The sequence below is a fragment of the Punica granatum genome, chromosome 7 (assembly GCF_007655135.1).
Source record: "Punica granatum isolate Tunisia-2019 chromosome 7, ASM765513v2, whole genome shotgun sequence".
NCBI lineage: Eukaryota > Viridiplantae > Streptophyta > Magnoliopsida > Myrtales > Lythraceae > Punica > Punica granatum.
Window position 1 is genome coordinate 10,271,112 of NC_045133.1, and position 72,089 is coordinate 10,343,200.

Below are 72,089 nucleotides of genomic sequence, written 5' to 3' on the forward strand. Positions count from 1 at the left end.
GGACAAAATAATTGGGAGAAATTTATTATTAAAAAATAGTTTAATAATTATTAGGAAAAATATAAGTGAGAATTTATTATTAAAATTAAAAAATAAAAAGAGTAATAATTATGTTGTTGAATTGATGGAAGAGTGGAGTGGAGTGAGAGAATTTATTATTAAAAATTAATTATAATAATGGTTAGAAAAAAGTATGAGTGAGAATTTATTATTAAATGTTAGAAAAAAATAAAAAAAATAATAATTATATTGTTAAATTGAGGAAAAAATGGAGTGGAGTGGAATGAAATAGGATTGTATTTCGAAAAAAAGGCTGTATAGAAGCGAGAGTATGAATTCTTAATCAATTGCATGGCACATCCCAGGATTCGTACGCGGGGCAAATAAATATTGATCCCTGATATTATTATCGACCTATACTATAGTAAGACTTATCCAATAATTTTATGGGAAAAAAATAAATTCATGTACATAGCTCGGCTAATTTGTGCGACGCGCAAATCATTTGCAATTCATCTTCGTAAATTCATCACGGTGATGAAAATACGATACTCATTCCTGTAGGAAATCGAACAAATATGGTTCTTCCTTTTTTATTTTCTTTTCTTTTATCAGAACAAACAAATATGGTTGTGAATATATAGAGGAAAACAAACTGTAAAATTATTTTTATGAACTCTGAACAGTACTTATCTATAATATTATAAAGAAAAAAATCCCTTTAATGTAACATTCACTTCTCAAAAATACCCATCCAAAAAAAATAAATAAATAAGAGCCATTAAATTATAGAAAATCAAAGTGTTATATGTCTTAAAAAGAACTAATTGGCTTCTAACCACAATCATTATTAAAAGAAAAAAAAAGGCTTTTGGCTTACAACAGTACTTTAGGGTCAAGACTGACGGGTAAATTGGTAGGTACCAAAAAAAGATCATATAGACTGCGATGCATATTATATGGAGAGTTGCTACCATCAGACACCTAATTAAAATGCGAATTATAATGATGCTCCAAAAAAGATAAGTTTCTTATTAAATAATAAGAAATTTATTATTTAACAAGAGTCTTGTTGTATTCAAAATAATAAATTTTCTATAAAATAACAAGTTTCTTATTATTTAGCGTATATTTTATTATAGGAAAAATAACACCACACATCACAAATTTTTTTCGAAAATCACACTACAGCATAAAATAAAATCATTTCACGAGACAATACAATTTTTTTTTATTACTGTGTAGCACGCCGTTGACATTCCGTCAAGAATTGAATGGAATTTTGATGTGACAACCTTTTTAGGGATGCTTTCGCACAAAACGGAACTTAAGGGACTAAATTACATTAAAAAATAAAAAATAAAATAAAATAATTTAAAAAAGAGAAAAGTGGTGGGCGATCAGGAGGTGGACGAGGCTCTCTATCGGCCCCCCGATCGAGGGCACTGGCCTACGCAGACCAGCCGACGACCCCATTTGAGGTGTGGGGTGGCCAAGGTTGGGGCGCCCGACCCTCGATTGGGCTTTGTAAAATCATCCTTTTAAGGAGCATCCGAATTGAAGTTAATCCCTTAAGTTCAAAGACAATCCCTTTTTTTGGGTTATAAGGAGGTTCACGAGTCTACGAGGAGATAGGGTCGGAAGAGGAAATGAAGAGGTCGGTTAAAATGTCTTGATTCTAAATTGAAGACGGATAACATTGCACTAAACCCCTTGATTTTGCATTAGTAAGTCAACTTTGCAAGATTTATAAATTAGCAAAAATTATAAGGCAAAATAAAAGAAAATTGATTCGCAAGAAATCTACTACAAATTAGAGGATAAAGTTATTTATCTAAATTTCCTTTTCAAAAAAATCTAAAAAAAAATTGAAAATTCTACGATAGTTGATTGAAAAAATAATTATATCTCAGCTATTAGATTTCAATTAATGAATATTGACCGTACACACGTCAATATTTTAGTAACATGAAGATTCCCCACTTATATTTTGACATTTTATATTTTTGACCATAAATATTTTCAACATACTCGATCGTGCAATGATAAGTCAATCCAGGTTCAAATTCTTTTTTTTCAAACCAAACCAACCGATTTAGTAAAATAAAAATTCAATTTTTATGATTTTAAAAAGAAAAAGACAAAATGTCTTTGATTCCAAATTGAGGACAGATAACAATATTGGACACTAAATCCCTTGATTTTGCATTAGTAAGTCAACTTTGCAAGATTTATAAATTAGCAAAAATTATAAGGCTAAAGGGAAATTGATTTTCAAGAAATCATAAATACTGCATATATGGAAGATTAGTTGCGGTTAAGAGACTAGAATAGGTGAAAATAAAGATTGGTATCAGAAAAATGCAAGGGTATCAAAGATTATACATGGCTAAATGAACAAATAGCAGTGTGATGAATTACGTCGATGGAATTGTACGCATGGAAACTGGCCGCGGGGTTCCTTGAGGCATAAGCAAGCCGAGCCATTTTGGATCGGCTTGAACAATATACTTGAGTTCGATTTTGACTCTATATACTAAGCTCAATATCCTTGTAAGCCCCAACTTGGCCTTCCTTCCATACTATGGGATTTATACAAGTTGACCCGAGCTTGGCCCGGATCGAACCGTCATACGATTATTACAATCAGCTTAATAACAGTAAGCTTCATTCGGAGCTCCGAGAGAGAGAGACTTCTTCTCTTTTATGTACTTCATTGTGGAATATATCCGCTAAACCCGATTACTTTGTGCATGCCAGGAAACCTTACCTCGATTTGGTCTAAGAGCCTCTCGCCCCCGATTTGCGCGGAATCCACACTAACCTGTCCTGTTGGCTAATCTGCAGATTAGCAGCATACTATTGAATGACTCTTGAGGATCAGAAAATTTGGGCCAATCCCATCCACCATTCCTCAAAAACATAACTGACTTTAGCATTTGGTGGAATAGAAGGAAAACACTTGAACTTCTCTTCACAATAATAGTTCACAAGGTGACCTATAGGAAGCTAAAGTCGAACCAAAATGAAATCTTATCACCAGATCCAACTCTATTAAACAATTAGTGGCTTCGATATTATTATTTAGATATATTATTATTTCGTTGGGATCGCATGAATTTTGGGGACAAAACATGCAATTTTAACCTTGAAAAATACTTCACTATATCGAAATTCTTACTCGAAAGATTCTTGTTATATAAATTGGTCTCGCCATTTGAAATGTTCCGACAAAATTTAATCCACCCTTCACATTTTTCATCTCGTCCCTGTAAAAAGCCGATGTAATCAGGGCCCCCCTTTGGCCACCTCCTCCTTCGGCGGCATGGCCGAGAGGGGATCCCTGTACCTAGTAAAAAATAAGAGTTATTTTTGTTATTTCTTTTTAAATCTGAAAAGAAAATAATTGACTTACAAAAATGATGTCCTTTTAGGAGATTTATTTAAATTTAACGGGCCAACTCAGATAATAAACGGGCCACATCACCAGCTTCCGTTAGGGACGAGACGAAAAATGGGACAGAGGGTCTAACTTGTCGAATTGTTCCAGACGAGGAGACCAATTTGTATGGCAAAAATTTTTCAAGGACGAATTTCAGCCGCGAAATTTTCAGGGACCAAATTGTAAGTTTTTGTCAAATTTTGGGTCGTTTTGAATTTTTTAAGAAGATTGAGAGTTGAAAGGCAGAGAGAGAGAGAGAGAGAGAGAGAGAGAGAGAGAGAGAGAGAGAGACTGCTCTTGCCTGGAAGGGAAGGGTGGGGGGAAGGTGGCGCGACGGCAGCTCGAGGAGCCAAAATCAAAAGCAAAAAGCTTGTCCTTTGCCACTCTCCAAGAGATCACATCACCAACCTCACCTCCTCGGCAGCTCAACCCATGACTGTCTTCTTCCATGTTTTTATAAGCAGAGCCTCTTCCTCTCCCTCCCTCCCAATTACAAATCTCCTAAACCCCATTTCTTGTCAGGTCCAGCAATGGCCCATTCCGCTGTCTCTCAGGTCCGGTTTCTTTCCAAGCTCTTTTTTGTTGGGTCTTCCCGGATATGTAAAAAAAGGGGGATTGAGCTTTTCCTTTCATCAGATTTTGATGAATTTGATCGGAGGTTTGATGGGTTTTTGAATTTTTTTTTCTTTTGGCAGGTTGTTGTTTCCGTTCCTGTGAGCGGCGACTCGTCGGCCCTCACGAAATCCGTGTTCAAGGTCAGGACTTGTTCTCGTTCTTCTCGGGAGAAATCTCTTGTTTTGATTGCGGTGTGTCTTGATTTTTTGTCTCTTGAATGTTTGCTGCTGTTGATCTGACTGAGGTCGAGGAATTCTCGCAATTATGCTTTGGCAAATCCCTGCTTTGCTTTCACTCTAGTTGATAATAGCAGCAGCATTTCACGTTATGTCGTATATAAATAAAGATTACCCTGGAAGCAGGAATAGTGTGAAATCAACAAGAAGTTCATCATTGAAATGTTTCAATTATTCGCCGATCCGTAGTCATGGTTTGGAGTTGTTTGGACCAAATAGTTTTTGTTTTGCTATGAGTATAAGGTGCCATGTAGAGCTCTCCATTAAATTTAGTGGTCCCTGTATTTTTTCCCCTCGAATTGTGTATTCATTTACATTATTTGGTGAGCACAACCTGTACTGTATCATATCGGGCTCAAATAACAATTAATGTAAAGCAGGGTCAGGAACAACAAGTCCCTTTGTGATAAACAGATCCATTTTGCAAGTTCGTTAGTACGGGTCCTTTCTACAAAGGATCGGACCAGTGATGTATACTATACTTGAATTCTCAGCGTAGATGCTACATAGTTGGTTCTCATCCTTTGCAGGCTACGAGTGTAATAGGAGCATCCTTTGCTCTTTCATTTGGCAATTTTCAAGTTTTGATGTGCATCCCGTTGTTCATATCTCTGCAGGCACAAAGTATCAGTTTCCGAGTCACATCATGGGCCCCTTTCTCGACTCTGAGCTCGAAAAGAACAAGCAAAAATTTGAGAGATCAGTGCGTAGTATGCATGTCAGTGCAACAGGCAAGCATGCCCAAGGTCGCTGTTACTCCATTGGAACTTGAGGATCCAAAAGAGCCCCCACTCAATCTTTACAAGCCGAAGGAGCCGTATACAGCAACAATTGTTTCTGTGGAGAGGCTCGTGGGCCCCAAAGCTCCTGGAGAAGTGTGTCACATTGTGATCGATCATGGTGGCAATGTTCCCTATTGGGAAGGGCAGAGTTATGGTGTTATTCCCCCCGTAAGTCAGATTCCTTAACCTTTAAAAGCTTTCTAATGTGCAAATATGTGTTCTTGTAATTGTATGCATCAGTCAACTTGTAAGTCACTGAACCTGCAGCAACTCGTTTGTTCCTTGTCCAGCCACTGGAAGAGATTGATCAACCCTACTAAAAGATTGTGAAAATAAAAAAATGGGCGGGCCAGAGAAAATAAATGAATAGATGGTCGGTATCTAGCCAAAACATTTGTTGAGAAGGATATAGGTTGTTTTAGGCTCAAATAATGAAGGTTCAACACAAGAAGAGGGATACCCACCAAAAAAAAGGGAGTAAGAGATGAATAAGTTAAAATCATTTTGTTAGGCATAATCATGTTTATTGTCATTACAACTGAAACTCCAGAAAATGTCTCAACTATTGGATCATTTGTTCATAGGATCACTACTCTAGTTTTATGTTGGAAACTCAACATTCGTAATTCCTCTTTATTCCCTGCTCTTTGCAGGGTGAAAACCCAAAGAAACCTGGGACACCTCAGAATGTTCGGCTCTACTCGATTGCCTCCACTCGGTATGGAGACTCTTTTGATGGCCGAACGGCCAGCCTTTGTGTCCGTCGTGCTCTTTATTATGACCCTGAGACAGGAAAGGAAGATCCCTCCAAGAAAGGTGTTTGCAGCAACTTTCTTTGTGACGCAAAGCCCGGTGATAAGGTGCAGATTACAGGTAAGAATTCATTCAATTTGGAGAAACCATATCATTTCTGTTCAGGTTTTTCCTTCAGCTGTTCCCTTTCTCCAGTGTCTGGAAGTTTTAGGTTCATTCTACTGAAAAACTGGGAAAAGTGTTCCATTTATATATATATGAACACGCACACTTATATAACTTTTATTTTTTTTTTCTTGATAAGGAAAGAGAATATGTTGAATTGCATATTACCTGTATCGGGTTATAAATTGTATGGTGAAATGCAATGCAACCCATTTTTTTCCCCCTAAATTTTCCTTCACCTTCAAGATAAGAAGATAGAAAACTGGAGAGCTGCAGATGTTTTTCGAGAGCAACCTAGGAAGTGTTTAATTTCTGTTTTAGTCTGATGATCACTCGATGGATGGTTCTAGACTATCAAGTACTTTTAATTGATTAGTACAAATATGGACCTAATAAGATTACTCTCAAATTTCTAAGTCGAGAATGGTATTTCATTTTCTGAAGTTTTAATTTTACAAGCATGAACCTACTAAGATTACTCTTCCCCACAATACCAAAACGTCTATCATCAAAAAAGCGGTTCCAGCATGGTAGCTTTTGACAGATAAGCAGACTCCAAATGCCTAATAGGATTTCAGTATTCTAGCACAAGTCAAGGACATTAAGTAAGGATTTAACAAATAGAGTATTGATTATATAACTTTTTGCAGGTCCATCGGGCAAAATTATGCTATTGCCCGAGGACGACCCGAATGCAACCCACATAATGATTGCTACCGGGACTGGAGTTGCTCCTTTCAGGGGCTATCTGCGGCGAATGTTCATGGAGTCAGTTCCGACCTACAAGTTTCGTGGGCTCGCCTGGCTCTTCCTTGGGGTTGCCAACTCTGATAGCCTACTATATGACAAGGAGTTCAAAAAATATCTTAAGGACTACCCCGACCATTTCAGGTTAGTGCTTTTAAAACCAATTTGGCCTGGTCCGTCCAATGGATTCTACAAGTAACATGAGGCGTGTCTATACCAAAGTCCCCTTAAAACTGGAAGACGCCAAAGCCCAGAAAGAGTTGGGAGGGAACAGAAGTTTTAATAATTAAGTGGATCAACCGTTTCTCTTAAATTATCCAAACTTTTAAATTTACAATTCAATAAAAACTCCAATTACTTCCGGACTTGTTAACTCGATCTAAACCATTGTACTTATGTTTTTCATTTGTTTGATTGGAAAGTTAAAAATTTGGAATGTTAACTAATAATTTGAAAAGGTAACTATTCTATCCATCCAGTCTTCTCATGAGCTGCTCTTTTTGTTATTATCACCATTATTATGGTTTTTCAGTTCAGTGATGAGTCCTGTTTTGAAACGTTGCTTCAGGTACGACACGGCGCTGAGCAGAGAGCACAAGAACAAGAGTGGCCGGAAGATGTACGTGCAGGACAAGATCGAGGAGTACAGCGACAAGATCTTCAGGCTCCTCGATAATGGGGCGCATATATATTTTTGTGGGCTCAGGGGGATGATGCCCGGAATCCAGGATACGCTGAGGAAGGTCGCAGAGCAGAGAGGGGAGAGCTGGGATGAAAAGCTCTCGCAGCTCAAGAAGAACAAGCAGTGGCATGTTGAGGTCTACTAGTTGGATCTGTGCTATCGGATGTTTAAGCTTATTGAGCTGCTGCGGGATTGCTTGGCATTGATTTTGGGGAGAGCGAATCCATTATTTGTACCATTGAAAGATTCTAAGGTGAAGTTATTAGCATTATCACCCTGCAAGCAGAGCAAGTCTTGCATTTGATTTAAACTGGTGTTACTATCATTTTGTAGGATTATTATGTCCAAAGAAAATAAGAGGATCTACTTGTCTTTCCCTGCCTCATGAAAGTGAAATTACCATTCCAATTCATGGAAATCTGTTAGGAAATGGAACAATCCTGTGCTGAGTAGGCACTTTTAAGTTCTGGGAAATGCAAGGTTATGATGGTAATTTCATATTCCGGATACATTATTGTTTTTTTTGTGGAGTCTAGACTACAATAACTTAAAATCTATTTTATATAGCAGACAAGTGGAGTCGATAGAGCCGTATTCTAAAACGCTCAGCTTCTTTATCAAATCTTGGAAATTCTCAGTTTGTGGTAAAAGGACTCTTTGGTTGCTTGATTTTAATATTCTTTTATAGAGAAAATCTAAAAGGATGAGTAAACCAAAAAGGCAATTAGATCTCTTACTTATTAACGAAAAGGCAATCTACTATCGTACTTATTACTACCAGCGCCCCTGCCTCTTTGCCTTCGTTCAGGTATGTCTACCCCGCCCTCTCTCCCTGATTATCTCTTGGTTGAAGACGATGAAAGAGGAAGCGACTTTTCTTCTCTGGTAGAGGCTCAATCTCATCACAGTAATTTCTTCTTCTTGAACTAGCCTGCGTTGATGACTAGCAGTAGAATCATTGCAAGTCATTTTTGATACGATCTTGTATAGTGCGGTTTTCCTCATGTTTGACCGATGCTCTTTTTTGTGAGTCGTCGTTGCTGCTTTCATGGAATTCATGTCTTGTTCTTCCGATCAGTTGGCTAGAAAGATCGTGTATTTCTTCAGTTTGATGATTGTATTTCCATAGTACTGATTCTGTTTGATTATAACTGTGGCTGTGATTGCGGTATCTTGTGAGGTGAGTCGAACTTCCGAACTGATGAATTTCATGGTTGAAGTAGACACTGGTCTCCCTCTTTCCTTCAACCCCTTAGCCGAGGCCAAGGAATCAGCTGTTCCCGGGGCTAAGGAGCATGTTCATATCCGGGTCCAACAACGGAATGGGAAGAAGAGCTTGATGATGGTGCAGGGGCTGAACAAAGTGTATAGCTACATGGGTTTGCATATATTGGGTGTTACATACATGGGTTTGCATAAATTCTTGGCGGGTTTCCTCTAAATTCTACATGTAGTTTAAAATCAAGGATATATATGGACATAGGTGGGGATGGAAGAACTAGATGTGCTGATTATATTTCTTTTCTTTTTAATACTAAATAATTACATCCTACCGAAAAAATACTGAATAATTACGCCACGGATCTGACACAAACGATTACTATAGGCTGCTCACATCAAAACAATTGGACTATGTTTTTCGAATTTTGTTTTCTGTGACAGTTGACGTGTGAAATGAGTCCAAGTAAAATTTCTTTCCTGAACTTCTGAATGAGTCAACAATGTTCGGGAAGTAGGAAAGATCTGGGATTAAGCCACTCGAGTAAGCTGATCTATATTTTCTGAAAATTCTGTTTTGCTTAGCAATTATAACGTGCTTAATTGGTGTGATAGGAAAAAAAAAATCTGGGTAAAAAGAAAGTCGGGGGAAAAAGGTTGGATGAAAATGAGGTCAGGAGGGATTAAAACAAAAAGTTATACTCTCGGACCATTACATCAGAAAGTGCTGGTCTACCACCAAGGTGGTAGCTCAATTGGTAATGAACTTCGTCTTCAAAAGAGGAGGTCAATGAGTCGAAACTTGACTTAAACATAAAAGCGCTCGCATTAATAGACCATTGTTCTCTACTCTATGGGAGCTATTCTAGTCCACTGTGCGCTTTGGTAGGGTCATGGTGATCTAGGTGAGCTATGTCTTACCGAGCTCTTTACCCATTCGAGTGAATATTCCATGGCGGTTGTGGAGCCCCTCTAATCTCCATGGGGGATTGCTACGCTGGTCTCCCCCTTCCGGCCTTTTATTCAAAAAAAAAAAGTGCTGGTCTTTTTTTTTTTTATTAACCCGGGGTGTCCGGGCTTCGCCCGACTAATCCCCGGGACTCCGTGAATCCCCGGCGACGCACGGAGCGAGTAATCACGCCAAAGGCGCTCCGGTGGCCCCAAGGGGATTCGAACCCGGGTCTCAGAGCAAACTTGGGTGCTCATTAACAATTAGGCCAAATCCCTTGGGGTTAAAAGTGCTGGTCTTTGTATTATGAGTTTTGTTTCTATAGTGATTTATGTACCTCATTGGTTCGAATAAATCGTTGTTTAAGACCACTCACTCATATCTGAGAAGATTGGTCTTCATGTTAAAGAAAAAAAAAATTTCCTGTAAGAATTCACGTAAGTAATTAAATTTTAGAGTTATACTAAATATGCTTTTTCATAAAAGTTTGTGTTTAATATGATCACCATACGTATTACTGCTACTCTGACTACTTTTTTTTGGGCTTGCATAATTTATGATCTCGTGCGCCACAACATATTCCACTCATTTGTATAATATATATGCTACACGTACTAATTCTGATATTCTTTCTAAAAGTTAATTACAAAATATTATTAGTATCATATAGGGCTAGTTTGGTATAGTTAGCACAGTTGTTATTGTAACATGGATAACAACTATTTATCCATAGTAATAAGTTTTTACTGGCAACAATTCAATTGTACATAATAAATTCAAGCAACCGCATGACCTGCATCAAATTTTACACGACAAAGGAGCTTTTTGATTCAATTGTTAAATTATGGGTCAACAAAGAAGGGCCATAGATTACAGGCACAGAGATTAAATTTCTTGTAAATAACTCCTGTTTATGGATAATTAACACCGACATAATCTTGTGCAGCAGACAATTATGAATTTCAGAAACGTTTTTAACTTTATATGTATTACTACCAAGATCCCGGTACATGCGGCGCATGCAATTCTTATTATGTATGGTATCGGCACATACTAGACACATTTGTTTTTGGGTAATGCAATACATATATATATATATATATATATTTTGTAAGAAAGGATAATATTTATTATATTAAAAGTTAACTATTGTCAGCCGAGTCATCTCGGTTAATACATAAAATACGAGTTTTATGAACACCCATCTGATCAAACCGTACAAGATCAAGAGCCCCAACAAGAGGGGTATAGAGATAACAGATGGTATCCTGGTGTTGAAAGTCCTCTCATGCTGACCGAGCAAGGAAATCAGTGATCCCTTAGCTTCCCTGAGTGCATGTCCAATCCTAAAACCGATGAAGGAAAGGGCTAGAGTCCTGCAATCCAAAATAATCGGCATTAGTATTAAGTTGTCCGAGTTATCGAGGAGTAAGTCAACACTCACCCTAGCATCCAATTCTACAATGAGAGATTGGATGCCAAGTGCCCAAGCCATGAGGAGTCCATCACGTCGGGCCAAGCTTTCAGCCATAAGGCCGTTTGTGACCCCAAGATAGTGATCCAGCCTCCCAAGGGGTTTCGTATAGTCCCACCTGCTCCTGGCTTCCCCAAGATGAGGTTCCCAGAACCATCGGTATTGAGCTTAACCCATCCACGAGTTGGAGGAGTTCAATGAACAAGAATACTATGCTTGTTCCCATTCATTTTTGGAGCAGTTGAGGGGATGAATTCAGCGGCTAGCTCTGGCAGGTTCGAGCGTGACAGGCTTCACCAGGCCCACCGTTAGGGGTGTAAGAGAAAATCCAAAAAATCAATAACCCTTAAAACACGAACTTACCCCCTTAAATTTTGGGTTCTTCTTCACTCAATGGTTTTCGGATGGTTTTCCAAGCCAAAAAAGTCCACCGAAAAAATAAGGTCTGACACGGTATTTCTGCCCTATCTGCAAATTTGATATATAATTTTTCAATATACATTCTTTTACCTTCGAATTTTCAATTCTTAATTTCGAATTATATCATCTATTGTCCATTCACTGAATACATGAATAAATGTATTCATAGGTTTTTTGATAAGTGAATGTATTCATAGTTTGGACAAATGAATGTTTGGTTGTAAAGATGATATAATTGTTTTGGAATTTTATCAATACAAGTTGTATTGAAAATGATTACAAAAATAATAAGAGGTTTCTTTTTGGTTTTTGTGTCAAAAAAGGACCACCCGAGAAATCGAAGCGGTCCATTACGAAAATCAAATATTTTCCACATCACAGAGAATGTACTAAATGCAAAAGCGAGATTAGGAATACCTCCAGCCATTGAAAAGCTGGATGGATCAAGATGAACTCAGCAAGAGGAATTGAACGACAACCGCTGCTGGACTTGAGGGCTGGCAACACCTTATCGGAGCAGCTAAATTGGTGACGGATCGGGACAACCAAATCTGCAAGTCGAAGCCAAAATGCCAAAGTTCTTCCAAGCTCTCAAAAGTCTCACTTTGATAGTGTGTGAACGTCTGACACTCAAGCTTGGGAACCCTGGCCTTTTATGGTTACAAAAACTACCCATTTACCATCAAAGTGGCAGCTGTTGTGAGAAGAGGAGACGTGTGTAGTTATGAGAGATTAATAGGATAAGACCAAAAAATATCATGTAACTGAATTATGGACCATATCAGATAAAAACGCGTATGTGGGGTGTTTGTATATTGTTGTGTATTTTATACTGATAGAATGTATATATGTTTTGAATTGTTGGGAGTTTTGCTACATCTTATGGTCATTTTTCTATATATACTTCATGGGATTCTATATTTTGTTGCTGATAAATCGAATACTTGTTCTCAATATTTGGTCTGCTCTTTACTTTTACTTTTACTTTCCTTTTCTTTCTCTTTTTTTCCCCCTATAAGTATCTGTCTACTCTTCATAAGAGGAGTTTACCATGTTATTTTTCATCATCGATGGATGCATGTCTACTGTTCATGATCGTTGTTTGTGCTTGTTCTGTCATCTTCTGGTGCACATACATGCATATATATACATGTGTGTGTGTGAACATATATATGGTATTTGCGAGTAATAACGGATAAGTATGACAGCTTTTTTATTTAATAGAAAAGAAGAAAACCTTGACCTGTTGCCACTTTTGGAGAATGGTGAATGTTACGGATGTTGGTTCATATCTATATATAGATGATGTACCTTGTTTGTTTTGTTTTGTTTTGTTTTTTTTTCGTTCTTTTGCTTATAAACTAATTCACATAGTGCGCTATAAAGCTATTGTATGCGGAAACTTATATCCTTGTTTTCATTAAAGAAATTTTTTATAAATCAGAATGAAAATAAATAATAGGGAATTCCTCTTGTTTTGTGCAGCAAACTCCATTACACACTGCCCCAAGAGTGGCCACCATGGAATTGCTAGGGATTTGCCCAGGAGAGAGAAGATGGGACATGCTTCAACCAAGAGGCGAATTAAAGTGATCATTAGGAAGATGTTGTTCGCAATAGGGAGTCGGAAACGAACCCGCTTCATGAGGCAATTTGGCACGATCATTTTGAAACTGTAGGAGTCTTACTAATGGAAGATCCAATAGTGAAATACTTCAACGATTTCGATTACCAGAGTCCACTGCATTCAGCAATAAAGAGGAAGCACAAAAATATTACCATTCTAATATCGGAACAATGTCGCTCGCTTGAAACACGACTCAAGGGTTTGAAGAGGCAGTTCGTGCCACAGGCTGCTATTCTGGTCAACAACAAAGGTGATACCCAAATTTCTCATTTGTAGCTATGAGATGTCCAATATGTGCAACTTTTTCATATGTTTCTCGTTAATAGGTGCAACCTATTTCTCGAAATGAAATAGTTTTGGTTTTCCAAATCCTTGATATTTCATATTGAAACGGAGAAGTCTATTTCGTGGTCTAACCAAACAAAAAAATTAAACTACAATTTCAATGCTAATCCCACCTAATTTCAGTTCCTACTTATTCTAATCCCCTTCAATTTATATCCCACGTCTTTTAAAAAATCCCTCAATTTTATTCAGTGAGACGTGTAAATGGTTTATACATGTGTGACTACCTATGCATTATCGAATAATTTGTATTGTTTTCTTCCTTTTCAGAAAATTCTTATGATTATTTGATTGATCATTCAACAATAATCGAGAGGATTTCGATTCGGGGACCGCATCTACCTGGAGCACAGGATAAAGACATAGAAAAAAAAAAAGGGATGCCTCTTCACTGTGCTGCTTATGAAGGTCTCGTAGAAAGAGCAAAACAATTACTAAGGTTAAGTACAAAGTTAGGCTATGTATAAGGCAAGAAAGGGCGGGGGCTTTACCCCTTCATATCACTACTTCCGACGGCCATACAAATTTAGTAAAATAGATAATTGCACAAAGCACACACATTAGTGCAATTGACCTTAAGGTTTGCATTACTCGGCGTTACGCGGTAATAAGGTTGAATTTGAATCTCCCCTTCACATGTTCTTTAACTTTGTGGACTCGAGAACAAAGGGGATTTATATGGGAAGACCTCGAAGCAGCTACTCGAGAGGAGAAGAGTCTTATAAAGTGTCTCTCAGAGGCAGATGAGCACGCCATAATGATCGACATTCAAGAGAACAATGTTGTGGATCATTATGGTAAGCCCATAGACCTTTAGGAGGAACTTGAGGAAACTCCTTTACTCTTGAGAAGTTGCTTCATGGACTTCCCAATATCAATCTTCATCAGTCTCGAGTCCACCAAGTTTGGGAATCATGTGGAGGAGCGATACAGATTCAAACCTTAATACCGCGTAATGCTAAGCAGTGTAGTGCTTCATGTAAGTTGCACTGTGGATGACTGTGCATTGTACAATCATATCTTTTACTAAATTCGCGTAGCCTTTGAAGGCAGCTATATGAATTGGTAGCCGCTCTTTCTTGTCTTCTACATGTCTCGAGTCTTTACTAAACTCGAGTAATTGTTTTGCTCCGTGAGAGGGCCGGATATGAGTTAGGTCCAACTGGGGAGAAACTTTAGGGAAGGCAAGGAAACAATGATATTGTAAAGCCAAGGGTGACAAAAGGAGATAACTTCATAAAGAAAGTAGCAAATCCAATGAGATACAAGTTGTCCAATGTGCGTAGCAAGCACACACATGCATATAAGCCCTTTACACATGTTTCACTGATAAAACCGTCAGATTTTCTAACAGTCTAAGGATGAATGTGGACCTTAGGAACGAATATATATATATATATATATATAATTTGGGAAAATATTATTAATTTTATCATAAATTGAAGATAATAAATAGAGAATCAAATTAGGAACCTCATGGTTTCAGGCGAGGGCATGTGTTGCGGTACTACAGTCTCTAATTTCTTGTGCTTGATAAATCTTTTTTACTTTTACTAATTTGATTCCTTTGAGTGCACTTCTCGTGATGGATCAAGATTCATCATCCCATTTTATAGTATCGAGGACTTGAAAACCAAGGCTGCATTACAAGAAACATGTTGCGCTTATTAATTTGAAACATATGAAAAGTTGTACATGTTAGATATCTCATATATACCGATAAGAAATTTGGGTATTACCTTTGTTGTGGACAAGAATGGCAGCCTATAGCACGAGATGCCTCTATGCACATTTGAGTTGTATTTATGCACTGTTCCAATATTAGAATGTCGATACATTTATGCTTCCTGTTTTCTACAGCAGAAATAGACTCTCGCCATCGAAATCTCTCAAGGATTTCACTACTGGATCTTCCATTAATAAGACTCTTCCATTCCCAAATGATCGTGCCTAACGGTCTCATGAAACGGGGTACATTTCCGACTCTATTGCGATAAACGTCTTCCTTATCACTTTCTTTTGCCATTTTGTTGAATCGCGTCGCATATCTTTTCTCATCTTTATCACTGCGTAAATTTACATGTATGTCCTTTTACTAATTAGTGCTCGAGCTTCTACTCAATCTCGATCAAAGTGGTCGAACTCGAGCCCAGCTTAACTGAGCTTTTTCATAAGCTCACTCAAACTAAAGTAAATGAGCTTTCATGAGCCGATCTTGAGCTACTCGAGTATCGACCGAGTTTGAGCTCGAGTCTACATATTGAAGCTCCACAGAGCTCATTGGTATTTCTAGACTGAGCCTTGCCTATGCTCGAGCTCGACTCGGCTCGATTACACCCCTATTCAAATCGTCAAAAGTGTGAGCATTGCATTTTATGGGACGTTATTTCACAGCAGGAGAAAAACAACGCCTTTTAGGCATTTTCCATTATTTTCTCCCTTCTTTTTTTTTTCTAATTACATAAATAATGGGGAAAAATGGAAAGCAGACTGAAACGAAGGAAATCAGATGGAAACGGCATTCTTCTTCGACAGTCAGATGGAAAGCTGACTGAAACTAACGCGACTCCTCGCCGTCGCCGCCCTCAACCCCCTCGCCGGCGTCCTCGCCATCGTCCACCTTTCCGGCAGCATCACTCACTGTCATCTCCTCGACGCTGCGTCCTCTTAGCCGTCCACCCCGCGGCCCATTGGCCGATATCGCGGCACTCACCTTGGCCGGCGTCTCTGACTCTTTGAAGTCTGACATCCATCCATCTACGGAACTCTCCCAAGCTTCGAGGTCTTATCGACGGTTGAAACTGGATTGATTGGGTCAGTCTCACTCTCATCTCAATTCGAAGGCTGAAACTGGATGATTGTTATAAATGCAATGTCTTTGCTGACGGCGATGATGGTTTAGGATTTTTATTTTTTTGGGGATAAGGGCACCGATGATTTTTATTAGATTAATCATATGAATATGGTTTTATTAAGTATTATCTTCATCTTCATAAAAAACCTTACAATATTGGCAATATCTGCACCGTTTCTATCTAAAAATTCGGTTTTGACAATATTGGTTTCCATGTAATCAGTCAGAGTTCAATTGATAATGTTGCTTGCTTTTGCTGTTGGACTCCTTTCTTTTCCCGCCCTACGCAATTGGCCCGAGTTCAGTAATATTGCTGCCGCGCTGAAATTCATTGAAGATTGATTGTGCTTTGTAAACATTAGTAGCTGCACTAGCTTTTTATAAGATAAGAAGTAGCTGCATTTGTTAAATACACTGATAAATAAAATCATAAGTACTGTTCTTCTTCTTATACTATTTAAATGGTAAAAACGTTCTAAATATACAGAAAATGTAACAAAAACCGCACTAAGGTAACGTTACATAAGCTTTAGTGTTGGGTCTGGTGCTTCAAGAATTGGCTCCCCAATGGTGGATGTTAACTTATGCTTTATAAGTTTAGTATATCTATCTATATCCATAAAAATTAAAGCCTGGAATTTCAGTTCTCTATAAAGCTCTTGTTTTTAGCGCAACTTACGTAATTTCTCATGCTGTGATTTTCATTGTTTTCACATCCTCGGGGTTTTCCCTTCAATCTATGGAGTAGCTACCTCCTTGTAATTTCTGCAGAAAGTTGAGGACTTCCAGTATGCATGAAATCTAAAACATATTTATGAAAATTGTGCAGCCCAGAAAATGAATGGATGGAGCAGAACTTATCGGTGAGTCTTTTTCACGCCGAGTCTCTCTGTCTTTGTGTTCATGGCTCTTTTTCCAGCCTCAACCTCTTCTTCCACTTCTGCCCATGTATTTCATTTTCAGTATGAGGATAGAAACACATTTAGATCTATTTAGTAACATGACCATATTTACACTATAATGTAATTATACATAGAATGGAAAGACGCCAGAAAAAGCGAACACTCCTTACAGTAGAAAGATTCATCATATAAGTTTCAATGATGGACCTCTTGCTATAAATCACTTCTTCTCAAGGGCTGTATACTTCTCCGAGAGAGCATCATCTGTTAAAAGTAGAATTGGGAGGAAAACACTGTAATAGTATATGAAAAGGAAATAGTTATTCCTTTCGCAAAAGAAGATCCTCCATTACTCTGTTTTCCTTAAAAAAGGGAAATTTCATATTGTCATGGATTTTGCAGGGAGTGTTGTCGAAGAACATTAATTAAGGGAGGAACAACTTACTGGTAAATTTTCTCAGCCTCAGCCCCTCTCTCTCTCTCTTCTTCTTCTTCTTCTTCTTCTTCTTCTTCTTCTTCTTCTTCTTCTTCTTCTTTTTTCAAATTTGGGCCTATGTGGTTCTGAATTTGCTAGGAAGGTAATATGCGTGGCAATCTTAGTACATGAGGCTTCGAATGGGTTAAGTGGGCACGAGCTAGTAGACAGTTTTGTTTTAACCTTTTCCTTCAGTTTTACTAGAAAATAATAGTGCAGGAGCTGCAGTATTTTGTCTTCCTAAAGTAGAAGATATGTCTGAAACATACAAATTTAGGAAGTGATGCTGCTTTTATGTTTTTATTTCTATATTTATATATATACACGTGTCTATATGTCATAGAAAGAGTGGATTATATTATATTGTACTGAGGAAGATGTGATGAGAGTAGAAGAGTGGATTACATTTCTGAACCAGCATTCTTTTTTCTTGTCAGAAGTAATTGGTAAGCGTGTTTGATGATGATTTCCTCAAGGGCAAGATCAATCTGTTGAATCAAAGGAACTCACTTTCAATTTCTTACCTGCCATCTCTTCCCCACTCGTTACAGAAATCAATGCTCTTTCTGTTTCAGTGCAACCAGAACCCAACAGTACCACCAGCAACTTCACCATAGACGTCAAAATCTTCGAGAGCCGATACCATTCATCACCAGCTTGAAGCAAGTACGAGACCCAGAGGAAGCGCTGGCCCTCTTTCATGAGTACCGCAAGATGGGCTTTAAGCACTACTACCCTTCATACTCCGCCCTCATATACAAGCTAGCTCGGTCTCGAGAGTTCAAAGAAATCGAGGAGATCCTCTCATATATCAGAGCTAAGGATTTGTATTGTAAAGAAAGCGTCTTTATCGGCTTAATTCAGCATTACGGGAAAGCTCAGTTGGTGGAGAAAGCTACTGAGCTTTTCCACAAAATGGGTTCGTTCAACTGTGTCCGTACGTTGCAATCCCTCAACGCAATTCTCAATGTTCTTGTTGATAACGATAGGTTGCTTGACGCAGTTGCATTGTTGGGTTCTTCCAAGAAAATGGGTTTTCGCTTGAACTCAGTGTCCTATAACATTATCATAAAGGGTTGGCTCAGGAAAGGTGAGTGGGAGGCCGCGTGCGAGGTGCTCGATCAAATGCTTGAGAGGAAGATATATCCTAGTGTTGTAACTTACAATAGCCTTCTTGGGTTCTTGTGTCGGAATCGCCGTGTTGATGAAGCAACGAGCTTGTTCGAGGACATGAAGGTGAAAGGGACTCGCCTCAATGCAGTAACTTATGCGCTTTTAATGGAAGGCTTGTGCTTGATTGGTAAATATAAGGAGGCGAAGAATCTCATGTTTGATATGGAGTATAGAGGTTGTAAGCCCAATCTTGCAAATTTCGGCGTTCTGATGAGCGACCTTGGAAAGAGAGGGGAGATCGAGGAGGCCAAGAACTTGCTCAAGGAGATGAAAAGGAGGCGATTTAAGCCTGATGTTGTGACCTATAACATACTGATAAATTATATGTGTAAGGAAGGTAGAGTTAGTGAGGCATATAAAGTATTTGTTGAGATGCAGGTCGCGGGTCGCGAGCCGAATGCAGCAACTTATCGCATGATGGTTGATGGATTTTGCAAGGTTGATGATTTCGAGGAAGGACTGAAGGTTCTAAGCTCAATGGTTAGAAGTCGGCACAGTCCTCGTTCTGAAACATTTGGCTGTTTGGTTCTTGGGCTGATAAGGATGGGCAATGTTGATGGCGCGTGCTTTGTTATCGAAGAAATGGTGAAAAGAAAGGTAAAAGTTGATTTGGAAGCATGGGAAGCTCTTGTTAGGTTTGCTTGTGGAGCAGATAGATGTGCAGCGGATCTTTTAATTGAAGTCTCTACTTCATTTGAGGGATGAGATATTTTGGCCGTATGGGTCACCTTATTGCAGCTTTGGTCGTCCCTGTGAATTACTGACAGAGTTCAGAGCTTGGTCATCATTAATCTTGGGATCAAACCTAAAGAGTGCAAGGTAAAAGCAAAACTGTGTTCGACCTAAATAAAATACATTGTTTTGTTTTCTAACATGAAGTTATCATATTAGTGTTGGTGATAGACTTGAGATATTATCCTTTTGTAGGTCAGAGCCAATTGTAGGAATTCTTGGCATGGATGAGAGCATTACATAAGAAAGCCTGATGGAGATCAAAGACCTTATTATCCAGCTGTGGGCACTAGTGAAGTGTCTCATTGTTGCATATAAAGAGGGATTTGGTTTTTTCTTGCTGAATGCCATTGGTATAACCACTAGCCATGAGATCAATTTCCGATCCACTGTTTTATAGGTGTGTCTAATAGTAAGAGGAGGAAAAATGGGGAAGACCTTGGATTCTCGAACTCTCCACAGGTATGTTCTAAATACCTTTCTGGTCCATCCTTTCTAACCTTATGTTTTGCATTTTGTGCTTATATCAAAGTTGTGGAATTTTATGAATGTCTCTCTGTTTTCAATGAACACATCATTCATTCTATTAGAAAGTAGATGGACAGTTTTGATCTACTTATCATGATAGGCATTGAGAATTAGTATTGTCATGCCATCTAGATTATTTGTATAACTATCAAGCAACCAACAGAATTTTCTTGTATTCTTTGCTAATGAAAAAGAGGTTTTTGTTTACATCGAAGAAAACATTTTGCATTTTCAAAATAAAGAAAACAATTGGCATGTTAGTTTTAAGAACTACAATGGAACTTTTGGTGAATCTATGGATTGATTGTCTGAGCTGTCCCTTTGAGGCTGTTGGCTTGAATGTGCATCCGTAGGATGTATTTTGCACTGCTATAGCTTATTGGGGACCTGAATCAATTGTTTCCTAAAAATCTAAGATACTGTGAGATAACTTGCTGACTACGAGGCATCTTAGGATTCTACATTGAAAGTTCAATTTGAAAATGTTCACTTAGTGAACCATAACTATATAGTTTGACTCTCTTTCCCTTTATTTGTCGTAGAAAGGTGATGACTATTTTCTATTGCCTCAGGTAAAATAGTTCCTCAATTAGGGCTCGGGCGAAAGTACTTGACTAAATATGCGCTTCTTGATTAAGAGTGTTAATGTTTTTTTATAACAAGTTACGTGCTTGAAACGTTTTGGATATGTGGTTTCGATTATGCCCTTTTTTAATCAAATTTCTTCTAGAGGGGTTTACGAATTCATGATAAATTTAATTTTGTCCAGGGTAGTTCTTGAAGTTTCAAACTTACGGGGAATTGACAAGATCAAGCAGAAGCTGCATGTAACGCCCTTTGAGGGAGGAAAAGGCAGTAGCTGTGCAATGCATACAGAAATGAAGAAATAGAAGAAACCGAAGCATTTATACAGCATAAAAGCATGATGACTTTATAATGTATTGGCTGTTTCTCTGTAGGATGACGATCTAGAGGTGATACCGGAGGGAACCGCTGCATGGTGAACATCAGCGTGTCGTCGCAAGGCTCATTTTGAGTTGTAGGTCATTGGGTGCGATTCGGGTGAGCAACTTTATCTGATCAAAGGGCCGAGGTACAAGGGAACTGCTGCTAGCAGAGCTTATTAACAGTGAAGCTTTGCATAAATGTAATGGTTATTATGTTGTATACAACTTTGTTGGTGTCAATGTTGCCAATCACTTGTGGATGAACCAAATTCGACCGGCCGGCGGCCATTCGATTGGCTTTGTTGAATCCTCGTTCCCCTGAATTGGCAAAATTCGGAAAAGCATTATTAGGACGTATTATTGTAGTAGGTGGTTATCCCTAGTCCATTTCTCTCGCCTCTCGGTTCTACTCCTTCCCTTCGGCTCTTTTCTCGTCCCTCTCTATTTCTGTCGACTTAATTTTGTTATATTCATATGGATATATTGCATAGGAAAAACGGAACTTTCATGCTGAATCATAGGCCTCTAGAACCAACAAAAAGAAAATTCAATCAGTTTTCAAGGTTTAAAAAGACCGATGTGAAGAAGTTTGTGTCCCAACTGTCATTTTTCAAAAGACTGGCGTCATCCAACCCTTATGGCTTCAATAACCTCAACTTTTTGCAGAGTGCTGAGATAGCACTCAAATATCCTCAATAATTCTCGCATAAATTCACTATTAATTATTTAAAACCTGTAACCACATTGTGGGCACTCAAATGCTGACAACACCTTGTTTGAATCAAAAAGTTGTTTAGTTGTCCTTAATATCATCATTTACACTCTCTTAAACTTGTATTTAAAAAAACAGAATTCATTATGTAAGAGACCAAACAGAGACCTGCAAAACCACAATGAAACATCTAGAGAATGGTCCAAGTGCGAATAGCAGATGTTGACAAACAGATAATAATAGATTTTATGCAAAGACAGATCGCTGGAGGAATATCTGCCGAGGAGATCGAGATAATGTAAAGCTAAAAGAAGAGATCTATAAACCACGAGCGTAAACAGAGATATTGGCAAACAATTTACCTGATATTTTATATCGGGTAAACAACTAGGAGATTATGTCCTTGTCGTATGTCGTCAAATATAAGCGTCATGATAAGGAGACTCAGATTGAAAAAGTGCAATAGCCCCACGCCCAACTTACTTGGAGGAACCTGGCCCTTGAATCCACACTCCACGGCAAGATATGCCTACAAGGATGGCAAGATGTGATGGCGAGCTGTATCCTGCGAACTTTACTGAACTTACTTGCCCAGTTGATTGCGCCTTTAGCATTGCTGAACAGAAACGGAGGGATTGCTAGTAGAAGAAGAAGAAGACATTTTTTAAAAAGATTTGAGATTGGGACAGTTCTTGGAGGTTGGAACTGTACGGGGAATTGATCTCCACCTGTTAGAATTCTAATATGGGAATTGGCCTCTTTGTTGAGCTGATAGGAATCAAAGAAATACTCGATAGCTGAGATAAAATCTTGCTTGATAGTGTTCAAGCACAACATAAAGAAATGAGATAGACCCATCTGGTCCAGGAGCTGAGTTATTCCTATCGAATATTTCCTTCCAAATTGAAGTGTAACTCTTGCTTCTGAGCAAACCCTGCCCGCAGAATATATCTCCAAAAGTGTTCCGGTTTAACTTCTTCAAGTCTGGGTATGGCATCAATAACCTCAACTTGCAGGGTGCTGAGATCGCATAACCATCCTCCTTTTCTCTCCAAAACAATTCTTGCATAAACTCAGTATTAATTATTTAAAACCTATAACCACATTGTGGGCACTCAAATGCTGACAGCACCTTGTTTGAACGAAAAAGTTGTTTGGTTCTCCTTAATAACATCAGTTGCACTCTCTTAAGCCTGTACTTAGAAAAAGCGGAATTCATTACGTATCAGACAACGCGGATATCTACAAAACCACAACGAAACATTTATAGAATGGTACAAGTGTGAATAGCAGATAACGACAAACATATAACGATAGATTTTATGCAAAGACAGATCACTGGAGGAACATCTGCAGAGGAGATCGAGATAATGTAAAGCCAAAGAAGAGATCTATAAACCAAGAGAGTAAACAGAGATTTTAGCAAAAAGATTCACCTGATATTTTATCTTGGGAAAAAAAACTAGGAGATTATGTCCTCGTCGTATGTAGTCAAATATAAGCATCATGATAAGGAGACTCAGATTGAAAAAGTGCGATAGCCCCACACTCGACTTACTTGGAGGAGCCAGGCCCCTGAATCCACACTCCACGGCAATATATGCCTAAAAGGATGGCAAGATGTGATGGCGAGCTGTACCCTGTGAACTTTACTGAACGAACTTACTTGCCCAGCTGATCGCCCCTTTAGCCTTGCTGAATAGAAACAGAGGCATTGCAGGTAGAAGAAGAAGAAGAAGAAGAAGAAGAGGCATTTTATATTCGAGTACCGAAATGCTTGGAACTGCATGAATTGAGGTCCAATCCACATGGCAGCACAATTTCGTAAAAGATCGAGACTGGGACAGTTGTTAGAGGTTGGAACTGTAATGGGAATTGATCTCCACTAGTTTCACTGAGAGCAGAACTGGAAAATGCATATGTCAGCTTTCCAATCTATTTTAGTATATTTGTTATCCTGAATGATAACAAACTAGCTCTCTTTTGTTATCTTCTATGGGGCAATGCATATGAATATTGGTTCACTCAACATATGATTATTCTATATCAGTTACCGCAGCATATGATATAATCCAAAAGAGCTGATAACACTGTCAAATATATGTCACCTCTAAAAGAACTACACTTTTCATCAACAAACAAGAAAATGTGCACAAGCCTGTCTCATGCTTTAACAATAGATATCGATAATATAATTAAGTGAAAATACAAATTAGTTTCCGCAAAAAACAATGAAGTAGAGAAAGGAGTTTATGGAAGCTCTTTTATGCATTCTAGAATGTTCGGATTTAACCTATCATCTAAGAGCAATTCCATTGTCGAGGAATCTACAGCAAAGCCACTATCACGCATTTTCTGGATAAGCTCTAGAGCAGCTAACTCTTCATTGTTCTTAAGAGAAGCCCTAATTAGAATGTTATAAGTGGCAGAATCCGGAGAACATCCGCTCTCTCGCATTTCTCGGAGCAACTTATAGGCCTCGTAAACATGGCCTTCTTTACATAATCCGTTTATGAGAGTGTTAAACGTCACCGCGTTAGGCTGACACCCTTTCCCGAGCAAGGTTCTAAAGAATCTCTTGGCATCTTCAAGTTTCCCATTATTGCACATGCCGTTTATGAGGATATTATAGATTACAATGTTGGGTTTGACCCCTTGCTCTTCCAATTGTCCAAACAACGCCACTGCCTTATTGAGATGATCGTGTTTACAATATCCATCCAAGAGGACAGCATACGTCTGAAGGTCTGGAGGATGACCAGCATCTTGCATCTCCTTGAAAAGCTCCTCAGCAGCACGCAAGTTATCGATATGACAGAAGCCACCAATAAGAGAGCTATATGTCACGACATTTGGAACCAAACCCTTGTGAAGCATTTCACGATACACAATCACTGCCTTGTCCATTCTTTTCCCCTTGCAATATCCATCTACCAGTGTGCTATAAGTAACAACATTGGGGGGACATCCCCTTTCCCCCATCAAGCGAAATATATTCTCAGCATCATCCATTCTATTCTGGAGAGAGTATCCAGCAATCAGAGAATTGTACGTGACAACTGTAGGCTCAATATCTCTTCGAATCATAGCATCAAGAGTGGACTCCACTTCAGAAAACATCCCATCCTTACAAAATGCATCTAGTATTGTGTCGAAGATTTGAACATCTGGGGCAATGCCCCTTTGAGTCATTTCGTTTAAGAGCAATTCAATCTCTTCCCATTGTCTTTCAAAGCACCTAGCATGAATCAAGGTGTTATATGTGACAACATCGGGTTGAACACCCTGATCAATCATCCTGTGGAAGAGCTTCAAGGCCTCCATCAACCGTCCTCCTTGCATAGACCCTCGAGTACAGTGCTGTATGTAACAACATTCACCCTGCAGCTTCTTCTGCCCTCCCACTTCTCGAGCAACCCAAGGGCTAGAGACGTCTTGCCTGTCCTAACTAAGCCCTTAATTATCGCTCCATATGTGATTGCATTGGGCTGGAACCCTCTCTCTTCCATAACATCAACTAACTCCACGGCTCTGGAAAGTTTTCCCACAATGCATAGTCCATTGACCAGAGTAGTCAAGGTCACCACCTCTGGTTTAAAGCCGGGTTTGAGCATTCTCCCCATAACAGCAAATCCAAGATCCACCCTTTTCAGACGACATAGGCAGTTCATCCAAATACTGAAACTATGAAGGCGAAGGAAAACAGGAAAACAAAGGTTTGTTGTGGGGGTGGTTTTGGTAAAAGAAAAGGAGGGAAAAATATCATTTGACTCCCTAAACTTTTTAAAATGAAAATCCCATCCCCAAAACTTTGGTTGCACGGTCAAAATCGCTTCTAAAACTTTTACTGGGGGCAAAAGAAACTTTGCCCCTGCCACTATAATTGCCGGCGGCCCCGTGGTATTAGTTGGCTGCCTGCCTGGTGCTGCGTCGGAATCACCTCTCTCTCTCTCTCTCTCTGGTTGACCATGGCCAAACAAAGGACCTCTTCTTTTCTTTTTTAAAATTTTCTCTTATTATTAATTTTTAATGTTTTCTATTGATTTCGAAGAAAAAGTAACAAAGGGGTACATTTGCTCTCCAGAATAGTTTAGGGGACAAATATTCTCAAAACATAATTTTATGGGACAAATGCTTATCACCTCATAGTTTACCGGGGGGGGGGGGGGGGGGGGGGGGGGAGTTTTTCTTTTTATTAGGATAATTTATACGTGGACAAGAAATGAACTCTTGAAAGCAAAATCTAATCTCCGTTCATCCACCGTGTCCGTACGAGACTAACATTTTGTATAAGTACAAAACAATGTTCTTCGAATCAGCCGACTAATGTTTTGTACATTCGACTGATGTTTTGTACATTTAGTCGTCTGATTCGGAGAATAATGTTTTGTACATGTACGGATCGTCACTTCTTGAGTGGACATAACGATTGATTATTCAACCGTTTGACCCAAGAATTGCTCATATAAAATAATAAAAGCTGGAGCAATGCGTCAAAATGTGCCACGTGGGCTGCAGCATGTCTCTAATTAAAAAGACTTTTCGCCTCACCAACAATGAGAACGTGACAATTGATGCAGTATTATTTTGCACCACCTCAGCTCTAGAAACTGAAAAAACTTGAACTTATGAAAAAGTCATAAATCATATATTTCTAATTATTTATTATGAATTGATTTTAATTATTGTGGACTTAATGGAGTGTCGTGTTCTATAGAAAGAACTCATTTTGTCGCTCTACGATCTTTAACATGGAGGGAAATTTGAGCGAGATAGGGAAGTTCTTAATTAATTAAACACCATTTTTTTTCAAACAATTGATGAACTATCTCATAAGATATAATGATGTAATTTATGAAATATCTGTTATTTTTTTATTTTTTGTTGGATATATGAAATAAAATATATTCATTTGAGGATTTTTCGAATTAGGGAGAATTGATATATTCTTACAGCGGGTTGAGTACTAAGATAATTCAACTAATCTAGTACATTCATAAAAGAGACCACTAACAGTTTAGTCCTCCAATTTACAATTGTCACCACTTTACTACCTGAATTTTCAACATCAGGAATTTGATCCCCCAATTTCAATTCCATCTAATAGTTTGGTCCTAACATCAACTGGCTGAATGGAAATCTGAAGTGGAAGTTGAGGTGGCACAAACGGCGTCAATTTTATGCCACGTCATAACCAAAACAACGTCGTTTTCTAATCTGTAGATCCAACAAAAAAAAAACAACAATAACAACGTTGTTTCCGTCCTTCATAGCCACAACCAAATGACGCCGTTTTTGAGCTTCCCTTGCCACACCATGAAACGACGTCGGCTTCCCACTATCAGTCTTCTTACGAGCCAATTCCCAATTTTCATCCATCTGAAACCCTAATCCCTAAATTCCCAAAATCCTCCAATCGAACCGTAAACCCTAATCCCCAAATTCCGGAAATCCTCCAACTGATTGCAATCCCAATTTGGAGCTCACCATGAGTTGCAACTCTCAATCACAATAGAGCTATTATAATCACCGTCGATTGTGCAAGGATTCACCCGTCTACTCCAAGAGCATGAGAAAGAGCAACTGGAGCATGTCCAATGACGAAGATGTGTTCTGTGATTGTGGGCGAAGAAAGAGCAGTTGGAGTACTAACATTGATGAAGATATCTACTGTCAGTGTGAGCTCTAAGGATTACTTCCAACACCAAATGTAATCCTGGAAGGGCATTTTATAGGTGCCCATAGTGGAGGAACAAATGTCCGAGCTGCGATGATTTTCAATGGGACAATGAACTTGGCTTGTGAAGCTCCTCTCCTGATCAGAGGTTGATCAGTCAGCTTAGGAGGAGGAATGCCACCAATGAGATAGAGTTGAAAAGGTTACGGGTTGTGTGTTTGATATTGGCTTTGTTGGTTAATGTTTTGGCATTGAAATTGTGGAATAAAGTTGGTTGTGGTTTATTTGGTGTGGTTAGGAGTGCATGGATATGTTGTGAGGGTGGTCTGTTTTGGTTATGCTGTGATGGAAGTGGCCTTTGTAGTTGATGAATGAGTTGGTAGTTGATGAAAGAGCTGGTGTCGGTGGTCTGTCATTGGTAGATAGTGCTTAGGAGTTGTTCTTTTTTTTTTTTCCCTCTTTTGCTGATTGTATAAACTGCTCAATAATGTAGTTACGTGCAATATCTAATGAAGTGTGATTTGATATAATTTGTTTCATATTCTTTCTCTTATACCAATTTATATCTTAGTTTGCAAATTCTGCACTAATTTGACGAGCAACTGAGATTTTGTGGAAAGAGCAACTAGTACATATGAACAACTGAATAAAGTGCAACTGAGCAACTGAGTACTAATCTGAGCAACTGAGCACTAAGCAGTAAGAACAACTGAGCCACTGAGCACTAATATGAGCAACTGAGCACTGAGAACTAATCACTGAACAGTAAGAGCAACTAAGCAACTGAGCAAACTTTTGAAAATTCTTGAGAATAATTGTTGCATATATTAACTTCCATTACAAGCTAAGAGTTTAAATGGTCAGATAATCATTTGAATACCACAAAATATAGTACAAACTAATCCGAAAATGACCATCTGACCACTAGAAATTGCCCATTTGGTCACCAATACAAAATGTACATGATTTGACCATGCATATATCATCAACATCAACTATACCAAATGACCAACTTGAGCATATCATCAACTATACGAAGAGACCAAAAGAGGACTAAAGATCAGTTTCTATACACTTTCATATATATTATCATTAAATATACCAAAAAAGATTTTCATTAATGATTCATGTGTTGCTGCTTTAGTTCCTCATGCTATTTGTTTTTCTGAACTTGCGTGCTACATGATTCTTGTGTTGGCAAATTTTGGCTTGAGTTGGATGAGGACCTTTGAGCTTGCTTGTTTGCCATACTCCTAGTCATCCTTGGAAGAATTGATGGTGGAGGAGGAGACCCTGCTGTATGACCAACAATCATTGACCTTGGGGCAAAAGCATGCATTGGCATTGAGGTTGGTATAGTTCTTGGCATTGGGGCATGTCAGCACCCCATTTTGGTCCACCCTAATAAAAAGATGACATTTTTATTTATTTATTTATTTTGAAAAAAAAAATTCGGGCGGGGCTCAGATCGGCGTCAGACCGGTCAAATCGGCATCAAACCGATCTGACGCCCTCAGAATTTCTGACGCGGGTTAGAAGTTTCTGATCGTTTCATTTTCGCCCCTGCTCTTTCTTTCTTTCCACTTTGCCCCCTCTTCTTTTCTTCCTCTTCCTTTCCGCCCCCGCCGTTATTTCCTTCTCTTCTCTTCTCCCCCCTCTTCTTTTCCTCCTCTTTCACTGACGTCCCTCTGCCATCTCCGACACGCTGCGGATGCCCAGCCACCTCGACCGCCTGCCACCGTTGACACGTTCGCCCGACACGCCACCGCTCGCTTCCCCGGCACGTTCCCTTGGCCGCTATCTAGCCCTGACGGTCCCGATCTCACAGACTCTCGCTCAACTCTCGAACGCCCGACATTCGAATCTCGCTCCCAAGGGAAAATCTCTCCCTCTCGCTCCGATTTGGCCTCGGGAGTGAACTCACGATCTCACCCCGAACAAAATCCCTCCATTGCCTTCTCTCAATTTCTCCGATTTTCGGCGATTGAACTCTGAAAATCCCTTGCCGAAAAACTCGAAACCCTCGCCAAAAACCTGAAATCCCTTTCGATCCCGACCGACCTAAGCCTCGTAACGCCCCTCCTAAGCGCGGCGTAGCCCAGGCGGTACTCGCCGCTGTCTCCCGCGCCTTCCCGCGCCGTCACCGCGGCGCTCAGAGGTGGGAACCGCTGCCCGCGGTCGCCGGACTCCTCTCCTCCGCCTAACTTCATCTTCTCCGATCACCCCCTCTCTCACGGGCTCGGCCCATCTTTTCGGTTTGTGCAGGTTCAGCCCAGTCGAGTCGGCCCAGCCCAATCTAGTAGAGGCGATCCGACCCAGTCTGCCTGACCCGTTCCGCCTAGCCTGGAACTCGACCCGGAACGCACGGGTCCAGCCCGTTCGGCCCAATTCGTCGGAGGCCTAAAGTCCTCCGCAGCCCAGCGCTTCCTGCGGCCCGGCGCTCCCCGCGGCCCAACCTCTTCGCCCGCGGCCAAGTTCCCACGCGCGCGGCCCAGTCCTCAGTGATCCGGCCCGGCCTCTGCACGCTTGGCCCAACTCGCCGTCCCAGCGCCCCTTCCAGCCAGTCCGTACTGTTCAGACTGCTTGGTCCGGTCCTAACGTCTGGTTTTCTGGTTTAAACCGAAATTAGGTATATTATTCCGACTTAGTGGCATGCGTAGGTCTTAATTCGTGAATAAATTTGATGATTGCGATGATAATTTGGGATTGTCGTGTCGAAAATTTAAAAAATTTTGAAAATAAAGAAAAGAATGACCAAAAAAATAAAATAATTGTTGTTTTAATTAAACCAACAAAAGCACGAATTTGAATTTTTTAATTACTCGACATCAAAACCGGTTGTTTGAAGCAAGAACGAATTCACACGAACCAATCTCCTGTTCACTCGGCTTTAAGGGAATTAAATCAATTAAATATATCGAAATTGGTTTAATTAATTATTCGGACTTAAAATTGACAAAATCAAATTCTGTCGTGACTGATTTTGCTTGTTCATTTGCACATGTGAATAATTAGATACGCTTTTGATCGAAATCCCGCACGAATCGGCTAATCACGTAAACACGGCATTAAAAAACACAATTCTCTGTTTTCTGTTTATTTATTGCAAGTCGAGCGCGGATCCCTAGGATACGATATACACAGGGTCCAACACCCTCTTGTCAATGTAAGGATTCATGTTGTATATTTATTCATGTAATAATCTCGATCGGAGAGTGGACGGTCGGAGTGTTTCTTCGAATTTACGGTGTTAAAACGCGTAAGATGAGCGGAACTTAATTAAGCAGTAATTGCATTAAAATGGCAAGCCTAGACAAGCTAGAGTACTGATAGGGCGTGCGAGATATAGACTCGCATGTGACAGAACCCCCGAATTCGGAACCTCGAGTTTCGCAGACCACATGCCTTAGCAATTAGGTGTACCCCGTACCCCTAGACCTGGGTAACTTGTTGGCCCTCGACCTTCGGGTAGTAAAATGGCAAGTGGCGACTCCTTCTCACGTGCGTCCGTCGCGCGTCCCCGGGAAGGTGGACACTCCCAAGTCGCGTTACATAAGCGCGCGCACGCGTGCCCCGACGAGACGAAATTCGGGTGCGCACAGCTTGGCGACTCCACTGGGGATACTTAGAGGGTTCGGACTCGTTCTCGCTTGTTTTGTTTGCTTGTTTACTTACCGCTTCCCGCAATTTGCCGCTTATCTTCTTTACGCACTTTTATTTCCCGCATACGCATTGCATATCATTCTAGCTTCAGGTACTTACGGGTCGCGTCCCACGACCGATATTAGGAAACACAGGTTAGATAGGGGTTCCGAGTAAGGGTACGTCGCACGATTGGACCGTCGATTAGGCCCCCAAAGATCCCCGCTCGATTTCAATGAATTGATACCCTTGAGTTGGGAGCCCCCATCCTTACGTAGCACGGTCCTTGTAGCACTAAAACCATGCATTCTGCAGGAGCTCCATGCCATCATCCAACCCGGCTTCGACAAACAGTCCATCGAGTTGGCCTGCGTGCCAATTTGAATCTTTTTCGGTTTCAAGAGCGATATACATATACCTTGTAACATAAATTAAGCCGTGGGCATTTACATTTTCGCAAACATGCATCATGTAAATTTTCAAAATTAGGATGCCATTCGCATGGATAAGTTTTAAGTCGATCTTCTTTTCATCTTGGTAAGGGATGCTGCACTCGGTCTCTTGATTTGCGTCTCGACAAAGTCCGTCAGCACACGAGGATCCCACCGAGTCTTCGCAAACCAAGATCGACACACTTGCCAGGACATCCCTCACTCCAGGCACAACCATCATGGTATTTTCATCAACAGCAGAATCGATCACCTTCGTCGGTAAACTGCTGAGAAAGATGAGGAACTCACCGTCTAACCGTGACTTCTGGAGGGAGCTCTCCCGGACCCGCACCAAGCTACAAAGACACGATCAAGAGCTCGCTTGAGCGAACACCTCCCTGGAGAGATCTAGGAAGAGGGCTCGTGGAGGCCTTCACATGCACCTTAGGATATACATCTTCACCAGACCCTCGCCTGGAACCGGTGCTTTCCACGGAGGTTGTCGCTCGCGCCCCGAGCGCGGTGGAAGATCGATTTAGGGCTTGTTTTTCAAAATTACATTGTATTTTCGAACCCCGTGGATCAATGCGAATGACGGCATTAGCTTTCAAAATTCATGCATCTCATACACTGCATCTCTCTATTTTTGTTATGTACATTTATATAATTAGCAGAACTCGCTCGCGTTGCAACTTACAAACTTGTGGGACGCAGGTAACCATAACTGGCTCCACATCATTATCCCACTCGTCGGCAATTGAGGATGGCGCAAAACAACCAACCTGCTAGCTTTGAGGAAAACACTCCACCGACGCTGGTCTATTCTCAACCGCTCATGACTCATGCACCGCTACCACCAACCCCTGCGGGCGCGCCTCCGGCACACTCGGGAGCAGTTCCGCCACCAGTCCCATCGCCGGAAACTCGAGCACCGTCCACCTCCACCGATGGTGCCCGCATCGTCACGTTGGAAGGTGACATCACCACATTGAGGGGTACGATCAACCAGATAGCTGCTGACATGGCCGAGCTCATGGCCTTGCTCAAGGGCCCAAACCGTGCCTCCTCGAGCTCTACTCTGCCTCCGGGATACGGGCCAACGGTGGACTTGAACCCTTGGGTCCCACCAACCCATGCTCCGGAGAGTGACGAAGCGCCCGCAATGCACGCACCGGCGGTCCACCCGGTCAACATTCCTCTGCCACCGGTGACGCTCCCGGCGGCCGTTCCTCTCCCACCGTCGGACCCAGCTATGTTAGCACCGCCGCCGATGTCCATACCGGCTCCGGCCCCAATCTACGCAGCTCCTCCGTCGATGGTCTTCCCGGTACCAAACCCCCACACTCCTATTTATACATCCGAGCCTCTCCCATTTCAAGCTCCACAACCCCATATCAGCCTCTTCTACCCAGCACCACCTCCCATAAATATCCCTGTCTCTGAACCAGACACGCCAACTTAGGCGGCCTTCGCAGCTCCACCAACAAACTGTCTCCTAAAAATGGAGGCCGAACAGGAGTAGAGATTAAAGAAGATGGAAGAGAACATCAAAGCCCTACAATCAGGCAGCTCTCGCCTCGATGCCGACGACGACGATTGGAGTCTTTTCCCGGGTATGCAGCTACCCCCAAAGATTAAGGTACCTGAATTCCAAAGGTATCACGACACGACCGACCCTCGTCACCATCTCCGTCACTACAGGGGAAAGATGCTGCAGTACTGGGACTACGAAGAGTTCGTCATCCACACGTTCCAGGACAGTTTGGCGGTAGCGGCTCTTGACTGGTACATGTCACTGAAAGCCGCGGATATCCCTACGTGGGCAGACTTATCGGGCAAATTCATCGACCAGTACAAGTACTGTGCAGAGACGCCCCCGACCCTGTTGGAGCTCAGTACAATGGAGATGGCCAAGGACCAGGGCTTCGAGGCCTACGCAGTGAAGTGGCGGGCTAGAGCGGCGAAGCATGTCCCCCCGATCAGTGAAGCGCAACAGATCTAGTTATTTCACTCCACTCTCACATGGGCCTACTACTTGCACCTATTGGCCCATACTTCCTCATTCTCCAGTCTGATTGACGCTGGGAAGAAGCTTGACATGGGCATCAAGCTTGGGAAGATAGAAGGATTGACCGGAAAAGAGGGGCAGTCATCAAAGAATTCCACTACTGCGCCATCACCAACGAGTAACAAGAAGGGCAGAGACGCGTCCGTTAATGCCGTCAGCCTTGGATGCCAAACACCCATGCCGTACCAGCAGCAATACCCGGCCCTGCCAATTAACTACTCGGCGCCATCGGCTTACCCTCCGCCACGGGCCCCGCCACCATATGGTCATAATTACGCGTCTACCCCTCATTGGGCATCTCCAAATGGGCCCCTAGCTTTAGGAGCTCCACCAACGGCTCAACAAGCCCCAACCTTGCAACCTCGACAAGGAGGGCAGGCCAGGCCACGTCTGCAATACCCGCCTTTGCCGGTTCCCCAGTCACAAGTCTATCGAAAACTTCTGGCAGCTAAGGAAATTAGACTCGTGGCCCCTCATCCTCAGTTCAATCCCGCGAATCAAGATTAGAATCTCCGCTGTGAATACCATATGGGTGCTCCGGGGCACACTACGAACGATTGTTACACCCTCCGAGGCAAATTGCAGGAGATGATTGAGAAGAACCAACTCTCTTTCAATGAAGTCAAACCACCAAATGTCCAGGCCAACCCCCTCCTCGACCATGGATCAAGCTCTGACGCGGCTATCAATCTGATCGGTATTTGTCCTAGGAGCAAGAACAAGGCCGAAAAGGAAAAGCTGGTTTCCCCATGAGGCTACCCACGTAAAATGTTCCCTGCGTGTAGGCGAGACTATAAGCCGCACGGCGGAAGATGGATTTTTGTTGTAACGCAAATGCCGATCTTAATGAAATACCTTCGCATGTTTTTGAAATTGTCACATCCGTACGTTCTTTCTCCTCACTTGTTTCAAGCACTTTCGCCCGCTGAAAAGAACCATCTTCATTGCTAGGGTCCACTCAAACGCGACCAACCGACACAGCGACTCATAATATTTTGAGCCACGATTTGGAGAGGGCTAATCCACCCACCACGGCGGATACTAATCAACAGCCGGAGCACCATGCACCTTGCAAACACACACTCCTCCTTAAACTCTCTCTTTACATTTATCTTAATGCATTCCCAAGCAGACTCCGGGCAAGAAAGGGGCATTAGGATAGTTCTCAGGACGCCCTATTGGTTATGTCGGGTCTGTTCGACTTGTTTGTCCTCATGGAACTCGGCTCCTCGAGCCTTCCTTAAGACGGCTGCGCATGCCAACCCGCAATTGGGGAAAGTACACCTATGCGGCTCACAGTCACGGTCTGACCACCCCAGGGTGGTGATGATTAGACTCCCGGAATTGAGTGTCCCCCATGCGCGGCACCCATGGGTCGCGCGCTGGATGAGAGAACTTTCCATGGGTCCACCTTACATTTCTTACCACACATTCCACCGCATAATCGCCTAATACATCACTTTCTTTGTCGTATTTCACAGGGACACGCCGGTCACAGGCAAAGAACGATGCGCGGGTTCACACCTCCTCGAAAACTCTATCGGGCCCTTCACCCTTTTACTTCGATAGGGAAAGGGTCCGACCATGAGGTACCCCCCCTACGAAGCCGAAGACAAGGACAATCGAGCGAATCACTCAGCATCGATGCGACCATCTTCCTTGAACATCCGACAACTTCAACAGCGTGCACCCTACAAGAGGCACGCACTGTAAAGAACAGCAAGAAACGATCGGGGACATCGCACCAGGAGCCTGCCACGGGCCAGTTTAACAAATGAAGACCGGGGCATCCCCGTCTAACATTCGTACATCGTTAGTAACTCACTATGACTTGCTAATGATGTCAGGATCACGGCTACCAAGCGGCAAGAACTATGACAAACTCTGATGCCCCCATAGGATTCATAGGCGCTTACTCTCAAAGCTCGAGTTCTTCATCACAAAATGAATCGTGATCCTAAGAGCAGGTCCAACCCACAACATCATCACTCTACGACAGCACTTGGAAGCAACCGGGGTATACTCAACGAGCCATACAATGGTCATCCCCGCTGCGCGAGAGGGTCTCGCGTCATCCCTAGTGAAGGCCTATCCCAACGCTAGGCGAACCAAAATCGTTTCCTTTCCGCGGCTAGCATAAATCCTCATCATCAGTACTTTTCTGCAGGGCCGAGTCCCGTCTTCACCTTTCTGCAGGGCCGAGTCCCATCTTTACTTTTATGCAGGGCTGAGTCCCTTCTTCAATATTCTGCAGGGTCGATTCCTATCTTTACTTTATGCAGGGCCGAGTCCCGTCTTTACTTTTCTGCAGGGCCGAGTCCCATCACCACTATTCTGCAGGGTCGAGTCCCGTCTTCACCTTTCTGCAGGGCCGAGTCCCGTTTTTACTTTTATGCAGGGTCGAGTCCCTTCTTCAATATTCTGCAGGGTCGAGTCCCATCTTTACTTTATGCAGGGCCGAGTCCCGTCTTTATTTTTCTGCAGGGCCGAGTCCCATCACCACTATTCTACAGGGCCAAGTCCCATCTTTACTTTTCTGCAGGGCCGAGTCCCGTCTTCACTTTTATGCAGGGCCGAGTCCCGTCTTTACTTTTATGCAGGGCCGAGTTCCGTCTTCACTCTTCTGTAGGGCCGAGTCCCATCTACACTGTTTTGCAGGGCCGAATCCCATCATCGCTATTCTGCAAGGCCAAGTCTCATCTCCAACATTCTGTGGGGCCAAGTCTCATCTTTACTCTTATGCAGAGCCGAGTCCCATCATTACTTTTTTGCAGGGTCCATGCACTTGCATAATTCTCTCCGACTCCGAAACAAGAGAACAAGTGGCTATTGGGAAAGAATCGAGACAGTCGCTGGAACTCGATGGGGTGCTTCTCATGATCTTTGGCTACATCCTCTATCCGAGCACGCAACCAAAGAGGGGCAAGCTGTCAGCACACCATTTTGGTCCACCCTAACAAAAGGATGACATTTTTATTTATTTATTTATTTTGAAAAAAAAAATCAGGCTGGGGTCAGATCGGCGTCAGACCGGTCAAATCGGCATCAGACCGATCTGACGCCCTCAGAATTTCTGACGCGGGTCAGAAGTTTCTGATCGTTTCATTTTTGCCCCTGCTTTTTCTTTCTTTCCACTTTGCCCCCTCTTCTTTTCTTCCTCTTCCTTTCCACCCCCGCCGTTATTTCCTTCTCTTCTCTTCTCCCCCCTCTTCTTTTCCTCCTCTTTCATTGACGTCCCTCTACCATCTCCGACACGCTGCGGTTGCCCACCCACTGCGACCGCCTACCACCGCTGACACGTTCGCCCGACACGCCACCGCTCGCTTCCCCGGAATGTTCCCTTGGCCACTATCTAGCCCTCACGGTCCCGATCTCATAGACTCTCGCTCAACTCTCGAACGCCCGACATTCGAATCTCGCTCCCAAGGTTAAATCTCTCCCTCTCGCTCCGATTTGGCCCCGGGAGCGAACTCACGATCTCACCCCGAACAAAACCCCTCCATTGCCTTCTCTCAATTTCTCCGATTTTCGGCAATTGAACTCGGAAAATCCCTCGCCGGAAAACTCGAAACCCTCGCCAAAAACCCGAAATCCCTTTCGATCCCGACCGACCCAAGCCTCGTAACGCCTCTCCCAAGCGCGGCGTAGCCCAGGCAGTACTCGCCGCCATCTCCCGTGCCTTCCCGCGCCGTCGCCGCGGCGCTCAGAGGCGGGAACCGCTGCCCGCGGTCGCCGGACTCCTCTCCTCCGCCCAACTTCGTCTTCTCCGATCACCGTCTCTCTCACGGGCTCGGCCCATCTTTTCGGTTTGTGCAGGTTCAGCCCAGTCGAATCGGCCCAGCTCAATCCAGCAGAGGCGATCCGACCCAGTCTGCCCGACCCGTTCAGCCTAGCCTGGAACTCGACCCGGAACGCACGGGTCCAGCCCGTTCGGCCCAATCCATCTGAGGCCCAAAGTCCTCCGCAGCCCAGCGCTCCCCACGGCCCAGCCTCCTCGCGCGCGGCCCAATTCCCACGCGCACGGCCCAGTCCTCCGTGATTCGGCCCGGCATCCGCACGCCCGGCCCAACTCGCCGGCCCAACGCCCCTTCCAGCCGGTCCGCACTGTTCAGACTGCCTGGTCCGGTCCAAATGTCTGGTTTTCTAGTTTAAACCGAAATTAGGTATATTATTCCGACTTAGTGGCATGCGTAGGTCTTAATTCGTGAATAAATTTGATGATTGCAATGATAATTTGTGATTGTCGTGTCGAAAATTAAAAAAATTTTGAAAACAAAGAAAAGAATGACCAAAAAAATAAAATAATTGTTGTTTTAATTAAACTAACAAAAGCACGAATTTGAATTTTTTAATTACTCGATATCAAAACCGGTTGTTTGAAGCAAGAACGAATTCACACGAACCAATATCATGTTCACTCGGCTTTAAGGGAATTAAATCAATTAAATATATCGAAATTGGTTTAATTAATTATTCGGACTTAAAATTGACAAAATTAAATTCCGTCGTGATTGATTTTGCTTGTTCATTTGCACATGTGAATAATTAGATACGCTTTTGATCGAAATCCCGCACGAATCGGCTAATCACGTAAACACGGCATTAAAAAACACAATTATCTGTTTTCTGTTTATTTATTGCAAGTCGAGCCTGGATCCCTAGGATACGATATACACAGGGTCCAACACCCTCTTGTCAATCACGGGGTCCAACGCCCCCCCACACCTAGTGCGCGCAACCCGAGTACGGAATCGGGTCTTGTTTCGACTTACTGCTTCGCCCTTAGTAGTGTCTATGTGGAAGACAACTCGGATCGGGTAAGTAAGTCGCGACCGGACATGACCCAGGAGCTCGACCGATCCTACGGCTATCAAGAGAATCATGTGACTCTTTCGCCATCCGTTGGTTCTGTTGGACCCGACGCCCGGCTCTCTGAGCCCGCGTTGCTTTAATTTCAATTTCAGTCTTTTCAAGCCACACGGTGAGCACGAGTAGAATAATAACCGAACGCGAACCGACCGGGATTTAGTTGTTGTGATTTGTATTTTATTCATTTGAGAGGACAATGTAAGGATTCATGTTGTACATTTATTCATGTAAGAATCCCGGTCGGAGAGTGGACGGTCGGAGTGTTTCTTCGAATTTACGGTGTCAAAATGCGTAAGATGAGCGAAACTTAATTAAGCGGTAATTGAATTAAAATGGCAAGGCTAGACAAGCTAGAGTATCGATAGGGCGTGCGAGATATAGGCTCGCATGTAACAGAACTCCCGAATTCGGAACCTCGGGTTTCGCAGACCACATGCCTTAGCAATTAGGTGTACCCCGTACCCTAGACCTGGGTAACTTGTCGGCCCTCGACCTTCGGGTAGTAAAATGGCAAGTGGCGACTCTTTCTCACATGCGTCCGTCGCGCGTCCCCGGGAAGGTGGACACTCCCAAGCCGCATTGCATAGGCGCGCGTATGCGTGCCCCGACGAGACGAAATTCGGGTGCGCATAGGGCATGAGCATGAAATGGCACTGAGACATGAAATGAAGGTGAGGGTGGTGTTAATGTTAGAGGCCTGAGTGGGGGTGGCCTCACAACTATGTGGTTGTTTCTCTGCAAGTTCAGGCCAAGTGTGGGGATGAAAACTGGTATGCTCTCACCTGTTTGGCCCGGCTGCACCCAAGTATAGGTGCTTAGAGTTGTTCTTGAAATCTGGATGCTCTGTATGATAAAACCAATTGTGGAAAATCAAAGTAAGCACTATAAATGCATAGAAAAAAGAGAATGACCAAAAAAAAAAAAGATAAACGCCTCTTGTGATTGCACTGATTATTTTGAAACAGGTGCATCCTCACCATGTTGTGTTCCAACCACAGATTTACCCTGACCAATTACATGCAAATTCATAGAAATTGAAAATTTATTAAAATATATATAAGTATTAAGTTAGTATATATACCTTGTCATTTGCATTTTCTTTTATTGTTTTCTGCTTCTTCTCTCTAATTGTTGTCCCAGTACATCTAGTCTTGTTGTGGCATGTGTTTCCACACTTCGAGCATGTGGTAGCCTTGTACTTCCTCTCGGTCTTAAATGGATTGGATGCTACATCTTTCTTCTTATCCTTTTTCTTTTTGGGCCTTCCACCACCCTTTACGTACTGTGATGGCATGATTGGATCTAGACCACTCTTATCCCATTGAGCCTGTCTTCTTACTGGATGAATGAAGGGTGTGTAGATGGACTGTCATGTTTCTTTGGAGAAGTATGTATGGACAAACATTTCAGGCTGCATCTCATTATGGCATATGCAAGCCACTGCAAGACAATAGGGAATGCCACTTAGATCTCACTCCCTGCAAGAACAACTCTTCTCATTCAAGTCAACTACATATTTATTACTTGGACTATAGATGTGCAGCACTTGGAACATTGAGCCACGAGGATCCCCCACTTACATTGGATGCCACTTGTTGGCATGTTTCTTAGCATCATCGAGCTTGGTCTGAGTTGTTGGAGTGATTGGACTTTGGTAACTTTCAATTTCTCTAATATAATTATTCATCTTCATAGTCAAGTATTCTCTGATATCTTCCAACATTGTGATGATTAGTTTGCCTCTAAACTTGATTATGACTGCATTGAATTGCTCAAATACATTGTTCACTAAGACTAGATTCTTTGTTGATGAACTGAAAGCTGCTTTAGTCTAGTTATGTAGATCAAACTTTTTCAAGTAAATCCAAGCGGCTTCATTTACTTCTTGATTTTCTCTAAATGTACATTCAACTCATTTATAGTCTTCGAAAAAGCACAGTCACACAATAACCCTCTGAGCTCCTGATTTCTCCATTGGCTCCAAAGTTTTGCTTCCAAGTGCTTTGCACAGAACCTATGTCTAGTTTTTTGGCATAGTTCTTGAACTGCTGGCAGCAAACCCTATAGATATACACAATGATTAGATGTGAAAGACAAAAATGCATATTAACAATCACATAAAATCAAAGATAGAAAACATCGTTTGCATATCATATATCACTTCCCAACCATGCTTATTAGATAACCTATATTCTCAAACAGTCTTGTTAAAAACCACTTACATGTTTCATTTGTCTTCATCTCAACAATTACGTATGCAATGACATAGAAAGCTTAGTTGAGATCTTGAAAGCCTGGTTGGGATCTTGAGTCACTGCTGCAAATAAAGTGCCTCCATAATATCCTTTCAAAAAATAACCATTAACTCTTAGGAGAGGTCTACAACCCCTTAATGCCCCTCTTTTGGTTGCTTCAAAACATATGTAAATTTTCTCAAATCTATGAGGCAAACTCTAATCCACCCTCTCGACACTTAACTTTGCAGTTAACTTAGGATTGCTCCTTATTACCTCTTGACAATAATCCCAAAGTGCAGCAAATTGTTCCTTCTCAGATCCTTCAACAATATCTCCGGCTATTTTCAAAGCTCTATACAACTTCATCCCCACCAATTGAACTTGATAATTATAAGCCATGAATTTGGCTGCATCTTTGGCTATAATATTTGGATAACCCCTTGTGGCATTCACTAGCTTTTTTTCCCAACCATTTCCTGTCTGTTAGAGGATTCTTCAAGACCCTGCTACAAGTGTGGGTGGGATAGAAGATCTTTATTTGATAACCCCCCACATGTTCAGCTCATGAACATAATATTTTCCATTCACAATGTTCCACAACATAAGCGGCACTGCATCTAATTTTGTCATTCTTCTTAAACTTCACAACTCTCCCAATATATATGTTGTAATCCTTGACAACCTCTTTAAATAGTTTAAAATTGGGAAACACCATTTCTAACTCCAAGTGGACTTTCCCAATTGGTACTTGGGCAAAATTAGCAGGCATCATCCCATTGTCTTCGTCATCACTCCATCTCAATCCTTGATACTCCTCAGTAATGTGTCTTTGATAATCAAACTCACATATTACAATATCATCATATTCAGCTCTCACAATAGTTTCTGACACTTCATTCACTGAGGAAATGTTAATACCAATATTAGCTTTCCATTTTGACTTTCTCTATCTTGAAGACTCGGCTACATCAGTTGCAACCTTATCTACAAATTCAAATGCTTCTACGAAGAATTCCTCATCATCATCCTCATTCTCTTAATACTCATTTGATCCAAGTTCATATGTTTCATCCTCAGTCCCATCAGAATTATTGTCATATCCTCTATCACTACCAACCTCATCCTCATCAACTCCATCCAACCGATCATTCTCCTCTGACATTGTCTGAGATTAAAAAAAAGCAACAAATAAGGGATAGAATAAACAAAACTATGGCATCAACCCCAATACCATAAAGACAAGCATGGTCTACAACCAAAAAAAGTTTACTATTTTATATTTGTCCACCTACCAGCCAACATATAAATGTCAAAAGGACGAACAGATCGAACAAATAGCAACATCAGTGGTCTACAACCATTGATCAGCAGGAGGAACGTACTCATTTTGAATATCTATGGCAAAAAAAGAACAAACTTTATACCAAAGTAAACTTCACTAACCTGGATTCTTCGAAATCGTGCTCGATTTCACCTTTACTCTATATGGATTCCCAAATGGGTTAGCCAAAAAACTTACTATTTCAACTATTTGCAATTTAGATTAGCCAAAAAATTGTAGATGATTTTTCGCGCCTTTAAACCCCTCCGCTGACAATGGGAAGCCAACGTCGTTTCATGGTGTGGCAAGGGAAGCTCAAAAACGACGTCGTTTGTTGAGGCTGTGAAGGATGGAAATGGCGTCTTTTTTTTTTGTTCTGCAAGTTGGAAAACGACGTCGTTTTGGTTACGACGTGGCATAAATTTGATGTTGTTATTGCCACCTCAGCTTCCATGTCAAATTTTGATTCAGCCAATTGACGTTAGGACCAAACTGTTAGACAAGATTGAAATTGGGGAGATCAAATTCCAGATTTTGAAAATTTAGGTAGTCAAGTGGTGGCAATTGGAAAATTTGAGGACTAAACTGTTAGTGGTCTCTTCATAAAATGTTATAGATATGTAGGAGAATAAAAAAAAATCAGGTTATGATGAAAGACTTTATAACAATAAGTTTGTTAATTATCGCACAGTTCTAGCATGCGTATATACGCGGGTCCGTTCATCTAGTTATAGTAATAAATTATTAAGGGTCCATCAGCTCCATAAGGCGAATAGGGTGGGTTTCCCCACCTGCAAGGACCCACCCACTCTCTTTTTTTCCTTTAAATTTCTACAATTTTGCCCTTTCTATTTCTAAATTTTTTTAATTAATAATATACTTATTTTTTAATTGCACACCATCGGGTACCGAAAAATCCAACTAGTCTGATTAATCTAGATTATAATAATACATTATTATGGGTCCATCAAGGCAAGTAGGTTGGGTTTCCCCACTCGCGGGGACCCAACCACTCCTTTTTTATTTTTCGTTTCTACAATTTTTTAATTCTTTAATTTTTTAAATTAATTAATTATATATACTTACTTTTTTTTATTGCGCACCACTGAGTACACAAAATTCCAACATGTTCGATTATTCTAGACTCGAGTGATGTCGATCCACAATCGTGAATTGTCTCTTTTTATCTATGACATTAGAAATGTCCTTGTTTTTCAGTTAAATGCAGGGTTTCAATAGCCTATTGATTAAAACAAAATCTCAGTTAGGCATGGACTTGGCTATGACCATAAGATACTTTTAAGAGTAAGGTATGGTTTTGTGATGCAAATCGTAGCACGACTTCAAGGGATCCAGTTCAAGTTCCAATTAGATCGATTACACGAGCACGAGCAAAGAAGTTTAAAGATGAACTCAACGGCCTGATTCAAGAGGTTTGGACTCAAGCAAATTCGTGGAGGCCCATTGGACATGAACCACGTGATCAACAAAAATCCATCAACATGATTCAAGTTATAGAAGATTCCGGACAAGGCTAAATTCAACAAGTGTTTGAGGAAGCTTTTAGAATATTTGATGATCAAGAGAAGATATCATCATATTTGTTTAAAATTTAAATCTCATGGAGATATTCTAGGGATATTTAGATTTCATATCTTCATAGATTATGTCATATCTCTATCGATATTCTAGGTTTTATTTTCCTTATCTTTAGGAGGAGATATGGCCAAATTATGATTAGTTTATGTCTATATATATTCATCTTAGTCAATTTTTAATAGAAAGGAACATTCAGAAAAATTGTGAGAGTATTCTCTTTGGTTCTTGAAGAACTAATTCGAACTTATCGGAAGTTTCCGTGGCGTTCATCATCGACTTATCAAACGGCTTTCCACCACCGTTTGTGGCTTCTTCATCAACTTATCAAACGGCTTTCCATCACCGTTTGTGGCGTCTTCCTATATACCGAGGTTCTTGTTTCGCAATAAACAACGGGTTGATGTCAATTATACCAAGGTTCTTGTTTATGTTGTAAACAACGGGTTGAGGGTTCGTCATTCAAATCTGATCGTGGAACGATCTTGGGTTCCTTTAGTTGTCGGGTCTCGTCATTCTTGGCGGGAATCGCATTATTTTGGTCCCTGAAAGATCCCATAACCCTGGGTTTGGTCCCTCAAAAATTTTGCCAGTGTTTTCATCCCTCAATCTCCATTCCGTCTGATGTTTTAGTCCTGCCGTCATCTTGCGCGTGCCAACCATGACGGAAATCTCACGTGGCGGATGAGCTGGATCTAACTTCGTTAACCACCCCTCTTCCTTAATGATCCCCATCCTAGCTAAGTGATACAGCCACGCAACAAAATCGAAATCGATTCTGCTCGAAATTGATTATGCTCATCGACCCAGCAAATCGGGGTTTCAAGGATCGAGACAATTGAGTTAACCGCCTGGGACTAGTGACAAATGTCGGAGATCTTATGGCTGCGGATTGACTCGGAGAGAGCCGCCACGAAGTCGAGGAAGTTCTTGGCTGACTCTGAGGAGTGGAACCTCTTGATGTTATCAGGGGAGTGGATCGGTTTGGTGGGAACCTGGAAATCGTAGGGAGGGGAGAGTAGGGTTACTTTCTGGGGCTGAGGGATGGGCGCAAGCAGGATGGCCTGTTGCTGGGATTGGAGTGACTCTGGGGAGAGGTTGATGGTGGGGCACGAATGGGGTGGTAGGTCGGCGGCGGGGAGATGCCGGGGAAGCCTTGCGGCGCGGATGGGTAGGAGGTGGGAACGCCACCCTTGGCGTAGGTACCATGGGAGTGGGAGGCACCGGTGGTGTCGGTGCAGTCATCGACAGAGGTTGGGGTGCGAGGGTACCTGGGAGAGTGGCGATGGTCTTCGAACTCCATTGATGAACAACCTTGGAAATGGAAAAGGGAAGGAGACGATGAACAGTCCTGGAAGGATAAGGTTCAGCGAGGGAAATATTTAGTGAGGGAGAAGTTGTACAAATCGACGGCTGTGATTTACCTAGCAGTTTGACTTGATGGATGGAATTCAACCGTTGGATGTATTTGTCATTATTTGGTAAGCGAAATTAACCATTGGATTCGATCGAGGAAGAAAACGACATTGTTTTTGACAATTTGAGGTGGTTAACGGAGTTAGGTCCAGCTCATTCGCCACGTGAGATTTCCGTTATGGTTGGCACTCACAAGATGACGACAGAACTAAAACATCAAACGGAATTGAGGTTGAGGGACGAAAACACTGGCAAAACTTTTTTAGGGACCAAACCCAATGTTATGGGATCTTTCAAGAACCAAAACCATACCTGACTCTACTTTTAATGAAGTCAAACCCCTACTGTAAATAAAGTTTGTCCACTTAAAATTACTGGAGTACATAAGGCCTATTATATTGCAATCATGATTATTAAATTAAAAATATTGAAATTTTAGCTTTAAAACCATATGAAATAGAAACTCTCTCGAAAACTCCAAATCATTATTATCAATCGAGAGTTTATAATTTTTATATATAAGTATTATTATTATTTATTTTCCTATACTCTATTTGTCATTTATTATACACAAAATACTATGATAAATTAAAAAACTGAAAAAAAAAATCGGACTCACGGCATCGCGCGGGTGTTGCACGCTATTATGTATATATTTTTTTGAGAAAACTAGAGTATGACCTATGATATGTGCAATGCTAAATTTAAATTTAGTTTGTAAAGTTATGGTCGAACTAGGCACTATATAACGCTAAAAAAAGTGATTATAATATGGCAATGCTAATTTTCCTATAAAAAGTTGTTGTGATTTTCGAATATATAGGTTAATATATTGGTAAAGATTAAAAATGACTTGTAATTTAAAAATATTAAAATAACAATAATTTATGGAGAGGATTATTTAAAAAAGAAAAAGAAAACTGAAGAACTATACGGCTGTCCTAGAGAAAACCGAGAGAGAAGAAACTGGGGAATAGAGATAATAGAACTCTACTAGTTCATATAAATATAAATATAAATATATATATATATGTACCTATTTATTTTTAAGCACTTTCTCATTGAGTGGTTCGTAATTTACCATTTTACTTTTCAAAAGGCTTTTGAAAAATAAAAAGTTAGACCAACTAACTCTTTTCTCTCGTTTGTTATAGTTACACACTGATATATACATGATTATCAATAAAAATAAAAAGTAGTCGATAAAAGAAAAAGAAAAGAACAACTGTACATGTTAGCCCCTATTTATGCAGTTGCACTGTTATGGGGGATAAAAGTGTCGTGGGTGAAAAACAAATAAAGAAAAAGAAATAAAAATTGAGGAGAAAATGGGGAGTGCTGGAAAGTGAGTAATTATTTATGTGGTTTTACCATGTTATCCTTAATTCTACTGGAATTTGTTGTCGCGCTAGAAGCAATAAGTATAATCTCATAAAATAATCAAAAGAAATATAGCATTCAACTCAAATATCTATTATAATATATAAAACCTGAAAAGTGAGGTGTAAGAGCTCCATTCGTTAACTTTTAGCTCGTGCTTGAGAGTTGTACACACTATCTAAGCTCGGTTAGCAAACCCTTAACTCCATGTTGAGTAACCTTACATTTCTTAAAAACCCATAGGTCCATATTGAATTGTTCTTTTGATTCCTTTCACTGTATTTTTACTGTATTTTGTTTGTGTTATATTCGACATATTTAATTTATTCGTCTATTTTATTTGTATGTAATGATATAAAATTAATTTTAAAGAAAAAAATTAATTTTTTTGACAATTTAAAATAACTCTTCGAAATATTTGTCATTTTTTGTTGCACTAATGCATATTTCAAAATTTATTTTATTTTTTTATGCTAATCATATCGGGACCATATTATAGGATTAGTCACTTTCTATAAATACGTTATTCCAATTCCATATAACTAAATTATATATTTGTATGCCATCGTAATATATACTTATTTTATTATATCACATATTTTTTATTATACATTTTCTTTATATCTATATCATATGCACATCATTTTCTTTATCGCAAATGAGCTGGAAAAATAAGGAAAAAGATGTCAAAAGAAATATGTTTGGACGTATGAAGGGATCTGGAGCTAGGGACACATGGAGAAAGGAGGGAGAAGAGAGAGAAATGGTGGTATCTAATTTACCATTATACCCATTATTTCTATGACCCTATTTATATTCTTCACCATTCACTAAAGAGCATTTTAGACAAATTATCAGGGTAACCGTCGAAGTGAACCCACCCCCGTTTCCTTAATATAGTAACTAGAGTTTGTATCTGTGCTACGCTCAGCGTACGAGGAGATTTAAGTTGGAATCAAAATGAAGACAGCATAAAATGAATAAAAGTTACATTCTATGTAACTAATAAATCTTTTGATAAGTATAAATAGCGAAAATGAAAATAAATAGAAAACTTGAAATGGAAAAAAGGAAACTTCAGAGAAAAAGTGGGGGAAAATTACTTCGATGATACAAAACCTTTTAAGTTGTAACGCAGACGGTACAAAATCTTTTTTTTGTAACAATTTGGTACAAAACGTTTCAAATTGTTTCAATCAAGTCCAATCTGTCAATTTTCGCTGACGGCGTCAAGACCTTCTGACGTGGCAAGCGACGTGGCAACTCGTATAATACATGGCTGACAACTTAAAACACTCGTTCCTAAGGCAGGAAATAATCCAGGGGCTGAAAAAAGAAAAACACAAAATAAAAGACAAAAAGGAAAACTTGAGAGAGAAGACAGAGGGTTGAGGGGAGACGATGCCACTGGTTGTTTCATTGTTTCATTCTCTCCTTCTACTTGCGATCAGGCTAGGGTTTTGTTGCAGACAGTGAGAGAAATCAGAGCACATGCAAGGTTTTGGTTTGTCTACAATGCCTCAGGATCTAAGCTCCTTGGACCCTGCTCCCGTGCATGGTAAGTAATCTATTATCTTACTGTGTTGATGATGTCTGTGGTTGAGATTTTAGGTTTTGGGTGAAGTCGAAAGGTTTGTAAGGTTGGATTATCTGGTGTTGCTGTGTTTTGAGTTTACTAATCCTCATTTTTCTCTCGAAAAGATAAAAAGGTTCGAACTTGCGACAATAATGGCATTTTTGTTCGGTGTTGGCTGGGGCTCGATTTCTTGTGGACCTGAAGCTTTCATCACCCTCTCCCTCCCCTTCCCTCTCTGTCTTCAGCTTGCTTGATTTTGAAGGATTTTGCTGCGATTTGATTAGTTTACATCTCTCTCTATCTCTCTCTCTCTCTCCCCCTGTCTCTGTCTCTCTCTAATTGGTGTTGTTCGGTGAGTTTTTCTGTAAGACCCTGCATTGCTTCTGCATATATAACAGTCCATCTTTGTGATAACACAAAATTGATCAAAATACTGGAGTTCTAGCTTGATTAAAAGAAATAGAAAGGGGCACATAAGGTGTTTGGGTCATGGAGAAGCAATCAGTATCACATAGATACAAAGTTACTCAAGTTTAGGCTACATTTAACGTATTCTTGCTCAATTGTTTATGTATCACGAAGGTAAGACCATGAATCATGTTTCTTATTCTTACAAGTAGTTTCAGGATCATTATTTGGGTTTGGCCTTCTTGTCAGTCCAGAAAAGCAGACCAATGAACAGGAGTTGCCATATAGGATTACCATGAAACATAAAGCAAGTATCTATCTGTAGGTAACAGCACTTCTAACCACAAAAAGATAGCAAATATGCTGAAGTGAAAATCAGGACCATAGCAAAGTATTGTTTCAAATGCAGAAGGCAGGGAAGCGTATAAGAACATGCTTAATGCTAATAGCACTTTATCATGACATCAAAAAGATTCTAGGCTTAAAAAAACATATTTTGCTCGCTGACAGGTAGTTTACCTTAGCATCTGGGTTAGAATATAACATAATGTAATCTGGATAAACCCTCAGGGTTGAAACAAGCTGCAAATAGGCAAAGTTTAAGACAATCAATACAGTTTAGAGTAATAATAAATTAATCCTACTAACAAGAACCAAGAAGTAACAAGACTTAAAAGCAAAATGGAGCAAAAGCAACCAAAATTAACATGCAGCTTAAATTAAATAGCATCGGTAGTTTTTTAAGCACTACATGCAAGCGCAAAGCATCTGTGAGGGCATACAATGAACTTTTAGGCAATGAAGTGGAAACATGAAATCCTGTAGTTTTATCCAATCCAATTACGGTAGCACGGATAGTACACTGAGGATCAATCATTGAAAATTTAAAGTTGACACCATAATCAAATTTGCAAAATGCACACCAGAGAGCAAGTTAACCTCTATAATTTACTTTATATGATTTTACATGCTCCTAAAGGTTCATTATTAAGTAAATTTTCTTCTTGTGCATTCTCCATATTTGAAACACATTTTTAGTGCCCTTGTAGTGCTAAGCCCTCAATTTGGTCTGTGAATGATCTCATCTTATATTCATTTTTTGTCTTATATTGAGTTGGATTGAGTAGTCAACTGAGATCACAATTGTTATGTTTAGAAAGTCGAAGGCTTTTTGCTTTTTTAGGTCTCGTTAAACATTTATGATGATGGGGTTTTTGTTTTTGTCCACAAAGGAGGCTGTGGGAGATGCAAACAGAGATGTGCTTTCAGTTGATGTCCAAGATGACTTTGAGTATGTAAACTTGCATATGGAGGTGTTAAGAATAGAAGATGATAAAGCTTGGGATGAGGGTTCTGAATTGAATGAGGATGAGGGTTCTGAATTGAATGATACTGATAATGACATAACAGATGACGTGGATTTGGTGGATGTGAATGTTGCATTACAAGAAGGCATTCGACATGGGAAGAGAGGTAGCCACTCTTCTGAAACCAGAGAACTACATGTCGATGTTACCAGTGAAGAAGGTGATTGGGAGGCAGGGGATAGAGGTGATGAGTCTGATGGCTTTCAAAGTATTGACTCTGGCGATGAAGGTAGGAGTGCAAGTAGGTTACCATAATTTAGGCGAGAAAGAGACTTGCAAAATCCAAAGTTTGTAATTGGTATGTTGTTTGGAACCACGAAGGAGTTAAAGGATGCTGTGAAGCAATATGGTATCGTGAACAAAGTCAACGTGGCCATAGTGAGGAATGAAAAGGACAGAGTCAATGCAAAGTGTAAGAATTGCGATGGATGGATGCTAAGGTCAGCATGGAATAAAATGCACAATGCATTACAAATTAAGAAGTATAAGGACAAGCACACATGTGGGAAGGAGATTCCTGATAGATATATCACTTATAAGTGGCTAGGTGAGACTTATAAGGCTCAGTTTCTGGCTGAACCAAATTGGTCCTCCAAGTCTTTTGCACATTAGCTTGACCATGACTTCAAGGCCAAATGCAGTAGGATGAAGCTATGGAGGGCAAGGAATTATGCTCTAACCTTGTTAAGGAGTTCAGATGAGAAACAATATGCAAAATTATGGGACTATTCTGAAGAATTAAGAAAGACCAATCCTGGTTCCTCTGTTTTTATTGGGACTGACCAGCACATCTTCAAGAATATGTATGTATGTTTTGATGCCTGCAAGAGGGGTTTCCTAGCTGGTTGCAGGCCATTAATTGGATTAGATGGGTGTTGGCTTAAGGGAAGATACAATGGACAGCTCCTAGCCACAGTAGGAATCGATGCAAATGATTGCATCTTTCCTATAGCATTTGGGGTGGTGGAGATTGAGAATAAATAATCTTGGTCATGGTTCTTAGAAAATCTGGCAAAAGACTTGAATATTGATGATTCATCTTCCTGGACTTTTATGGGAGATAAGGAGAAGGTATGGTTTTATTGAAAATCGATTAGGCTTACTTACATATCTGTGTTAATTTATTTGAACCTAGTTAAATGCCTATTTACTTGTGGGACTTGCTGATAGTGTTTTTCTTTTCTTGTGTTCTGTTATCAAGGGGTTAGTTCAATCCCTTGATGAAATGTTTCCTCTTGCAGAAAAAAGGTTCTGCACTCGACATCTATGGAAAAATCTTTGTAGAGTAGACACTATCAAGAAGGGGAAAGAATTGAAAGACCTGTTATGGGCTGCTGCCAAGGCCACTTACCCAGCAGAATTCAGGAAGCACATGGAGGTGTTAAGAATACAGGATGAGAAAGCTTGGGAATGGCTCCAGGATAAACCTCCATCACAATGGTCAAAGTCCCATTTTAGGGAATATCCCAAGTCTGATATTCTGTTAAACAACCACTGTGAATGCTTCAACAGGTACTCTACGTACTTAGTAAGTACAGTACTTCGACTTGAAAGTAAATAATAATGTGTAATCTTTTTTATTGTACAGGTGGATTTTAGAAGAAAGGGACAAGCCTATTATTACATTGTTTGAGAGTATCAGAACAAAACTGATGAAAAGGATGTCCATGAAAAGGAAACTTGCAGACAAGTATAATGAGAGGTTTTGTCCTAAGATTCTGAAGAAGCTTGAGAAGTACAAGGAATGGGCATCAGGGTGCTGGCCAACTGAGTCTGGGGCAGGTAAGTTTGGTGTGATTGTTGCTGAGAAGCTCTATGTGGTGGATTTGCTTACTTTGACATGCAGTTGCAGGCGGTGGCAACTTTCAGGTATTCCTTGTCACCATGCTATTGCATGTATACAATTAGAAAGGAGGAAACCAGAAGATTTTATCCATCATATCTATAGTGTTGCAAGCTTCAAAGCTTGCTATGAACCAATTATCTATCCATTAAGAGATCTAGATGATTATGACCCGACTGGTTTGGAACCAGTAAAACCTCCTCCCTTGAAGCCAAAAAAGGGTAGACGCCAAACTGTTAGGAGAAAGGGTCCTGATGAACAAGCTGTACGAGTTGCTAAAGATGGCACAAAGATTATTAGAAACAAAGGCTGCATGAAAATGAGATGTTCAATATGCAAAGAAGCTAGTCATAATAAAAAGACTTGTTATAAGAGAGGAAAGAGTGCTTCAGCAAGTTTTTCAAACATAGAGCAAGATCTACCAAGTGGAAGTTCCAGCCAACAAAACACTGTGAGTTACTGCTAGACAATATATAATCCTTATATTCATTCATTTCATCGATCTAATTCCTTGGTTTGCAAGCTATTTACAGGAAAATATGAGGACATATGAGAGTGTTCTCGAGCCCCCATCTACTAGTCCACATCTTTTTAGATCAGAGTTCATCCAAAGCAATGTTACTTAGGTATACATATCAAATACATACACATTTTCATGAAAATGTGAAACTTTTATAGTTATTGATTGATTGGATCCTCAGGCTTCTCCCCAACCATCTGCCCCGCCTGCTCATGGTCAATTTGAGTCTCAGTTTATTAGGATGTCCGAGCCACCAACAAATCCACCTACTGTATTTGCTTCAAGATCTTCTAGCCAAAGGACAAATAAAGGAGGAATAGGGCCTTCTGGGTTTCTTAAAAGGAGAGGCAAGAGAAGCAAAGATACATGTGATGAATTTGCTCTAAATTCTCTCAGTCAGGAGCCAACAACAAAACGAAGGAAGGCAAAGACATCAGGTTCTTTGAGCCAGCCACCAGATGTTGGCAATTAGGATATAGAATATCATTTTGATGTTCATCTTTATATGAGATTACAAATGCTGCACTTTTGATGCTCATGTTGAAACTGATTGGGTATAGCTGATTAGGTAGAAAGAATATTGTCGATCTTTTTTTATGTTTTAGTGGTGGAAAGAATACTATCCCCTTTTGTTATAAGTTTAAAGAGCAGTATATTATTTTGATGTTTTAATGGTGGAAAGAATACCGTCTCCTTTTGTTATAAGTTTAAAGAGCAATATTTTTTTTTAATGTTTAGAGTTTAAGTTTTTTATTAATTAATGTTTTGGTTTAATGCCGATTGTATGGAGTGGCATTTGTAATTTGTTTAATTGCCCATTTTCCTGCCATGAGAACCAGAAATTTGGACTGTATGAAAGCAGTTTGGAGTATATCTATTCAATTGGATAAGTTTTAGATGATATTTTTTCAGTTGCAGCAATGAAATTGCGAAGTATGATTACGACTTAAAAGGTTTTGTACCATTTCGTTACATTTTAAAAAGGTTTTGTACCCATTTGTTACATCTTAATAAAGTTTTGTATCCATTTGTTACATCATGCTAAAAGCTGTCAGCCACGTCTGATACGAGTTGCCACGTCGTTTGCCACGTCAGAAAGTCTTGACGCCGTTAGCAAAAATTGACGGATTGGACTTGATTGAAACAATTTGAAACGTTTTGTACCAAATTGTTACAAAAAAAAGATTTTGTACCGTCTGCGTTACAACTTAAAAGGTTTTGTATCATCGAAGTAATTTTCCCTAGCGGCCAAGGGTGAACGGATAGAGAGAGTTTCTGGGACACGTTGAGTGGCGTGAGGAGAGAGAAGAGAAATAGTAAAAATGTTATATCCTATCTAATTAGTCGCTGAAGCCGTGCATTGCACGATGTCTTATGTGATTTAATTTTTTCTGTCAATTTTATTATATATTATATGTGTATTTAATTTTTTTATAAATCTTAATTTACCATCAATAAAAATATTATATATATATATATATATCTGTTAAATGGTAAAAAAAACTTTATTTGTCTTTTCTTTTTGTCAATTTTATTAGTCAATTTAAGCTTATTTTAATGGTTGAAAATCATAATTTACGATAAATAAAAATATACTATTAGATATATGACTAACGGTAATTTAATTTGACAAATAAGGTTAAGAAAAAACTAAATTGTAGAATCATAAAGGAACATCCATTTAATGCACTGTAGAGTTGAAAATGGAATTTAGTTTTGTATTATGGTTTCCATTATATTCCAGAACTGCAGCAAAAGGAAGATATTGCGTTTGGACCTTTTTCCCCTCTTATGATTGAGAATAGCTTTTGTATTTTATTTTCAAAAATCCTGGAATATAAAACTTATAAATTAAGACATATTAAAAAAGATTGTAATAAAAGCAAAGAGCATTTTAAGAAACAAAGATAAAATACATATATTATGAAAAAAAGACAAAAAAATTGAAGAAATCACATTCCTAAGGCAAAAACTCACATAACCAAACTGAATGATAAAAAGATTCTAAAAATGAAATTTTTTCATAAGATTGGAATAAAAAATTCATAGCACAACATGCTCCATACATAGCGCAAAGAATAAATTTAATGAAAATTTCATAAGAATGTAGACGTACATAAAAGATAAAAAAGAAAGTTAAGATTGTTTTATCACAGTTTTCATATTTTCGAAATCGAGAATTTGGAGTGAAACAACAACAACAACAATAATTGAACAACTCACATTGTGTCTAGTGGTAGACATACTTCTTGAGAGCTTGCTCTAGTGGTAAACGTATTATTTGATAGTTGAATAACTCACTGTTCACATGTGGGGGTGCTCCCTATTTATCTTGTATTATACAGTATGTAGAAAAAATATAATCCGATTTCTTTTTTGAAAATTCAATATGGCTCATATATCTATAATTATTTGATGTAATCTTTTTTTGAAAAGCAAATATCATTTAACTTTGTTAAGAATTAAATTGTCTAACAATAATCCAAATATTATAATATCAATTCATTATATATCTATTATATTTGAGGATCACTCAAGAATTCTATTTCAAACTTTCATTATTCTTAATTCATATTCTTGAAAAAATTCTCTTTTATTTTTTATATGCACTATGATATCCGAAAGCTTAAAGGGCCTCGACTAATTCAATCGAATCAAGTCGGGTCGGTCTACTAAGAGATAAATTAAATAACATTTTCGATACTCTATAATATATCCTAATTCTAATGGGCGATGATGGGTTTTCTATTGATGATTTTCTGATAAAATGATATCTTAATAAAAGTAAACAAATATAATTTTTTTAATGTACGTGTTTCTAGATAATTAATAAATGTAATTTTTTTATGTGCACCACTAGTATTCGAAAGCCTAATAGATCTATGCCAGCTCACTCAATGATAAAATTCTCAAAGTATGGATTTTCTCCATTAATAAGATGGAAACTCGATATTTTATTTAAGGGAAACAAAAGACATGGATTGAAGGAGAAATTTTGTGGTTAATAAAGTTACTGAAAATTACTTTCTCATGATATAATGGTTGTTACTTTTTTATCTTTATTTATTATCGTAGGTTTTTTAAGAAAAAAATATACCCATTGCTTTTTTCCTCCCATTATAATAATATAAATAAATAAAAACACGTCTCTTCACCCGTGCATTACTCAGGATTCTTATTATTGGACTATATATTTTATATTATTTTTATATAGATCATTACATAAGAATTATATTATATTGTGCATTGTGCATGGAATAAATTAATATTATGAGTTAATTATTATTATTATTATATTATTATTTCTTCTTTTTTGAGAATTTTGATGATTCCATTAGTGCGGTGGGTTAATAAATGTCAACCATATTTTTAAATGAAAGTGCTTCATTAATATCTCGGGATATGTGAAGAGTCGAACGAAGAGTTGAGGGTTGAAGATTGGAGCAACGATTCTTCCCACTTTGTTTTGCAATTATATATTATATATGGATAAATAATTCACACTTTTTGACCATGTTACCTAAAAAAATTAAAGTACAAGCACCATATAAATATGTATTCTCTTTGTTTTCACTAACTGCCATTTTATACTCTAAATTCGGTCAAAAATTAGAAATGTTTTTTTTTTTTAATTTTTCCCGCGGAGCCCCGTATTGCCCCGCAGAGAAGCGCGGGCTTCCGCCATAGAATATATATATATATATATATTAATAGTTATAATAGAAATTTTGTTTTTGAATAAAGAGAAAGAAAATGGGAGAAGGAAAGGAAGTGAGAGGCATCTGTATTGGGAATGGAGTCGTTTTCTCTCTCACTCCAACTTCTAAAAGCAATCAATTTTTCGGAGGAAATTTGCAATTGCAAGTGACATTAGTGAGGCACATTGCTTGGTATCCCATTTCAAGTGGCTCTCGTTCTTCGTATTCCATTCTTCGGTGCAATAATTTTTGCTGCTAAATGCCGACAAAGCGAGCTTGACTAACACGTTAATCCATGAATTGAGTGTGTGTAGATATACATATATAGAAAGAGACAGAGACATGTAGATCTCCAAATCCATGAAATCGAAATAAGAAAAATAAATAAATTACACAAGCCAATTTTTATCTCCCGATATATCTGTCTATCCATCTATCTATCTAGACATATCAATTTGTATAAGAAGACAGAAGTTTTTCATACTTTCGCCAATTTTTCATTTCTATGATTATTTTTTATTGACCTTTATATTAACTTTATATATTATAACTTACATTAATTATTAATAAAAATAAAATATATAAACTCGTTCATAATTAATAAGAGATTCATTCAAAACATAATCAAATTTATGAAAATAAATATAAATCCTAAAAGTAAAAAAAAAAAAAAAAGCAGCACTGGATGCTATAGGGTGATAATCTGAATGAGCACATAAATTTACTATGAAGTTATTTTTATATTTATTTATTTTTCTATTACAAAAGGGGGCAATAAGCCAAATCAAATGAAAACGAAATTCTAAATATCTAATAATGAGGCATGAGTAGTTCCATCCCGGTATCGAATCTGGACTCTCTTGATTATCAGACGATGATTTTTATATTAATTTAACTCTGCGTAATCAACGAGCCACACCAACTAATTTAATAACATGCTAATGATCACGATAAATGCGTATTGAGATGGCGACGTGGGTCGTTAATATAATATTAGATAGACGACGAACATTATTAAAGAAGGTGATGGCTATATATAAAGTTTGAGCTTAAGTGAAGGGGACAATTCCAATGATTATTATTTGTTCTCCATCTCTCCTTTGAAAAAAAAAAAATGTTCCCTTCACAAATTTCCTCATTTAATTTCAATTTGACCCCTAAAGTTTACTACTTGTATTGCTTCCTATTCAGTTAACTTGATTCTCGAGCCCTGCAATTTCGAAATTGCCTTGAGCTGTTCCTTTTCTTCTGAAAGAACCTCTGTGTCGAGTGTATCTGGATCACTAAAACCAATATTAAATTTCCATTAAATTTATACAGATTTATGCTCATTTCACTTAAAAGGTTAAACTAATAAGTGTTGGTATCCAAGTTTCATATAAACTCATTATTATTATTTCATTTTTTTCATGTGTGATAATAATTTCCAACACCCATTCTCACGTGCAACGCTCGATTTATTTCTACCTACACGTTTTCATATGCCCTTAAAGATCCGCCCTCAACAACTGATCTCGAGACGTGCTCATCTTCCCTGCTCAGACGAGGAAGGACTAACATGAGGCGCTCTTTTGGCTGCTCTCGATATTGGGTCGGCGTAGTGTGAGCTCGCATGGGTACGCGAAAGCATAACCTGCTCTGACAACATATTAAATTATGAAAGAATAATAATGAGTTTATATGAGATTTATGTACCAATACTACTATAATGGATTCCTAATATGAGTTTATACTGATATAGTTCTAAATATCAATGAGAGTACTATGTAATGGTATACGGTCGCTTGATAATTATGAGGTTCCAGATTAAATACTCATTGTGAGATCACTCGCGTCCCTCTGTATTAGTCGTTATGATTTTTATGTCACTGTACTAAATTTATAGACTTTTCTTATAATCGAAAAATAGTTTCAACTCACATATGAGGTAAGCAGATGTAGGGGCCTCATAAATGTCATGATATCTTATGAAATATCAATTCCTAAAATTAGGAGTCGGAAACTACCTACCAAATAAATACTTGAAACAATTCACAAAAGAAAAAAAGAAAAACAAAAAATTTTGAAACCTACTTAATAATTTTGAATCTAGAGTATCTATTTTATGTCTTTGAAACGGGCAATCAAATAAGACGGTAAAAAGATAAATGAAGATTATCTTGCTTAAATACTTACAAAGTGAATCGTGTTTTATATTCGCAAAGGACGAGAGAAAAAAAAAGTCAAAATAAAGGAGTTTGTTTGTTATACTATATGTAAAAAAGAAAAAAACACACACACACACAACATTTCATGTATATTATCATCACTTGTTATCCTTTTGGATGGGCAAGATGAGATAATGAAAATCAAAGGGACTAATTTGAGAGATCCGAGGACTACAAGGAGCGAATTGAAATTCCCTCTGAATTAGTTTGAAAACCATGCGGTGCCATTTTTTGCCCAATGAAATACCCGAACGAAAATGAAATGAATTGATTAATCAAAGCTTCTTCATCTTCATCCCATCTTCTTCATCATCATCATTCTCTCTCTCTCTCTTCCTCCTCTGTCTTTCTCTCTGATTATCTGATGTTCAATATGTATCGGATTCCGACGTTCGATTCCTGAGAAGTTTCGGTCGAAGAAGCAATTTCTTTCACTTCCTCATCCTTTGGCAGGTAACGTTCTATCTCTTGCATTTCCGTAGATCCTTCCCTTCCTCATTTGCATGGCAATTTTCCAGAAATTTCGCCCCTTCAAATTCTCAACTCCGATTGTCTCACCAACCTTCCTCTCACAACATTCGCGGGCATTCGACGATTTTCTGGATACGACAAGATTTCTGTTCCTATTGGACGCAGACCGGAAATGCAATTCAATCCATTGAATTTGATGGATCTTTCTGTGTTTCTCCTTATGATTAGAACAGTCGTTAACGATTCATTCATTCATTCATTCTTCTTTTCTTTTTCTTTCTGGGGCATCTTCTCATCAATTATATGTAATTCTGTCATGGAATCATTTGATTGGACCGTTGACCGTTCATTGCAACGTAATGTAATGATGATGTACCGATGTCCTGGTTAGTTAGTTAGTTAGTTACTTACTTACTTAGTTACTCTGATGTTTCAGAAATGTTATACATTACTGTTAAGTTTGAGTGCATGAAATGCACTTTTAACGTTTTGATCCAAATTTCAGTTTAGATTATTGGCGCTACAACATTTATTGGCTTAATTTGTCAATTTTTTTCCTGGTAATTTGATCCCTTCCGTTGTTTTTCTTACTTTCTTCATTTTGTAATGAAGACCGAAGCCATTGGATGCTCGCCGGTGCTAAAGTGGAAGAATGAGTAACCGTTCGTACGAGCTGGCGAGGCCTGCCTCAGGTTTGTACCTTATGGCATACTTGTTCTTTTGAGGGGTTGAATGCTCTAGTTTGAAATGTGAAAACCTTCTAATCATGTTGCACGTACATTTGCATGATATGACATTCCATTTCCTAATGCCCTCTAGAATTGGATTTTACTAGTTGCAATCTCGGGGAACTTTGTAAATATGACCCGAAAGAATTTTACAAGGACTGCAGGTCATGCTTGGGGATACTCCACGAGTGTGCACTTAACAATTTAAAGTTTTCTTTTTCCACACTTTACTTTGTCATTTCTTTACCCTTTTCCACTATTACTCTGCCTTTTTACAAGCAATAATATCCGCCATAAAGACTGTTTTCTGGGTATTTTTATTGGCACATCACAGTTCTGTATATTTTTAAATGGGGGTTGGGGGATACATACCCTGTTCACATAGTTTAGTGACCTGTATAATGTGTAGGCATACTAGGGGGTTTCTGACAAGGGCTTGGACTCTTTGGACCATTTACCGACTGAAAAGTTATGTGTGGTGTTTCTTTCTCCCTTGTCCAGGCAAGAAAAGACTAAAAGATTTGCTGCTCCAAAGTGATAACCGCGTATGTGCAGATTGTGGTGCGCCAGATCCTAAATGGGCGTACGTTTCCTCTTCCATTTGTATTTTTGCAACATCTTCGAACTATCTTTTGCTGAAACATATGTACTTGAGAAAGAAACCTCCTTTTCCCAACTCTGTACTCAAGAGCAGTTGTTTCTGCATCTAAGTATACAGTTTCGTCTTTGCACAAATAGAATCTGATCAAAGTGAATAACCCGTTTTAAAGATGTATATGTGAAAAGGAATTGCAAGTAATGCAAGCCATGCTCATTTGCTTGGGATAGGCAGAAGATGACAAAATTTTTGCTGTCGAACATACTGGTTCTATATTATGATACAGCTTGGAGATTTGTAAAATTTGTCCTCGGATAAATGTGACCTGTTTGTGAAAGAAAATAATCATATTGCTTGCAAAAGTATGAAAACTGGAGTATTTTCAGGTTGTCACATGCCTTATTTTTTTAAACGTGCATGTTTTCACAAGTTAAGAATCCAATTCTCCAAAACTGCAGGTCGGCAAATATTGGAGTTTTTATATGCTTAAAATGCTGTGGTGTTCACAGAAGTTTGGGCACCCATATCTCAAAGGTAACTGATCTTTATCGTACCTCTCTTTTCAAGAAGATGGCAGGTGGACGACAAGAGCGAAGTACATAATTTCAATCTCTCTCTCTCTCTCTCTCTCTGATGATGATTTTGTTTTTTCAAATATTTTTCCCACATAAATATGTTACAATAACCTGAATCTCATAGAAACTCATCATATCTCCTTCAGAATTCTATTGTCAAGTACTTTGTGTCTATTTATATGAGGCGGTGAAGGGATAGCTGAGATCATTCTATGTGTAGATTTTCAGTTTGAAGAAAGTGATATTAGTTAAGCTGCACACCTGAATCAAAAGAGGTGCACCCAAACAGTGAAGACCAGTATAACTGAATTCTGCATGTTTACATGTTCCATTATTCATTTTAAATTTTGGACAAAATATTCTTGTATGAACTTGAACGAGCTTTGGTTCTTCGATTTTACTTTGAGATGAGGAATTGAGGTGGTATCAAATTGACACTTGAGGAGTTCTGCCCAAAATGTCCGTGCAAATATTAATATTTAGGAAAGTTATGTGATATAGCCATACTTAATGTAGAGTTCTACTTGCATCAGTGTGTTGAGAATAAATTTGTTACTTTCATGCCAGAGTGAAAAACGATATTCAGTCAATTTTTCATGTAGTACTCCATGCAAATTTGAGAAGGAAATTTTAAGCGTGGTGGTAACAGCTTATATTGCTCGACTTAGTCTCGAATATTACCGAAACAATTTGGGTAAAGATGTGTACAATGCCGTGTAACCAGGATGCTACTTGATTAAAAAGATAGCATGAGTCAACTAAAGTGACAATTCCGCTAATTTGGACTCTCTTAATTGTTACTTTTATAGGATGTTTGGACTTTTAAATAGTAATAACTAAGATAAAATGAATCAACTAATACAATCTGGTAGTGTGAAATCCTTCTAAAGTCTCGGTAAGATGATTCACTCTCTGCAGAAGTGACTCCTATGGGTGATAGACCTTAAAGTACAATTGAGAGTAGTGTAAAATATGGTAGTCGGCTGCTCAGTCATACTTAAGGTCAGGCGTTTTACTCAACCATTGACTATTAGGTGTTTAGTTTTTTGCATACACTCACTATAAGATTGCTCCTTAGGCTTATAGGATATGCAGTAAATATTTTCTCCCAAAACAATTTGCATTAGATTAGGAGTATACAAAGATGTCTTGCCACAAAGAGGAAGAAAATAAGTTAGATAACTCTTAACTACTTGGGGAAAATTTATCTAAGTTAACATAACTGAGATTAATTCCCACAGTTAATTGACCCCCATTGCGCGAAAAGATCAAAAATCTCAGGAATCGTATGACAGATGCTAAGCTTTGTAAATCTTTCATGAACTTTTATTTTCTCTGGTCATAGTTCCACAAGATGGAAACTAGCATTTCATATGTCAAATCCCAATTTCTTTATTCCTTCTTTTTTCCCGTCTTCATATCTTCCGAGACATAGTTCATCCTAAATTGTATCTTTTTCCCTGTCTAACTGAGTACTTGAAAATGTTTTGTTGAAGTAGGCTTTACACTTACGACTTGAGTATCTGTCAGACAAATTTGTCCTACATGTGCAGGTTTTATCTGTAACGTTAGATGATTGGTCTGAGGAAGAGATTGAGGCCATGATTGAAGTTGGGGGAAATTCTTCTGCAAATTCTATATATGAGGCTTTTATTCCTGAAGGGGTCTCAAAACCTCGACCTGATTCCAGTCATGAGGAGCGCTCAAGGTTCATCAGGTAGCAGTTGCACTATGATCTTTCTGCTTCGCAACCAAGGGCTCCTTTATCCCATGTGGATCAGATAGATGTGTGCTTTTCTTTTAGTTTTTGGAATGGACGAGATTGCTCTGTAATTGCACATAGTGTTGTCAATCAAATTCGATGCAGGTTTTGGACCATTAGTATTGATAACCTTATGATATAGGCTCTCTGTCACTTTTTGCATTTGGCTAGTGACTTCATTAATTTAGGTTGCTCATGCAAACCTTAGCTTCTGACAATTGTTTTTGATGTAATAACGCCATTCTTCTCTAGGTCCAAATATGAGCTTCAAGAATTTTTGAAGCCTAGCTTGCGAATTTCATCCATACCGACGGGATCGGGAAGAAGCACTCTTCAGTCAAGTTTCTCAAGAAAAATTATGGATAGTTTCAGAAGTTCAAATACTTCACAGAAGTTGGTAATGGAAATGGCTAATCTTCCTTGTCCAGTTCCCTTAATATTGATGTTGTTCCCAGAACAAAGAGAAGGAGCTTATTATATCTATAACAGGCTTAATATTAACATTAAAAACATAAATATCCAGAAATACTATGAGTATATTTGTTATCAATTCTGTGCTGAGGAAATCTCTGATAGTAAAAGAAATAGAAGAAAATAATCATAAGATTGTTTAGTGTGGGTATCTCTTGAAGAGTCCATCTGATGTAGAACACATGAACAGGAGGGCATGGTGGAATTTATCGGCGTGCTGAAGGTGAAAGTGGTAAAAGGCACTAATTTAGCCATCAGAGATATGCTGTCAAGTGATCCTTATGTGATTCTGACCCTTGGGCAGCAGGTTAGTTGCTATGTTCAGTTTGTGAAATGTGAATCAATTTTGGTAGAGTTGCACATGCTTAAATTTGGATATAAAACCGGTCACTTGCCTCTTCTATTCTATTTTATTATCTTCAGTTCTGTACCAGTTCTCCTGACGCTACCAGAGGTTTTTTTCTTTTTCTAGTTTTTGGCAAGAACATTTTATACTGTTCATTTTTAGTGACTGGAAAAATATATGTAAGGCTTCATGTTACGGGGAAGCATTACACCTCTGGCCCCATGTCTTGTTGGAAGGAATGGAAAGATTTTGTCATGGGAGTCAGCATAGATTAGATTTTGCAATTTCACACCATTTCCTTCTCAATTCCTTCCTACCAGTGATCATAGATGTAAATCTAGCCTTGGTCCTTGTGTATAAATAATTTTCACTTTTGGTGTATTCCTTCCAGTTTCATATGGAAGTTGCTTTTTGATAACGGGTACTTCTGCTCTCAGACGGCTCAAACGACAGTGGTAAAAAGCAACTTGAACCCAGTCTGGAATGAGGAGCTTATGTTGTCTGTTCCTCAGCACTTTGGGCCCTTAAAATTGGTAAGATCTGTCTTTACATCCCTTAAATATGTTTCTAGGTAATTCTTGAAGCTTCTAATTGACAACACACATGGTCTGCATGTAGACAAGATGCGGCAATGGCTCTATAAGTATGTCCCAGTTTCCTTTTACTAGTTGAGAACCTGTAGCTACATATGCCCCCCTTTTCCACCTTTCTTTTGTTTTTACTTTTCCAGCAGAATCTTTGGTTCTTTTCTCTTTTCGTGGGTGATAGCTTTTCATTTCTGTTCTTTTTGTGGCTCAGCTAACTGGGAATGCTTTAACAGCTTCAACTTTAAGCATTCTTTTGTGTTGTGATGGAATCTCTTCTTCAGAGATCTATTATATATGCATGTTACTGGGAAGAATCCAGGATTGTCTACTAGTGCTCTTGCTAATTGCTAGTAATTTTGCTTCATATATGCTGTTGCTTTTTGATTATTTGTCAAAATAACCCTAGCTATATCGGTTGTTGAAATAAGTGATATGATTTAATAAATACCCTCGGAATTATCTAGGTTGGACATTGAATCTTGTCAACCGGTTTAAAATATATGTGCGTTAGTTTCTGAGACTTGGAATTGATATTAGGCACTTTGAAGGACATTTGAGTCTACTATGAGTGTAAGATTTTTTGTTGCTCGATAGAAACAAAGCGACTTTCATCGTCTTTGTTTCTTCGTTGGATGCATTCCTTCCAAGCTACTATAATATAATTCTAATTTACTGCTAACATTCCTTGCAGCAAGTTTATGATCATGACACGTTCTCGGCAGATGACATAATGGGGGAGGCAGAGATCGATCTCCAGCCATTGATCACATCGGCTATGGCTTTTGGGGACGCAGGGATGTTCGGGAATATGCAGATTGGAAAGTGGCTCAAGTCTCACGACAATGCCCTCATAGAAGACAGCACTGTGAACATAGTGGACGGGAAGGTGAAGCAGGAAATCTCCCTCAAGCTCCAGAACGTCGAGTCCGGCGAGATTGATATCGAGCTAGAGTGGACGCCCCTCGATCAATAGGTATGAAAATTTGAACGGATTGTTTTTGTCCCCCATTTTTTTTCCCTTTTTGTTCGTTCATTATATAAGCCAGAATAAACTATGCTGTAACGATTCCCTTTTACAGTGTATTTATTGAATTTTTGGATTCAATCTTAAATTATGACGACAATATATTGGAGCATATAAGCAGGAACTGCTTGTATCATTGAGTTAATGAAAGTGCCCCCTGAATTTTGTATCTTTTTGTTTACCTCAATTATCAAGGAAGTTTATGCCGAACGCATGTTTTTTGACCTTCTGTATACTGTCAAATCAATCTTTTTTATGCGTCCCGTCATGAAATGTTAATTTGACGGGATATGGGGAGTTCGGAACTGCTTCCGTGAAAGTTATCGATGATCATAAGTCGCGCCAATTAAGTCCTCGACATTTTGGATTGTCTAGTTGGGCCTTGAAGTCAATTATTCGAGAGGGATGGGTTTGGATCATCGTCACTCTCAACTAAATTCCTTTTCTTTTCATTTTGGTTTGATTTTTCAAAATAATTATCTTTGGTAAATGATTCAATGTGCGGAGTTATTTATCATGCAATTAATTATACTCCAATAGAATTCACTTTATGAATTCACCCCATTTTTATTAATAATGATTGTAAAGTTAATTAATTAGATACATGTACATGACAATGTGTGGTGTTGTAAGATTATCATACCTTACTTAGCTATGAAATTTGATTTGATCTAGGAAATTAATTGTCTTATCAAGTATAAATTAATATGATTCTTATTTCTTTAATGACTTAGTTTTTTTTTTCTTTGTTTTCTTTTTGGGGTGGGGGTGATGGGATCATAAGACTTTTAAACAATTTTGGCTCTTACATTATTATTATTACTGAAAGGCGTAACCTTAGAAATAAGAAAGCAAAACGTTTTCTTTAGAAATTGGGCATGAAATTTAGGGGCAACAATTAATTCACATGTCTCCCCCTTCTTTTTACTTTTTGATTAAAAGGAAGTTCATGCGTTTACTATAATAAAATAGAAATTTTAATATTTAATAAAAAAATGTGAATAGTCCTATTATGATAATCGAACCTGAAACTTGGACGACTCTCTTCCTTCTCTTGTATAATGGGACCCCGATTAATTTACATGAGAATGAGAATTATTGGTGATAAAGACAAGATAATAAATAATAACCTAAAGAAAGAAGAAGGGTCCCCTCTCTCTCTCTTCGAAGAGAGAGAAGGAATGAGATAGCCTGTAACGGTGATGGCCGTTGTGGTGGCCACCACAGTCCCCCTCAGTATCTCCGATATGAAACGATCGGTTCCTCTTTTTTTTCTTCATATTTTCTTTTTTTAATAATTTATATATTTGGGGTCAAATATTGAAATCCAAAAGTTTTGGAGCATTAATGACAGATAATATAAAATATACTAAAAGTAATTCACCATTTTGTAATCAAACAAGATTACTTTTTCTATTAAGCATTTATTCCATTAAATACTTAAAATTTTCGCACTTAAAATTCGACACTTAATTTTAAATCCAAACAAACACACTTTAGACTGTAACTGAAATTGTACCACCTGTACTAGTAATATATGTCACGTATGGGCGTAAAATAATATTCCTACTCCCCTCAGGACACTCAAGCCTAGTATGTTGACTGTCGAGAAGCTTTCGTAAGCTTATGCAGTATATTATTTTTCCAAAAAATAAAGAATAAAAAAACTTGTGCAGTATATTTTACATGATAAAATGGAAAAATGTAATCTTGAATCAATAGGGTATGAAGAAGATACTTTGGTCTGGTACATTAATTAGGCCAATGGCAATCATACACGAAAAGCTCGAACCAACTCTTAGCTGGAGGGGAGCGTATATCAAATCCCACCCGCACCGATCGAATTGACAAATGACCTATCCACATTATATCCAATTACAACCACCCCATCCCTTATTCTTATACAATATATATCTGTTCATGATAAACATACTTATAATATACCAACGAGAAAGGAGATTCATGGCAATAATATAAGTGCCCAATCCGAAATTAATGTTGTTTTTGGTTTTAAAATACGATTTTAAAATCAGATTTTGATTTTGAAAAAGAGTAGTATAAACGGGACCCGCCATTTGACTTTGTATGAGTTATTTTGTTTTGTTACTGAAAAAGAGTGGTATAAATGAGGTCCACTATTTGACTTTGTATGAGTTATTTTATTTTGTTGTGGGTAGAATTAGATCAAAGTTGTTATTTTAAAGGGCAAATTACAAAAAAAAACCCAAATTTTGTAAAAAGTCTCAGTTTTGTCATAAATTTTGTTTTGTAATAAAAAAACCATAAGTTTTCTAAAATGTCTCAAAAATGGCATCCATTATAACTTTCGTCAATTTTTGTTGCTAATGGTGGGTTCCTTTAACAGTCCACGTAGGTCACACGTAGGTAAAAATTAACGGAAGTTATAACGGAGGTCATTTTTTAGATATTTTAGAAAACTTACGATTTTTTCTGTTACAAAACAAAATTTAAGACAAAATTGAGACATTTTACAAAACTTGGATTTTTTTTTGTAATTTACCCTATTTTAAAATAACATTGTGAAATCAAACAAGTCATAAAAAATCTTGAATTTGAACTTCATTACTAAAATCTTTTGTATCCCTTTATTTTCCTAAAAAGTGTATAGATTCTATGTCAAATATGTGTGCGTCGAGCTGTCAAAATCGATCCAATGTTGGTACATTTGGTATAGGTTTTTTCATTGTAAGGTTTGGTAGAGGTTACCATCAAAGTTTTGTGCTGGGACTAGCTGTCAAAAGGACTTGAATTCTAGTACATTTAATTGACATTTTTGATAGGGAGTCCCCAGCTGAGAGGATATCATAGAAGTTCCTAGGTCCACCTGACTAAAATACTAGAAGCAGTTACAGATCTATGTATAATAATATATAGTTGCTGAGTCAAACGCCATAATTTACCACGGGTGCCCATCTCGCGAAATGAAAGCTCCTCATGCATCCATAACCAACAACCTAATTAATTATATACAACTAGCACTTTTGCCCATGTGATGCACAGGTTATTACTAATTAAGAGTAATTATATTTAGATGAATTTTTAAAAAATTTCGACGTCACAATTGAAATTTTCATTAAATTATATCTTCTTAAATTGAAAGCATTCAAATATTAGTACATACAATAAAAAATTCAGAATAATTGAAAATGAATTATAATACCAAATATGGATGAAGAAAATGATATTACTTAGAAAACATATTACATTTTGTAATAGATGTCCTTCATGTATTTAGTAAAAAAAAAAGAAGTGCAAATCACCTATTTTTAATAATTGTTAAATAGATTTATCTATTACTATTTCAACCGTGTTTGATATTTAAATATACTTATTGCATATGATAGATTTTTCTTTTAGTTACTAATTTATTTTTAAGATTTTTATTTTTTATAGATAAATTTTTAGATTATATATTTTAAATAAAGAATATGTTCGTATAATAAAATTATTAAGTATTTGATGATTTATATGCATAAATTATTAAGTGTTTAATGATTTATATGCATTTACTAATTTAGTCCTAATGATATATACATTTATAATTGTTTATTTAGACATATACTTTTATGACTTTATACTATATAAAAATTATTTTTCTAACCCTATTTATTATGGGGATACAATTATATATAAATATATAGATTATCAACCACGTATATTGAATGTAACCTTAACTCCACCTTTTCTCTTATGTAACAATTGACTAATTAATCATTTCTTAAAGAGATACAAGAATTTTTTATATATTACATAGAGATTTACGATTCCAATTTTAAAAGATAATAATAATTATAATGATGATGATGTTAATAATAAGCTGGACAGAGAGATAACAATAAATATTATTATATACATCGATTATTTTCACAAATTTCACCAAATGGGATAATTGCTAAAGAGAAAATTAAAAAAATAATTATTATATATATCAATTGGAGAGAAAAGTACTAATAATTATTGTAAATCAAATGTTTTCACAACTTTAAAAATTTATTATTATTATTATTATTAAATATTTTCTAAACTTTCACCAAATGGGATAATTGTTATGGAAAAAATTGCCAAGAAGAAATCATCATCATCAAATGTTTTTGTAACTTTCACCGATCTATATATAATATATAAAAATTCTTTTATATCTTTAAGAAAGGATTAAAATTGCTAGGGACAAAAATAATTGCTAGAAGAATTATTATCATCATCATCAAATTGTTTTCATAACTTTCACTGATATATATATATATATATATATATATGAAAACTTATTTTGGATCTTTAAAAACTGATTAAAATTTATGGGGAAAAAAATAATTGATGGCAAGAAATCATCATCATCAAATTGCAATCCTCACTCTTCTTCTTGTTTTTTTTTTCTTCTTTTCTTTCTTCTAGCTGGGTTGCTCACTTTTTTCTTTATCTTCCTCGGCCTGCTTTCTCTTCTTCTTACCAAAATTTAGTCTTAACTTGTTAATTATTTAGGTTAAGTAGTTCTATTTTTAAATTATACCTAAGTACAGAACCTGCACAATGAGCGGGCTTATAGGCTAGTTTGTATTGGAGGCCAACACGCACTGCAATAAACATAATGATTTCTGAGAGCCATTTTTGGAGGGATTTCAATCCCTCGAAAATCCGCGGAAAAAAATTTTCAGCTGAATTCCGAGGGTATTTCAAGGAAAGAGTCCCTCGGAATTCTTTTTGGCAAATGAATTCATTTTTAAATTCTCAGGAATTTCCACGGAATTCCTCCGTACATACATATCTAAACTTATGTTGAGGATCATACATAGATTATGAATTTCTTTTTCGATCCATACATAGTTTATGATTTACATTGCATCAATATGACTGTATCCACTGATAGATGTATAAAGGTAAATGGGAGAATGTGGAGAAGCCCTTTTTTGGTGTGGAGAAGCCTTATATGTAATGGATATTTCACATGACATGTATTACAAACCAATGATTATTCAATGCTTCAGCACAAATGGTATAAAATCTGTGATCAATTAATATTTAAGAAAAGAAAATTTTTTGTTGTATCATTGATACAATATCGTGTGATATAGGGTAATACATGAGTGTTTTTCGAGAATATGAATGTGCTATCAATATCAAAACATTTAAACCCTCTATATCAAAACATTTAAACCCATCAACTATACATTGAGAATTTTTTTTTTTTTATATCTATGCAAAAGGAATTCAATATGAATTGGACCATCTCTCCTGGTACGCGTAAGATTCAATGTATAATTAGACAATTCAATAAAACAAGTGTATTTAATTCAAGGGAAATAGCCTAAAAATTCAAATAGTTTCATTAAATTTCTCAATCTAACAATTTTTCAAATTTTGGCCTAAAAAATCAAAACGTTTAATTATGTTTCCCCTATCTACCAACCAATTTGTTTTGGCATTAAACAGTGCTGATGGGGCCGTTAAATTTGCCTATGTGGCAGATAGCAGCGCACATGGCTGCAGTTATGATCCTTTTTAACTCGAAAAATCAAATAGTTTGACATTTTTCCCCAATCTAACAAAATATCAAAAAATTAACATATTTTTCATACGTTCTCTAATCTACCAAAATGTGGATTATAAATTTGAATTACGAAGTCATATATATGTATGTTGGTTTGAATATTGAAAAATATCGCCACATATCCAACATTTGTAATTTTTCTCAATTTTATACCAACCTACGAAAATGACACAAGGCATCCTAACGTTAAGGTGATGTCTTAAATCTATCCCACCGTCAATATCCACCCATTTTGGACAAAAAATCTGAAGTGGCATGTAACTCTGTTGACGTGGCAGTGTGTAGGTCACTCCTATGTTGGCAAACATGAAGAGTTCATTGACCCAACTTCGAGTAACCTGTTTTCGTCTCTCAGGTTACCATATTGCAAGTTCTTGAATGCTACGGAAAGCTCATATATAGGATTACAACTTGGAAGCAAGTTTTTGAGTTAAAAAGCGAAGAAATGAGCTAGAAAACTGTTCTTGAAATTCGATTTTCATCACGCAAAGTAGAAATTTTTTGTAGAGTTATATCTCTCAAATAGTACAACGAAATTACCAACGGTCAGTTATTGTAGCTTCCTTGTGACGTGAGAAATCTGACCACATAAATTTTTAGGGCACAAAATGATTCTAATGGAATTCGCCATTTGTGCAAAGTTCAACGTGCTAATTTCGAGCTAACTGTTTTCATCGCTTGGGCTACCAATTCGTGCTTTGTCTAAGATGCATTTTCATCATTCAGCTTCATTCTCAAGATGTCTTTCACAAGGGAGAAAAAAAAAAAAGGTAACCTTTCTTATTCTTGTACGAGATCAAAATGTTTGAATCTAGAAGTTTGTTTTTTCTTCTCCTTGAATACCATTTTAATCATGGTTTGAAAGAACACCATTAATGATTAACAGATTATTCATGACATCTTATTGATGATATATCTTCTCGACTGGCGTGCATTTATAGGATAAGTAAAGAACTTGTATTGCATGAAACATCATTATGTTGAATGGTAATGTTAAAGAAAGTTATGACATTTTGTCAAAAGGTTTCGTCAAGTACGCCTTAGTTGTTCCTATTCAAGAAAGGAGTGGATAAATTGGTAGCCTATGTAGTTTTAGTTTTATGAAAAGAAACTCAAGGTGCTCGCTGATCGTGAAACTCATGGAAATAGTTTTGCAGTTGGAGGAAAACCCTCTGCCTTAAAGATATGGCGAAGAATTTACTTATTTCTTGTAACATCTCTCGAAACACTTCCCGCCATGAAAATATAGTATAATCCTGGCAAGCAAGGTTTAAACTTGGCAAAGAGGTTTGATATTTTTATCCTTTCTCAACAGCTTTGCTTGAAAAATAACTCCGATTTCTTTGTATTTGTTCTTTTCTTGATAATTAATTTCTTTTCGAACATTTGTTAATATAGTAGCAGCATGTCGGGTCAACCTTTTGAGGCTGGAGTTCTACAGGTTTGGAGATGAAGTATAATGCGAATGATCACCTTGCTTTCTGGCTGCTGCTATTGTCATGTAGTTGTGGGTGCGTTTCAAGCTTTTGAAATTTCGAAACTTCACAAGACCCGACACAAGTATGAGTGAGCACAAGAAAGTGAAGCAACAATTTTTGTTCTCTTGTAGATAGGCCAAAATAGGCCTTGTTTCATGTTGGCGCACGCAATTTGGACTAAGAGTTTGACAGTTTTTTTTTTTTTGGTCCCCTCTCGTTTTAAGTGTTCTACAGTAAGTTCGCCTTAGCTCTATGTGATGAGTCATGAATGACCTTGACTTTAATTACTCATCGTTTGGTCAAATGGAATGCTTGTTGCTATGACTGAATGCCTATGTACTGAGTGTTTTTCACATCCCTCCCATCCTAAAATTTGGTTTTATTATAAAAATGTGTTGACATCTTTTTTTAGACTTAATAGCTTTTGAATAAACATATATGTATAAGAA

At 38.5% G+C, this 72,089-nt stretch overlaps 4 protein-coding genes across 6 annotated transcripts; 3 read left to right on the plus strand and 1 right to left on the minus strand.

The window, feature by feature from the left end:
• The first annotated feature begins 3,702 nt into the window (after positions 1–3,702).
• Positions 3,703–7,926, plus strand: LOC116214148 (ferredoxin--NADP reductase, root isozyme, chloroplastic). Its single transcript, XM_031549471.1, has 6 exons — positions 3,703–3,996; positions 4,138–4,197; positions 4,911–5,243; positions 5,729–5,948; positions 6,644–6,884; positions 7,309–7,926. Exons 1-6 carry the CDS (start codon positions 3,973–3,975, stop codon positions 7,565–7,567), a joined length of 1,137 nt encoding a protein of 378 aa, XP_031405331.1. The 5' UTR covers positions 3,703–3,972; the 3' UTR covers positions 7,568–7,926.
• Positions 7,927–15,925: 7,999 nt separating this feature from the next.
• On the plus strand, positions 15,926–21,448 carry LOC116214628 (pentatricopeptide repeat-containing protein At1g07740, mitochondrial). 3 transcript variants are annotated; one of them, XM_031550018.1, is made up of 6 exons: positions 15,926–16,269; positions 17,139–17,172; positions 17,614–17,658; positions 18,262–19,678; positions 19,787–20,053; positions 20,889–21,448. In XM_031550018.1, the coding sequence occupies exons 2-4, from the start codon at positions 17,147–17,149 to the stop codon at positions 19,562–19,564; spliced, it is 1,374 nt and encodes a 457-aa protein (XP_031405878.1). In that variant the 5' UTR covers positions 15,926–16,269; positions 17,139–17,146; the 3' UTR covers positions 19,565–19,678; positions 19,787–20,053; positions 20,889–21,448. The 3 variants fall into 3 exon arrangements, with proteins under 3 accessions (XP_031405878.1, XP_031405879.1, XP_031405880.1); XM_031550019.1 differs by having other exon boundaries at positions 20,894–21,448; XM_031550020.1 differs by lacking the exons at positions 15,926–16,269; positions 17,139–17,172 and adding an exon at positions 18,124–18,132 and having other exon boundaries at positions 17,623–17,658.
• A 2,580-nt stretch (positions 21,449–24,028) lies between these two features.
• LOC116214388 (pentatricopeptide repeat-containing protein At3g22470, mitochondrial-like) lies at positions 24,029–25,476 on the minus strand. Its single transcript, XM_031549800.1, is given in 2 exon segments — positions 24,029–25,113; positions 25,116–25,476. Coding segments are annotated over 2 exon segments (1,419 nt in total). The 5' UTR covers positions 25,450–25,476.
• A 32,820-nt stretch (positions 25,477–58,296) lies between these two features.
• Positions 58,297–64,767, plus strand: LOC116214632 (ADP-ribosylation factor GTPase-activating protein AGD12-like). Its single transcript, XM_031550025.1, has 9 exons — positions 58,297–58,487; positions 59,118–59,197; positions 59,735–59,816; positions 60,290–60,365; positions 61,960–62,123; positions 62,421–62,565; positions 62,830–62,946; positions 63,423–63,518; positions 64,264–64,767. Exons 2-9 carry the CDS (start codon positions 59,158–59,160, stop codon positions 64,543–64,545), a joined length of 1,002 nt encoding a protein of 333 aa, XP_031405885.1. The 5' UTR covers positions 58,297–58,487; positions 59,118–59,157; the 3' UTR covers positions 64,546–64,767.
• Positions 64,768–72,089: the final 7,322 nt, after the last annotated feature.

Coding starts and splice junctions, on each gene's coding strand:
- LOC116214148 (XM_031549471.1), top strand. CDS start 3,973: ATGGCCCATTCCGCTGTCTCTCAG. Junction 3,997..4,137: donor CCCATTCCGCTGTCTCTCAG/GTCCGGTTTCTT, acceptor TTCTTTTGGCAG/GTTGTTGTTTCCGTTCCTGT. Junction 6,885..7,308: donor GACTACCCCGACCATTTCAG/GTTAGTGCTTTT, acceptor ACGTTGCTTCAG/GTACGACACGGCGCTGAGCA.
- LOC116214628 (XM_031550018.1), top strand. CDS start 17,147: ATGAATGGATGGAGCAGAACTTATCG. Junction 17,173..17,613: donor GGATGGAGCAGAACTTATCG/GTGAGTCTTTTT, acceptor TGGATTTTGCAG/GGAGTGTTGTCGAAGAACAT. Junction 17,659..18,261: donor AAGGGAGGAACAACTTACTG/GTAAATTTTCTC, acceptor TTTCTGTTTCAG/TGCAACCAGAACCCAACAGT.
- LOC116214632 (XM_031550025.1), top strand. CDS start 59,158: ATGAGTAACCGTTCGTACGAGCTGGCGAGGCCTGCCTCAG. Junction 62,566..62,829: donor CAAATACTTCACAGAAGTTG/GTAATGGAAATG, acceptor ACACATGAACAG/GAGGGCATGGTGGAATTTAT. Junction 62,947..63,422: donor TTCTGACCCTTGGGCAGCAG/GTTAGTTGCTAT, acceptor TTCTGCTCTCAG/ACGGCTCAAACGACAGTGGT.